Raw genomic sequence first — 72,089 nt, 5'->3', positions numbered from 1 at the left:
TCTTCCTCCTATCCGGCAAGAAGAGGACATCCGGACCGGCAAACATCTTCTCCAAGCGGCATCTTCTATGTTCTTCCATCCGATGACGACCGGCTCCATCTTGAAGACCTCCAGCGCGGATCCATCCTCTTCTTCCGACGACTAGACGATGAATGACGGTTCCTTTAAGGGACGTCATCCAAGATGGCGTCCCTCGAATTCCGATTGGCTGATAGGATTCTATCAGCCAATCGGAATTAAGGTAGGAATTTTCTGATTGGCTGATGGAATCAGCCAATCAGAATCAAGTTCAATCCGATTGGCTGATCCAATCAGCCAATCAGATTGAGCTCGCATTGTATTGGCTGATCGGAACAGCCAATAGAATGCGAGCTCAATCTGATTGGCTGATTGGATCAGCCAATCGGATTGAACTTGATTCTGATTGGCTGATTCCATCAGCCAATCAGAAAATTCCTACCTTAATTCCGATTGGCTGATAGAATCCTATCAGCCAATCGGAATTCGAGGGACGCCATCTTGGATGACGTCCCTTAAAGGAACCGTCATTCGTCGTCTAGTCGTCGGAAGAAGAGGATGGATCCGCGCTGGAGGTCTTCAAGATGGAGCCGGTCGTCATCGGATGGAAGAACATAGAAGATGCCGCTTGGAGAAGATGTTTGCCGGTCCGGATGTCCTCTTCTTGCCGGATAGGAGGAAGACTTTGGAGCACCGGATTATGGATCGCCAACCCCCGCTTGGGTTGGATGAAGATCTTGGAGCCAGGACGGATCGGTGAACCTGGCATGGTGAAGACAAGGTAGGAAGATCATCAGGGGCTTAGTGTTAGGTTTATTTAAGGGGGGTTTGGGTTAGATTAGGGGTATGTGGGTGGTGGGTTGTAATGTTGGGGGGGGGTATTGTATGTTTTTTTTTACAGGCAAAAGAGCTGAAATTCTTGGGGCATGCCCCGCAAAGGGCCCTGTTCAGGGCTGGTAAGGTAAAAGAGCTTGTAACTTTTTAAATTTAGAATAGGGTAGGGAATTTTTTATTTTGGGGGTCTTTGTTATTTTATTAGGGGGCTTAGAGTAGGTGTAATTAGTTTAAAATTGTTGTAATATTTTTCTTATGTTTGTAAATATTTTTTTATTTTCTGTAACTTAGTTCTTTTTTATTTTTTGTACTTTAGATAGTTTATTTAATTGTATTTATTTGTAGCAATTGTGTTTAATTAATTTATTGATAGTGTAGTGTTAGGTTAATTGTAGGTAATTGTAGGTAGTTTATTTAATTATTTTATTGATAGGGTAGTGTTAGGTTTAATTATAACTTAGGTTAGGATTTATTTTACAGGTAAATTTGTAATTATTTTAACTAGGTAACTATTAAATAGTTCTTAACTATTTAATAGCTATTGTACCTGGTTAAAATAAATACAAAGTTACCTGTAAAATAAATATTAATCCTAAAATAGCTATAATATAAATGTAATTTATATTGTAGCTATATTAGGATTTATTTTACAGGTAAGTATTTAGCTTTAAATAGGAATCATTTATTTAATAAGAGTTAATTTATTTCGTTAGATAAAAATTATATTTAACTTAGGGGGGTGTTAGTGTTAGGGTTAGACTTAGCTTTAGGGGTTAATACATTTATTAGAATAGCGGTGAGCTCCGGTCGGCAGATTAGGGGTTAATAATTGAAGGTAGGTGTCGGCGATGTTAGGGAGGGCAGATTAGGGGTTAATACTATTTATGATAGGGTTAGTGAGGCGGATTAGGGGTTAATAACTTTATTATAGTAGCGCTCAGGTCCGCTCGGCAGATTAGGGGTTAATAAGTGTAGGTAGGTGTCGGCGACGTTGTGGGGGGCAGATTAGGGGTTAATAAATATAACATAGGGGTCGGCGATGTTAGGGCAGCAGATTAGGGGTACATAGGGATAACGTAGGTGGCGGCGGTTTACGGAGCGGCAGATTAGGGGTTAAAAGTGTAATGCAGGGGTCAGCGATAGCGGGGGCGGCAGATTAGGGGTTAATAAGTGTAAGGTTAGGGGTGTTTAGACTCGGGGTACATGTTAGGGTGTTAGGTGCAGACGTAGGAAGTGTTTCCCCATAGGAAACAATGGGGCTGCGTTAGGAGCTGAACGCTGCTTTTTTGCAGGTGTTAGGTTTTTTTTCAGCTCAAACAGCCCCATTGTTTCCTATGGGAGAATCGTGCACGAGCACGTTTTTGATGCCGGCCGCGTCCGTAAGCAACTCTGGTATCGAGAGTTGTATTTGCGGTAAAAATGCTCTACGCTCCTTTTTTGGAGCCTAACGCAGCATTTGTTTGAACTCTCGATACCAGAGTTAAATTTATGGTGCGGCCAGAAAAAAACCCGCGGAGCGTTAACAGCCCTTTTACCGCCAAACTCCAAATCTAGCCGTAAGATAGCTATAATATAAGTATTAATTACATTGTAGCTATCTTAGGGTTTATTTTACAGGTAAGTATTTATTTTTAAATAGGAATAATTTATTAAAGTATAGTGTAGTGTTAGGTGTAATTGTAACTTAGGTTAGGATTTATTTCACAGGTACATTTCTCTTTATTTTAGCTAGGTAAGCTATTAAATAGTTATTAACTATTTAATAGTTATTGTACATGGTTAAAATAAATTGAAAGGTACCTGTAAAATAAAAATAAATCCTAAAATAGCTAGAATATAATTATTATTTATATTGTAGCTATATTAGGGTTTATTTTATAAGTAAGTATTTAGTTTTAAATATGATTCATTTAGTTAATAAGAGTTAATTTATTTAGATTTATTTAATTAATATTTAAGTTAGGGGGGCGTTATGGTTAGGGTTAGACTTAGGTTTAGGGGTTAATAATTTTATTACAGTGGCGGCGGCGTAGTGGGGGGCAGGATAGGGGTTCATAAATTTATTATAGGTTGCGGCGGGTTCATGGAGTGGCGGTTTAGGGGTTAAACTATTTATTTAGTTGCGGAGAGGTGCGGGATCAGCAGGATAGGGGTTAATAATTTTATAATAGAGGGCGACGGTATAGGGGGGGCAGGATAGGGGTTACTAGGTATAATGTAGGTGGCAGCGGTGTCCGGGAGCGGCGGTTTAGGGGTTAATACATTTATAAGAGTTGCGGCAGGGTCTAGGAGCGGCGGTTTAGGGGTTAGTAACTTTATTTAGTTGCGGGGGCCTCCGGGGGCGCCGGTATAGGGGGTAGAACAGTGTAGTTTAGTGTGAGTGCTTAGTGACAGGCTAGCAATAAAGCTGGGAAAAAGCCGAAGGGCAGCGAGATCGGATGAGTGATAACTGTCACAGTCCGCTGCTCATCGCCCCGCGGCTTTTTGACAGCTTTATTTGATAACTTAGGCGAACGTATTCAAGGTCCGCGGCGGCGAAGGTAGGCGAGCTTAGGCGGACGTATTGGGCCGGCGAAGCCAGAAAAGTAGACGGCTTGATAACTACCCCCCATAGTCTATGTTTAACTCTCCTACTTTTTCTCATACAAAGATCTTCTTATCCTTCCCATTAATCATGCTCTCTTTCTCATCTTCTTATCTTTCTCTCTTATGCACATCAATCTTCTCATACTGAAAACACTCTGAGATACACCTCCTTTATCTTTTCTTGCCCTAATTTCTCATGCACATGCAGCATCTTCTATCCTTTTTTCTTGTACACCATCATTTGGTTAGTTTTCTCAAACTCACCTTAACTCTTACAGCATTGTTTTACCTAATGCAGAGCATCTTCCTAACCCTCTTACACATATCATACAAAATCCATCCTTACCCTCTTATGTCGTAGTTATCACATTGCATAAAATGAATTAAATCAATACAAACAACATACTAAATATCTCAATACATCCTTTTTTTCTAAAGGAAACAAACAAACATTTCTACACATATTCTACACATGCTGTATATGGTTGTACCAATAATTACATAATACGTGATATCATAGCCAATATTGCATAATATAATCTTAGATACGTTGCAAAAATTTATTTTTAGATTTCTCTAATGTGTAGGAAATTGTCATGGGTTATGTCACCACTGATGCCATTGGTAATGTCACTTGTTATGTCATTGATAATATAAAAATATATACGCCTAGATTATGAGTTTGGCGTTAGCCTTAAAGGGACAGTCTACACCAGAATTTTTATTGTTTTAAAAGATAGATAATCCCTTTATTACCCATTTCCCAGTTTTGCATAACCAACACTGTTATAATAATATACGTTTAACCTCTGTGATTATCTTGTATCTAAGCCTCTGCAAACTGCCCCTTTTTTCAGTTCTTTTGACAGACTTGCAGTCTAGCCAATCAGTGCCAGCTCCCAGATTACATCACGTGCACAAGCACAGTGTTATCTATATGAAATATGTGAACTAACACCCTCTAGTGGTGAAAAACTGTTAAAATGCAATCTGAAAGAGGTGGGCTTCAAGGTCTAAGAAATTAGCATATGAACCTCCTAGGTTAAGCTTTCAACTAAGAATACCAAGAGAACAAAGCAAAATTGGGGATAAAAGTAAATTGGAAAATTGTTTAAAATTACATGCTCTATCTGAATCATGAAAGTTTATTTTGGCCTAGACTGTCCCTTTAAAAAGCAGCGTTAAGAGGTCCCAACGCTGCTTTTTTCCTAACGCTGGTATTACGAGTCTGACAGGTACAGGCTCACCTCTCACTTTTCTTCCGCGACTTGAGGCTACCGCAAATCCCCTTACGTCAATTGCGTATCCTATCTTTTTAATGGGATTTGCCTAATGCTCGTATTACAAGTCTTGGAAGAAGTGAGCTGTAGACCCTCTCCTGTCAAGACTTCTACCGCATTTAAAAGTCAGTAGTTAAGAGTTTTATGGGCTAACGCCGGAACATAAAACTCTTAACTAAAGTGCTAAAAAGTACACTAACACCCATAAACTACCTATTAACCCCTAAACCAAGGCCACCCCCCACATCGGAAACACTTAAATAAATATATTAACCCCTAATCTGCCGACTGGACATCGCCCTTTTAAGCGCAGTTAAAGAGCTGAATGCCCTTTTAAGGGCAAAGCATGGAAGGTAACTGCCCTCTCAGAATGGACTGGGTACAAATCATATGACCCTGCAACATGCACAGCCCTAGGTGCTCAATAGCACTCACAGGTAGCTGTACCGTTCCCTGAGTCCCAGGCAGTTAACCCCAGACAAGTCTTGGTGCAAGAGGACTGGGACTCTGGGGATGGTACAGCTACCTGTGAGTGCTATGGAGCACCCGGGACTGTGCATGTTGCAGGGTCATAGGATGTGTACCCAGTCCACTCTGAGAGTGCAGTCCCCTAGTGGAGTGTACAATATTTTGACTAAATACACAGTTAAAAAAATTATTAAATATTAATAATGAAAACAAATTATTTTTCTTGTTTTCAGGTATTCAGCTGAAAAAGCTCAAATGTGTATAAGTATATATACATATACACACACACATGTGCATATATTTGTTTATATGTGGAACTATGTATGTATTTACATACACATATTTAGACACACACACACACACACATATATATATATATATATTTAAACTTCAAAGAAAGAAGATGCACTCAAAGGACTTAATAATTATTAATTTTATTTGTATTTCATCAATAAAGGTTCAGTCAACGTTTCGGTCCTCACAGGGACCTTTGTCAAGACTTTCTCTAATAGAAAGATACATCCTTTAAAATCATAGTTAAAGGGACATAATACTCATATGCTAAATCACTTGAAACTGAAGCAGTATAACTGTAAAAAGCTGACAGGAAAATATCACCTGAGCATCTCTATGTAAAAAAGGAAGATATTTTACCTCACAATTTCCTCAGCTCAGCAGAGTAAGTTCTGTGTAAAAAGTTATACTCAGCTGTTCCCAGCTGCAGGTAAAAAAAATAAAAAAATGAAGAAATGAACAGCAGCCAATCAGCATCAGCAGTGAGGTCATGAACTCTTTTACTGTGATCTCATGAGATTTTACTTAACTCTCATGAGATTTCATAGTAAGCTAAATAGGGAAATTATGAGCGGTGCGGTACTAACTTGCAAGTTATTTGCACCGCTCACTTGCCTACAGAGCTGGTATTACAGGTTTACAAAAACCCGGCGTTAGCAGGCAAGAAGTGAGCGTAGAGCAAAATTGAGCTTCATACCGCACTCCAATACCAGCGCTGCGGTGAGCTGTGGTAAGCTGGTTTTACGTGCTTGTGCACAATTTCCCCATAGACATCAATGGGGAGAGCCAGCTGAAAAAAAGCCTAACACCTGCAATAAAGGAGGCTAAAACTCCGTAACGCAGCCCCATTGATCCCTATGGAGAAAGAAACTTTATGTTTACACCTAACACCCTAACATGAACCCCGAGTCTAAACACCCCTAATCTTACACTTATTAAAACCCCTAATCTGCTGTCTCTGACATTGCCGACACCTACATGATACTTATTAACCCCTAATCTGCTGCTCCCGACATCGCCTACACCTACATTATACTTATTAACCCCTAATCTGCTGCCCTCAACATCGCCGATACCTACATAATGTTATTAACCCCTAATCTCCCGCCCCCAATGTCGCCGCAACCTACCTACACTTATTAACCCCTAATCTGCCTCCCCCAACATCGCCGCCACTATACTAAATTTATAATAATATATATAATAACCATAACACCCACTAACTTTAATGTATTTAAAATAATTCTAAATAAAACCTACTATTAATAACTAAATAATTCCTATTTAAAACTGTAAAATAAAGCCTAAGCTTGCTACAATATAACTAATAGTTACATTGTAGCTAGCTTAGGTTTTATTTTTATTTCACAGCTAAGTTTGTATTTATTTTTACTAGGTAGAATAGTTACTAAATAGTTATTAACTATTTACTAACTACCTAGCTAAAATAAATACAAATTTACCTGTAAAATAAAACCTAACCTGTCTTACACTAACACCTAACATTACACTACAATTAAATCAATTACATAAATTAAATACAATTAACTAAATTACAAAAAAACAAACACTAAATTACACAAAAGAAAAAAAGAAATTATCAGATATTTAAACTAATTACACCTAATCTAATAGCCCTATCAAAATAAAAAAAGCCCCCCCCCCAAAAAAATAAAAAACCCTAGCCTAAACTAAACTACCAATAGCCCTTAAAAGGGCCTTTTGTGGGGCATTGCCCCAAAGAAATCAGCTCTTTTACCTGTAAAAAAAAATACAAACAACCCCCAAAAGTAAAACCCACCACCCACACAATCAACCCCTTAAATAAAATCCTAACTAAAAACTAAGCTCCCCATTGCCCCGAAAAGGGCATTTGGATGGGCATTTAGTTATTTTTCCGCCCAAACACTAATCTAAAAATATAACCCACCCAATAAAGCCTTAAAGGGACACTCAGGTCAAATTACATTTTCATGATTCAGATACAGCATGTAATTTTAAACAATTTTACAATTTACTTCCATTAAAAAGAATGTGCACAGTCTTTTATATTTACACTTTTTGAGTCACCAGCTCCGACTGAGCATGTGCAAGAATTCACAGACTATACGTATATGCATTTGTAATTGGCTGATTGCTATCACATGGTACAGGGGGAGTGGAAGTATACATAACTGAAAAAATCTACTACTCATTTGAAATTCAGAGTAAATGCTATTGTATTGTCTTGTTATCTTGCATTTGTTGATTTTGCAAATCTACTGTGTTTACTGGTCCTTTAAAAAAGCCTAACACTAACCCCCGAAGATCCACTAACAGTTTTTGAAGACCCGACATCCATCCTCAACGAAGCCGGCAGAAGTCCTCAACGAAGCGGCAGAAGTCTTCATCCAACCGGGCAGAAGTCTTTATCCAACCTGGCAGAAGTCTTCATCCAGAGTCCAGACGGCATCTTCTCTCTTCATCCATCCGGTGCGGAGCAGGTCCATCTTCAAGACATCCGGCGCGGAGCATCCTGTTCAATCAACATCTTCTTGAACAATGAATTCTCCTTTAAATTACGTCATCCAAGATGGAGTCCCTTGAATTCCGATTGGCTGATAGAATTCTATCAGCCAATCGGAATTAAAGGTGAAAAAATCCTATTGGCTGATGCAATCAGCCAATAGGATTGAGCTGGCGTTCTATTGGCTGTTCTAATAAGTCAATAGAATGTGAGCTCAATCCTATTGGCTGATTGCATCAGCCAATATGATTTTTCCTACCTTAATTCCGATTGGCTGATAGAATTCTATCAGCCAATCAGAATTGAAGGGACACTATCTTGGATGACATCGCTTAAAGGACCCGTCATTGTTCAAGAAGACTCCAGATGAAGAGGATGCTCTGCGTTGGATGTCTTGAAGATGGACCCGCTCCGCGCCGGATGGATGAAGATAGAAGATGCTGCCTGGATGAAGACTTCTGCCTGTCTGGAGGACCTCTTCTGTCTGGCTTGGATGAAGACTTCTGCCCGTCTGGAGAACCACTTCGCCCGGCTTCGTTGAGGACTTCGGCCCGGTTGGGTGAAGACTTCTCAAGGTAGGGTGATCTTCAAGGGGTTAGTGTTAGGTTTTATTAAGGGGGGATTGGGTGGGTTTTAGAGTAGGGTTGGTTGTGTGGGTGGTGGGTTTTAATGTTGGGGGGGGTTGTAATTTTTTTTACAGGTAAAAGAGCTGATTACTTTGGGGCAATGCCCTGCAAAAGGCCCTTTTAAGGGCTATTTGTATTTTAGTGTAGGGTAGGGCTTTTTTATTTTGGGGGGATTTTTTATTTTGTTAGGGGGATTAGATTAGGTGTAATTAGTTTAAAAATCTTGTAATTATTTTATTATTTTCTGTAATTTAGTGTTTGCCTTTTTTGTACTTTAGATATTTTTTTTTATTGTATTTAATTGTACTTAGTTTAGGGAATGTATTTAATTATAGTGTAGTGTTAGGTGTAATTGTAACCTAGGTTAGGTTTTATTTTACAGGTAAATTTGTATTTATTTTAGGTAAATAGTTATTAAATAGTTATGTATTAAAGTTGCGGTGGGCTCCGGGAGCGGCTGTATAGGGGGTAAACAGTATAGTATAGTGTGGGTGTTTAGTGACAGGGTACCAAGAAAGCTGTAAAAAAACCGAAGTGCAGCAAGATTGATGACTGTTAGTTAACAACAGTCCGCTGCTCATCACACCGTACTTGGTGCATGGATTTTTGACAGTTTTTTGATAATTTTGGAGAACGTATTCAGGTCCGGGGCAGCGATGTTAGGCGAGCGTATTGGTGCCGTCGAATGCAGGTAAGTTGACGGCTTGATAAATAGATGCCTATGTTTCATTTCACGTATATTGTACTCTAAAAAGAAATATTTCAAGGGACAGTCAAGTCAAAATTAAACTTTCATGATTCAGATAGGGAATGCAATTTTAATCCTTTCCGGTCCTTTAACTGTTTAATTTGTGCGGCTGGCAGGTCTCATTTAATTTTCGCGCCAATATTTTTGAATTACGCAGCTAAATAGCAAGTCACCGCTACATGTCGCTATTTAGCTGTGAAATTCAAAAGCAGCAAAGTTGGAATATATCGCTAAAACCCTTTGTCGGATATATTCCGACAAAGGACCGCAAAGGCATTAAACAACTTTCTAATGTACTTTTATCATCACATTTGCTTTGCTCTATTGGTATTCTTTGTTGAAAGCTAAACCTAGGTAGGATCAAACTGATTTCTAAACTGTTGAAGGACGTTATTCATGAGTCAGCATTGATTGGCTAAAATGCATGTCTGTCAAAAGCAGAGATAAGGGGGCAGTCTGCAGAGGCTTAGATACAAGGTAATCACAGATGTAAAATGTGTATTAATATAACTGTGTTGGTTATGCAAAACTGGGGAATGGTTTAATAAAGGGATTGTCTATTTTTTTAAACAATAACACTTTTGGAGTAGACTGTCTCTTTAATGTAATAATTCATATTTTGACACTTTCAGCAAAAACACTACTGAGGAATTTTACGTAAATTTTTAGTAAAACAGTAGCTATATACACATATATTCATAATTATTTTGTATCTCAGTAATGGGGAATACTGTGAGCTTAAAGGGACAATCTAGTCAACATTAAATTTCCAGGATTCAGATAGGGCATGTCATTTTAAACAACTTTCCAATATACTTTTATCATTAAATTTGCTTTGTTCTCTTGGTATTCTTTGTTGAATGCTAAACCTAGATAGGTTTATATGTTAATTTCAAAGCACTTGAAGGTCGACTCTTATATTAGTGCATTTTGACAGTTTTTCACAGCTAGACAGTGTTTTATGTGTGCAATATAGATAACATTGAGCTCACTCCTGTGGATTTACATAGGAGTTAGCACTAATTGGCTAAAATGCAAGTCTATCAAAAGAAATTAAATAAGGGGGCAGTCTGCAAAGGCTTAGATATAAGGTACTCAAAGAGGTAAAAATTATTTCTTTCATGTAATTGTCAAGAATCCATGAGCTAGTGACGTATGGGATATACAATCCTACCAGGAGGGCAAAGTTTCCCAAACCTCAAAATGCCTATAAATACACCCCTCACCACACCCACAATTCAGTTTTACAAACTTTGCCTCCTATGGAGGTGGTGAAGTAAGTTTGTGCTAAAATTTCTACGTTGACATGCGCTTCTCAGCTTTTTTGAAGCCCGATTCCTTTCAGAGTACAGCGAATGTCAGAGGGAAGTGAAGAGAGTATCACCTATTGAATGCAATGATTTTCCTAACGGGGGTCTATTTCATAGGTTCTCTGTTATTGGTCGTAGAGATTCATCTTCTACTTCCCTTTTCAGATCGACGATATACTCTCATATTCCATTACCTCTACCGATAACTGTTTCAGTACTGGTTTGGATATCTGCTATATGTGGATGGGTGTCTTTTTGGTAAGTATGTTTTTTATTACTTAAGACACCCCAGCTATGGTCTGGCACTTTATGCATTTATATAAAGTTCTAAATATATGTATTGTACTTATATTTGCCATGAGTCAGGTTCATGTATTTCCTTGTGCAGACTGTCAGTTTCATATTTGGGAAATAGACATATTAAGAAATATTTTTTTCTTACCTGGGGTTTAGTCTTTTTTTCAAATTGACTACTTTTTTCTTACAAATTGCGGCAGCATTAGGCCCGCGGGTGCGCCAAATGCTAGACTTAATTGAGTAATTCTTGGCACAATAATTTCTTTGGCGTGAAAAGTACTTCCGTTGACGCAAGTTCGTCATTTCCGGCATCGTAGTTGACGCGGAAGCCTTAGACATGGTTGCGTTGTTAGTGATGCAAGTGTGTCATTTACGGATATTGTTGGCGCCAAAAAAAAATTCTTATGTTGTGCGTCATACTTGGCGCCACATTTTTCATTAGTTTTATACCCCATTGCTGTTTGCCTCTTGCCTTTTTCTATGTCAGAGGGCTATGCTGTTTGCATTTTTTACTATTCCTGAAACTGTCATATAAAGAAATTGATAATTTTGCTTTATATGTTGTTTTTTCTTAAACAGAAATCTGTAAAAGAGAAAAAAAGCGCAAACAGACTCAAGTGTAGATGTATAGCAAAGACACGCCACACTAATGTATTGCACTTACAATGTAAAATACTTTATTAGGCATTGTTACAAATCCTCATCATCAAAGTTAAAATGTAAATGATAAACCGTCCATGTACTGGTAAAATTACTTCCTTCCTCTAAGTGAGTCTCTCGGTATAGTCCTCACTACGTGGTTTGTTGGTCCCTCACGAGCTTCCGTACCCGCAGCTAGAATTGCAAGTAGCTGTACTGAAAGGTGAATGCCAGTGACTCTTTGTAAGGCACTACGGGTCCTCAGGAGCAACAGGTCTCTTCTCATTGGTACGAAATTACCTGTCAGTCTTTAGTCTTAATTAGACATTGCGCCTCAATCTGTAAAAGCTCAGGGCGTACCTTGAAATACATGTTTGTTAAAAACAAATAACTATAAAACATGCATATTCATTTAATAACAACCTAACTTAAAAGAAAACCTAAAAACTGGAACTTGATGTTATAAATATAGATATATAAATATGCATATTCTAAAGATGACATTGAAACAGGATATTTTCTATTTCCATTGTACCTTGAGATCACAAACAAGGCTGGTGTGTTAGGGGGAACAGCCATTTCATACCTTTATCTGAAACATTACAGTATCAGATATATACTAAATAAAAACTTAAATTGATGAAGAATTAAAAACAAATTCATTAAATAAATATATACAAAAAAATATATAAAAATTCATATACAAATTCGTACTGCTATCTATGGTTCAAAAGAACCCAAGTTTGATTCTGGAAAGATAACTTTACTATATTAAAAATTCTACCAAAATGATTACACTTTTAAAAAACCATATACTTAAATAATACACATTGTCCCTATCTCCACTCTCTATTGTACAGGACCAGATCATATTCACATAAAGGCAGCCAAATCTAGATCCACATTGAGACCTCCTGGGCACAGGCAATTTAATTTCTGTATCCAGTTTATTGGAACGTTTTAATGCAAGGGGAGAAGAAACAAGGGTGAGTACGGCCAACAATATTAATTTTGGTCTTTAGGGCATGATAGGTCAGAATATTAATAATACGTTTCATAGCTCGGTTAACTCTGTTCAACGTCCAAACAGGTCTGGGATTGGGAGAATACAAGGTAGAGGTAGACAACGCAAGAGATATGGGGATTTAAAGGGAGAAGGGTTTGAGGTTCCATCTGCTAAGAAGGGTAAGGGGGTTTTAGTGGATAGCAGGTTGGGTATGTCTACAGCTAGTAGGGGCATTGGAATTTGGGCACCTTCTGGGGGTTTGTCACATGTTTCTTTTTTGCAGGCGGAAAAAGGTCAGCAATTAATGGTTAATACGGATCCCAGGGCTACTGGTTTCCAGAATATAGAGAAGGTTACGGCTGCATCTCAAGGGGTTCAGTCTACAGCGACTCAGGATCCGAGTACAGGTAATGAGGGATCCGGGGTGGTGAATCTGAATGTGGGGGTTGATACGGTTGGTGTGCATGCTGATCCTTTATCTATAACTGTTGTAGCGGGTTTAAGGGACTTGTTAGCCAAATTAGAAGGAGCCAAAGTCCCGGGGGGAGTTGCCAATTCATGGATTCCCCCTGAATTGGCTTCCCAAAATAGGGTATTAGGGAGTGTTGGTGAGGGAACAAAAGATGCAGGGTCGGTACCCCAATCTCAAATGGTTGGTTTATCCCAGCAAAAGGTGGCTAATGTAGATAATAAAGTGTCTGGGGGTCCTGAGCTGAAGATTGCTGATACGGCTTTGGCCAGGTCTTGTTTGTGTTCTATCGGGCCTTTGGGTATGCATTTGACGGTCGAGTTAAGGGAAAAGATATACAAGAGAGAGTTTATTGAATTATTTTCCCTCCTTCCTCTTGATCAGTCTTTTGAGATACCTGAAGACTCAAAAAAGGATTCGGCCAAGAAGGAGGAAGAGGAAAGGAAAAGACGTTACAGGAAATTACCAAAAACATTTACTAACTGGTTCCAGGCTTTTGTTATTGATGCTAGTGTATTTGCTGTTAAGTTCCCTGATCAAGGCGCGGCCCTCTTTTGCTATTTAGATGAAATTGCCACTGCTCAGAGAACATATGGTGGTATGGCTTGGTGGTTTTATGATGAACAATTTAGACAACGTTTGTCGGTTAAGCCTGAGATGAAATGGGACGATCGGGATATGGGTCTATGGTTAAAAGTGATGACCCCGTTAAGGTCTTCGCAGCCTTTTCGCGGGGGTGCCGGCGGGTCCCTTCAAAGCGGTTCGTCGGCAACAGTCAAAAAAGGTTTCTGTTTTGCTTTCAATGAAAAGTTCTGTAAATGGGGATCGTCCTGTAAATTCAGGCACGAATGCTCAGGGTGTGGGGGATCCCACCCTTCCATTAAGTGTTTCAAAAAGAACAAATTGGGAGGAACCCAAGAGCTTCCTGAAAAAGGGATTAACTCCGGTGAGGCTAAGCGGGATGGAGCTGTGGCTCGTACTCTACGCTAAACAGAAGGGCTGTGGTGATAAGGCCTTGTTATTGTTACATGGTTTTGAGTTTGGTTTCAGAATCCCATCTTCAGGGGGTGTTGTTCATTTCAGGGGTAACCTTAAGTCTGCTAGAGAATGGCCTGGGGTGGTCAGGAGTAAGCTTGAGAAGGAGGTTTATTTGGGTCGTATGGCAGGTCCTTTTAAAATCTCTCCTATCCCCCATTTGCGTATTTCTCCTTTAGGAGTGGTTCCTAAGAAAGAGCCTGGTAAATTTCGTCTAATTCACCACTTATCCTTTCCAAAAGGTGGATCTGTTAATGATGATATTCCGGATGAATTATCGTCTGTGTCTTATACATCATTTGACATGGCAGTTAATTTGGTTAGAGAGGCTGGTCAATTTGCTTTAATGGCTAAGGTGGATATTGAGGCGGCTTTTAGATTACTTCCAGTTCATCCTTCTTCACATTATCTTTTGGGTTGTTGTTTTGAGGGTTTTTTCTACATTGACCTCTGCCTCCCGATGGGTTGTTCTATTTCTTGCTCTTTGTTTGAGTGTTTTAGTTCCTTTTTGGAATGGGTCGTTAAATTCAAGTCTGGAGTCTCGTCTGTAGTTCATTATTTGGATGATTTTCTTTTTGTTGGTCCCCCTGATTCGGACGTTTGTCTGAAGTTAAGGGATTGTTTTTATTCAATGGCATCTGATTTTGGGGTTCCTATTGCAATGGAGAAATCGGAGGGTCCAGTTACGGCCCTTAAATTTTTGGGTATTACAATCGACTCTGAAAGTATGGAATGTAGGCTACCTGTGGAAAAGATTGTGGATTTGTCAGAAATGATTCAGCAATTTTTGGCGGTCCGTAAGGTGACTTTGATAAAAATGCAATCTTTGCTTGGAAAATTGAATTTTGCTTGTAGAATCATTCCTATTGGTAGAGTTTTTTCTAGAAGACTGTCATTGGCTACATCTGGTGTTGGTAAGCCTCATCATTTTGTAAGGATTAAAAAAGGCCACAAGGATGATTTGAAAGTTTGGTTGGAATTCCTTAAAAACTTTAACGGTGTTGCAATTTTTATGGAAGCTAGGATCTCTAATGTTGATTTGGATTTGATAACTGATGCAGCTGGGGGTGTTGGTTTCGGGGCTTATTTTCAGGGGCATTGGTGTGCAGAGGTATGGCCTCAAGAGTGGGTCAATTTGGGTTTAACAAGGAACCTAGTTTTCCTTGAACTATTTCCGATTCTGGTGGCTCTGTTTGTGTGGGAAGTTGATTTGATGAATAAATCCATATTGTTCCATACGGATAATATGGGTGTTGTTTCTGCTATTAATTCTTTGTCTGCATCATCATTACCAGTTTTATGTTTATTAAGAGTACTAGTCCTGAAATGTTTAAGTATGAATGTATTTGTCAGGGCAAAACATATCCCTGGTAAGCTTAATTTGATAGCAGATTCTTTATCTCGTTCACAGTGGTCTCGCTTTCGAGAGTTGGCTCCTCAGGCGAATGTAGTTGGAGCGATGTTTCCTGTCCAACTTTGGAAGCTTGGGATGGAGGATTGGCTGGATTAATTAAAAAATCTTTGGCTCCAAGTACTTGGTCGTCCTATGTATCAGTTTGGAAGGAATGGGAAATGTGGTTATGTCAATCTGAAATTAAAGAAGGGTCTGATGATGTCACAGGTTGCTTATTGGAGTGGATGTGGCATTGGGGAAATTTGGGTTTGTCACCATCTAATATGGAAAGAAGATTGGCGGCCCTTGCTTTTAGATTTCGTTTATTAGGTTTGTCTGATGTTACAAAAGTTTTTTGGGTACGTCAAGTTCTTAAAGGCTTGAAGAAAAAGGCTAAGGTTAGAGATAAGAGAAGGCCTATTACATTTTCTTTACTTAAAAAAATTTGGGTAGTATTAGCAGAGATTTGTGCATCAAGATTTGAAATAATATTGTTCAGAACGGCCTTTGTATTGGCCTTTTTTGGGGCATTTAGAATTTCGGAATTGGTAAGCCCTAGCAAAAAAGTTTCAGGAGGTTTACAAAAAGGAGATGTAATATGGAACGATAGCAGGGTAGAAATATTACTGAGAAGTAGTAAAACGGACATATATGGGAAAGGCAAGAACATAGTGCTGTTCCCTAGTGGTGGAGAGATATGTCCATGTCAGGTAATGATGCTTTATGGGTCCATACGGCCTTTGCAGGATGGCCCTTTGTTAGTTCACTCAGATGGTTCTTTTTTATCACAGTATCAATTTAGAGCCATTTTAAAAGGTTCAATTGTTTTATTGGGTCTTAATCCTTTAGAGTTCGGATCTCACTCTTTCCGGATTGGAGCTGCTACTGAAGCTGCTATGTTAGGTCTCAGAGAGGATATAGTAAAAAAGATTGGTAGATGGGGTTCAAGTCGTTATAAATCCTATGTTAGGCCTGATTTAAGATTATAAAAAAAAAAAAACTTTGAATAGAGCGTATGCTTTGGAATGTTTGAGCTGTAATCATCCTGAATACTTTCTTTATTTCTTTTATTTTAGGTGTGAGGATCCTATGGGTGATGGGGCATTCGTTTATATACTGGGCCAATGCTGAGGCCAGTAAAAAAATGGGCGGCCTTCAGCTCGGGTGTCCAGTTGATCAATGGGAGGTCAAATGGTTTGGGATTAGGGGCATGTGCTGGGATCTCTTGTTTCCATTGTTTCTAGACTATGGCAGATTTTTTCCCCGTCCTGATGTTTTGATAGTGCATTTGGGGGGAAATGATTTAGGTATGATTCCTCAAAAAGAGTTAGTGAGGAGGATTAAAAGGGATCTGGGCAATATAAAGGAGCTTTATCCAGGAATAAAAATAGTCTGGTCACAGATTACTCCTAGGCTGGTTTGGAGGTCAGCAAGGGATTACGATAGGCTAGAAAAGAGCCGCAAGAAAATTAACAAAATAGTTAGTTCTTTTGTTAAAAGGTTGGGGGGAAGTGTAGTTTTCCGCCCAGATTTCGAAGTAGACGGGGCCGAGGAATTTTACTTAAAAGATGGTGTTCATTTTAACCAATTTGGGCTGCAGCTATTTCTTTTTGATATAAAAGAAGCGTTGGAAAAAATGTTGGGTTTGGCGGGACTGGGCTGTTCGGTCAGTCCAGTCGGTGGCGGGGGTGCTAGTTCCCAGACAAATATGGTATGCAATATGGCCAAGTGATTTTGGAGGATTTTAAGTAGTTGCCTCTCCATGGGGTGAGTGGGCAACTGGTTTTATAGGGGCAAGGGGTTCCCTATTAAAGTGTAGGTGTCCTTGGACGGACTCAACAGGGATATAGTTGAGTCCAGTTGTTGAATAACGGCCATCTTGTTTTGTGGGTTTGGGAACTAGCACCGCTGTGGGGAATTGACAGTTTTATTTGACAGTTTGATTGTAATGTTATTTATGAACATCAGGTATGTTCTGTTAAAAAATGTTTGAAAATATTTATTACACAATATTTAACTTGTGATGTTAATAAAATGGCTGCGGCCAAATTTTATACCAAAGTTGTGTGTAACTCTTTATTTATAGTTATTATGTTAGCTTATAAGGGTTATAAGGTTAAGGCCGGGGATTGACGACTTTAATGGTCAGGGATCCCCTGGGAGTTCGAAGTAACGGGAAGGGGACTTGACCTTTGGAGGAATTAGGCCTTGGGTGTGATTGGTTGGTACTTGTAAGGGGGCGGGCTTAGCACGCGCTGTTGCGCATTTAAGGAAAGAGCGGGAGAATCTGTCACCAGATTATTTATCAAACCTTTTCTGAAAGTGCTCCCTCCCTCCCTAATTTTGTTTTCCTTCCTTGTTTCGTGTTTGTCGCAGCAAGGCGGGGGTGCTAGTTCCCAGACAAATATGGTATGCAATATGGCCAAGTGATTTTGGAGGATTTTAAGTAGTTGCCTCTCCATGGGGTGAGTGGGCAACTGGTTTTATAGGGGCAAGGGGTTCCCTATTAAAGTGTAGGTGTCCTTGGACGGACTCAACAGGGATATAGTTGAGTCCAGTTGTTGAATAACGGCCATCTTGTTTTGTGGGTTTGGGAACTAGCACCGCTGTGGGGAATTGACAGTTTTATTTGACAGTTTGATTGTAATGTTATTTATGAACATCAGGTATGTTCTGTTAAAAAATGTTTGAAAATATTTATTACACAATATTTAACTTGTGATGTTAATAAAATGGCTGCGGCCAAATTTTATACCAAAGTTGTGTGTAACTCTTTATTTATAGTTATTATGTTAGCTTATAAGGGTTATAAGGTTAAGGCTGGGGATTGACGACTTTAATGGTCATGGATTTGAAAATTACGAGAGTGATCGCTATTTGAAAAACTGGATTCAGTCTTCACATGTTTGCACATTCCACAGTTATGTTTCCCACACTTGTAAGTGCCCTCTTTTAGGCTTAACCAATTACTCTTGCCAGATGTTACTTTCTCTTTTTTAGCAGGTTTGAATTTACTGGGGGCTAGCAGATTCTTCAAATTTCTACCCTTTTTAAAGGTGATTAATGGATTATTTGTCAATGATGGAGCTAGTAAACTGTCTGATTTTAGGATTATCCAATGTTTCTTAAACACATCTTTGATAATTTTATGTCCTTCATTGAAAGTCATAATTAATCTAATTTGATCATTATTATGTCTATTTTGTTGATGGCCTCTACCTATCTTACAATTCCCCTCCTTCTTTAACAGATTGTCCCTAACTTGCCCTAAAGCTTTAATCCTTGAGCTGTCTATAATTGCAGGATCATATCCCTTGGCCTTAAATTTATTGGCTAAGATATCCGCTTCCTTATTAAAATAATCTATAGAACTATAATTTCTTCTCAATCTGAGAAACTGGCTATATGGAATGTTATTTTTCCAATTGCATTGGTGTGCGCTCCTATAGTCAATTAAGCTGTTTCTCTCAGTTGGCTTCCTGAAATTGGATACTGCTATTTTATTTTCATCATTGACAAATAGCCGCAAATCCAGAAATTTGATTTCTGTTTTAGAATGATTTTCAGTGAGGTTAAGATTGTAATCATTGTTATTGATGTATTCAACAAATTCATCCACCAGATTGAAATTCCCCTCCCATAAAATTATCACATCGTCAATATATCTCTGATATTTGACTATATTATCACTGAAGCGATGAGGTTTCCAAATAAATTCACTTTCGAAGGTGTGCATGTACAGATTTGCATATGATGGTGCAAATGTAGTGCCCATCGCGGTGCCTCTAATTTGTCTGTAATACACACCCTCGAAAGTGAAATAATTGTGTTCCAATATGAATTGTATACACTCCAAAAGGAATTGTTGGTGTGCACTATGAAATCCCAATTTTACCAGTTCAGTCTCAACAGCCTTCATCCCTTTATTATGCAGTATCAACGTATATAGCGCCGACACGTCGCATGTGTTCCAACAATAATTATTTTTCCATTCAATCCCTTCAAATAATCCAATAACGTGTGTAGTGTCCTTCAGGTAGGCCCCTGTATTTTTCACAATATTCTTTAAATAATAATCAATATATTTGGAAACCTTGTCTGTGATAGAACAGATCCCAGAAACAATGGGCCTACCTGGAGGACACTCAACACTTTTATGGATCTTCGGGAGGTGATAAAAGTAAGGTATTTTGGCATATATAACATATATCAAGTTCCAGTTTTTAGGTTTTCTTTTAAGTAAGGTTGTTATTAAATGAATATGTATGTTTTATAGTTATTTGTTTTTAACAAACATGTATTTCAAGGTACGCCCTGAGCTATTATAGATTGAGGCACAATGTCTAATTAAGACTAAAGACTGACAGGTAATTTCGTACCAATGAGAAGAGACCTGTTGCTATATAGCAGCAGCCATCGGGGACGAGATATACAGATCACCTCTTGAAAAAGACAGCACGTTGGCGGTTGAAACACGTTGAGGCTAATTTTGAGTCTCCTGAGGACCCATAGTGCCTTACACAGAGTCACTGGAATTCACCTTTCAGTACAGCTACTTGCAATTCTAGCTGCGGGTACGGAAGCTCGTGAAGGACCAACAAACCACGTAGTGAGGACTACACTGAGAGACTCACTTAGAGGAAGGCAGTGATTTTACCAGTACATGGACAGTTTATCATTTACATTTTAACTTTGATGATGAGGATTTGTTACAACGCCTAATAAAGTATTTAACATTGTAAGTGCAATACATTAGTGTGGCGTGTCTTTGCTATACATCTACACTTGAGTCTGTTTGCGCTTTTTTCTCTTTTACAGATTTCTGGATTCTATTGTACTCCGGAAGGCACGCAAGACACCACCGGTAGAGCAGCTGCATCAGGTCTCGTAATTATCATTTTTAAAATCCTTTATTGTGTTTATCAAATCTGTTTTTATTGTATCTGTTTTTATCAAATTAATTTGCTTTTTATATCAATTGCCAGTGGATTATAGATGTGTTTTTAGCACATAAATTATATATATTTTTTTTATTGTGTTATTTTAATTTTAGATAAAGTGCATATTCAGGTTCATTTGAGCTAAAAGATTACAATTGTGTATGTGTATGCGGATTCAATAGGAGGACTGTATTTTGGTAAACAATAGAGATTGTGAACTCTTGCCCTGTTTGGTAGTTAGCGCTGTTTAATCAGTGTCTGTTGGAACTTTGCTGCCTGACATCAGTTCTACCAAAGCTAAGTGCATTTGTTATAAGATTGTGGAAATTATATCTCTGAATGTCATTTGTAATAGTTGTCATGATAAACTTTTACATGCAGAGAATGTATCCATCAGTAATAGTGCATTGCCAGTTGCAGTTCCTTCAACTTCTAATGTACATGATATACCTATGAAATTTAAAGAATTTGTTACTGAATCTATTCAGAAGGCTTTGTCTGCATTTCCGCCTTCTAATAAACATAAAAGGTCTTTTAAAACTTCTCATAAAGTTGATGAAATTTCAAATGACCGACAACATAATGATTTATCCTTCTCTGGTGAGGATCTATTTGATTCAGAAGATCCCGCCTCAGATATTGACACTGACAAATCTACTTATTTGTTTAAAATAGAGTATATTCGTTCTTTGCTAAAAGAAGTGTTAATTACTTTGGATATTGAGGAAGCAAGTCCTCTTGACATTAAGACTAGTAAACGTTTAAATGCTGTTTTTAAACCTCCTGTGGTTACTCCAGAGGTTTTTCCTATTCCTGATGCTATTTCTGATATGATTTCTAAGGAATGGAATAAGCCAGGTACTCCTTTTATTCCTTCTTCAAGGTTTAAAATATTGTATCCTTTACCAGCAATTTCTATAGAGTTTTGGGAAAAGATCCCCAAAGTTGATGGGGCTATTTCTACTCTTGCTAAACATACCACTATTCCTATGGAAGATAGTACTTCTTTTAAAGATCCTTTAGATAGGAAACTTGAAATCTATCTAAGGAAAACCTATTTATATTCAGGTCATCTTCTCAGGCCTGCAATTTCTTTGGCTGATGTTGCGGCTGCATCAACTTTTTGGCTTGAGAATTTAGCACAACAAGAATTGGATTCTGACATATCTAGCATTGTTCGCTTACTGCAACATGCAAATCATTTTATTTGTGATGCCATTTTTGATATTATCAAAATTGATGTTAGATCCATGTCTTTAGCTATTTTAGCTAGAAGAGCTTTATGGCTTAAATCTTGGAATGCTGATATGACATCTAAGTCTAGATTATTATCTCTTTCTTTCCAAGGTAATAATTTATTTGGTTCTTAGTTGGATTCTATTATTTCAACTGTTACTGGAGGAAAGGGGATTTTTCTGCCTCAGGAAAAAATACCTAAGGGTAAATCTAAGGCTTCTAACAGTTTTCGTTCCTTTTGTCAAAATAAGGAACAAAAATCTAATCCTTCCTCCAAGGAATTTGTTTCCAATTGGAAGCCTTCCTCTAATTGGAATAAATCCAAGCTTTTTAAAAAATCAAAGTCAGCCCCTAAGTCCGCATGAAGGTGCGGCCCTCATTCCAGCTCAGCTGGTAGGGGGCAGATTAAGGTTTTTCAAGGATTTTTGGATAAATTCTGTCCAAAATCAATGGATTCAGAGCATTGTCTCTCAAGGGTATCGAAAAGGATTCAGAGTAAGACCTCCTGTGAGAAGATTTTTTCTCTCACGTATCCCAGCAAATCCAGTAAAAGCTCAGGCTTTCCTAAAGTGTGTTTCAGACCTGGAGTCTTCAGGGTAATCATGCCGGTTCCTTTTCAGGAACAAGATCTAGGGTTTTATTCAAATCTATTCATTGTCCCAAAGAAGGAAAATTCATTCAGACCAGTTCTGGATCTGAAAATTTTGAATCATTATGTAAGAGTACCAACTTTCAAGATGGTGACTATAAGGACTATTCTGCCTTTTGTTCAGCAAGGACATTATTTGTCTACAATAGACTTGCAGGATTCATACCTTCATATTCTGATTCATCCAGAACATTATCAGTTCCTGAGATTCTCTTTTCTAGACAAGCATTACCAATTTTTTGCTCTTCCATTTGGCCTAGCAACAGCTCCAAGAATCTTTTCAAAGGTTCTAGGTGCCCTACTCTCTGTAATCAGAGAGCAGGGTATTGCGGTGTTTCCTTATTTGGATGATATCTTGGTAGTAGCTCAGTCTATGTTTACATTCTGCAGAATCTCACACAAATCAACTAGTGTTGTTTCTTCAAAGACATGGTTGGAGGATCAATTTACCAAAAAGTTTCTTGATTTCTCAGACAAGGGTCAGCTTTTTAGGTTTCCAGATAGATTCAGTGTCCAGTGTTCAGTGTTGCAGCTTGTCGGCACCTTCAGTCTCAGTCATTCCCTTCAGTATCTATGTGCATGGAAGTTTTAGGCCTCATGACTGCAGCATCGGACACAATTCCTTTTGCTCGTTTTCACATGAGACCTCTCCACCTTTGTATGCTGAATCAATGGTGCAGGGATTATACAAAGGTATCACAGTTAATATCCTTGAATCCCAATGTTCGACACTCTCTGACGTGGTGGTTAAATCACCAGCATTTAGTTCAAGGGGCTTCCTTTGTTCAGCCAACCTGGACTATGATCACTACAGACGCAAGTCTTTCAGGTTGGGGAGCTGTTTGGGGATCTCTGACAGCACAAGGAGTTTAGAAATCTCAAGAGGCGAGATTACCAATCAATATTTTAGAACTCCGTGCAATTCTCAGAGCTCTTCAGTTTTGGCCTCTGTTGAAGAGACAACCATTCATTTGCTTTCAGACAGACAATATCACAACTGTGGCATATGTCAATCATCAGGGTGGGACTCACAGTCCCCAAGCTATGAAAGAAGTATCTCGGATACTTGCTTGGGCGGAATCCAGCTCCTGTCTAATCTCTGCGGTGAATATCTCAGGTGTAGACAATTGGGAGACGGATTATCTCAGCCGTCAGACTTTACATTCAGGGGAGTGGTCTCTCCATCCAGATGTGTTTTCTCAGATTGTTCAGATGTGGGGTCTTCCAGAGATCGATCTCATGGCCTCTCATCTAAACAAGAAACTTCCCAGATACCTGTACAGGTCCAGGGATGTTCAGGCGGAAGCAGTGGATGAGCTGACACTTCCTTGGTGTTATCATCCTGCTTACATTTTCCCGCCTCTAGTTCTTCCAAGAGTGATGTCCAAAATCATCATGGAACAATCATTTGTGTTGCTGGTGGCTCCAGCATGGCCACACAGGTTTTGGTATGAGGATCTTGTTTGGATGTCCAGTTGCCAACCTTGGCCCCTTTCGTTAAGGCCGGACCTACTGTCTCAAGGTCCGTTTTTCCATCATGATCTCAAATCATTAAATTTGAAGTTATGGAAATTGAACGCTTAGTACTAAGTCATAGAGGTTTCTCTGACTCAGTGATTAATACTATGTTACAAGCTCATCATAAATCTGTCTCTAGAAAGATTTATTATCGAGTTTGGAAGACCTACATTTTATGGTGTTCTTTTCATAAATTCTCTTTTTATTCTTTTAGAATTCCTAGAATTTTACAGTTTCTTCAGGATGGTTTGGATAAGGGTTTGTCTGCAAGTTCCTTGAAGGGACAAATCTCTACTCTTTCAGTTTTATTTCACAGAAAGATTGCTAAACTTCCTGATATTCACTGTTTTGTACAGGCTTTAGTTCATATTAAGCCCGCCATTAAATCAATTTCTCCTCCTTGGAGTCTTAATTTGGTTCTAAAGGCGTTACAGGCTCCTCCATTTGAGCCTATGCATTATTTGGACATTAAACTACTTTCTTGGAAAGTGTTGTTCCTTTTGGCCATCTCTTCTGCTAGAAGAGTTTCTGAGCTATCTGCTCTTTCTTGTGAATCTCCTTTTCTGATTTTTCAGCAAGATAAGGCGGTTTTGCGGACTTCATTTAAATTTTTACCTAAAGTTTTGAATTCTAACAACATTAGTAGATAAATTGTTGTCCCTTCCTTGTGTCCTAATCCTAAGAATTCTTTGGAAAGATCCTTACATTCTTTGGATGTGGTGAGAGCTTTGAAATATTATGTTGAAGCTACTAAAGATTTCAGGAAGACTTCTAGTCTATTTGTTATATTTTCTGGTCCTAGGAAAGGTCAGAAGGCCTCTGCTATTTCCTTGGCTTCTTGGTTAATCAAGCTTATTTAGAGTCGGGTCAGGCCCGTGGGCTTTTAAGAATGAAGCTTCAGTTGATCAGATTTGCAAAGCGGCAACTTGGTCCTCTTTGCATACATTTACTAAATTCTACCGTTTTTATGTATTTGCTTCTTCTGAAGCAGTCTTTGGTAGAAAAGTTCTTCAGTCAGCAGTTTCAGTTTGATTCTTCTGCTGATGTTTTAAGTTTTTCTTTTAATTATGAGAATAACTTTTATTTTGGGTTGTGGATTATTTTTTCAGCGGAAAATGGCTGTTATTTATTTTTATCCCTCCCTCTCTAGTTACTCTTGAGCGGAGTTCCACATCTTGGGTATTGATATCCCATACGTCACTAGCTCATGGACTCTTGCCAATTACATGAAAGAAAACATAATTTATGTAAGACTTTACCTGATAAATTAATTTCTTTCATATTGGCAAGAGTCCGTGAGGCCCACCCTTTTTATGGTGGTTATGATTTTTTTGTATAAAGCACAATTATTTCCAAATTCCTTTGTTGATGCTTTTTACTCCTTTCTTTATCACCCTACTTCTTGGCTATTCATTAAACTGAATTGTGGGTGTGATGAGGGGTGTATTTATAGGCATTTTGAGGTTTGGGAAACTTTGCTCCTCCTGGTAGGATTGTATATCCCATACGTCACTAGCTCATGGACTCTTGCCAATATGAAAGAAATGAATTTATCAGGTAAATTCTTACATAAATTATGTTATTAATATAACCGTGTGGGTTATGCAAAACTAGTGAATGGGTGATAAAGGGATTATCTATCTTTTTAAACAATAAAAAAATCTGGAGTAGACTGTCCCTTTAAAGGACAATAAATGCAGTCATTATGTAAGAAAAACAAACGTAATGCATCAATGCCCAGTTGAGGGAAATCTTTATGGGGAATGTAACCTGCCTAAATGAGCTGCAATTCAAAGTTTTACAGGGTAGTATATTTATCACAAGCAATGTCTTTCTATATGAAATGCAATATGTACATAGAGAGCATAGATTTGCTGTAAGCAACAGTTGAGGCTTAATAAGCTTTATCTAAATACAGTGCAATATCAGCATATATGTGCTGATGTTTATGTTTGGTAACTTTCAAAACCTAATTTTAAACGGTTTTGCTGTGAGTTGGAGTTTTAAGTTAGGATTTTAAATGGGCTTCCCATGGACATAAGCCAAGGGATCTAACAATACCTCTTTTAGTTATATACTTCTATTTACAGATGCATAATAAAGGCAGTTGCATTCATGCATTGTTGGTTCATATACAGTAATACTCAGTGGAATTCATACAATCAAAATATTAAAAAATGAGTCACCATCTGAAAAGAACCCCAAAAAAACTGGCACACGCACCATCATAACACACAAGCGTAAACAAAATCAGTATAGGGTAGATTTTAATATAAAATATACATTATACTACATAGAAACATTTCTTTTGATCTACTCTTAATGGAGATGTGGTTTTACTATTCTATTATATAAACATTATACACTAGAGTAAAATCAGCCATTACAAGTGCTCTCTGTAGCAATTAGTTCACAAAAATGAACCAGAGATCAGGGCCCCGATCACATATGCAGCATCGGCCACAAAAGCTGGCGTCACCTATTTTTAGTCGGATCTAGCGATCACATATTACAGCGCCGCATACAAGTTAAGCGCATATATTTCACCTATCTCCCGCTGTTTTTTCTCTCATAAACTAACATAGAACCGGCGTTGGCCATTGGTATCACGTATTCAGCACAAGGACTTATGGAGAATGGAGAAATTTTACTCCATATTCACCTCGCCACACATAGGCAGGCGCACCAAGCCTTGTGCCTACTATGAAAGTACCGTCACTCCCTAGAAGCTTTAACAAACACCTAACGCATGTGCAATATCCACCTCTAATCTGCCATCCCCCACCGCAATAACTAATAAAATTATTATTCCCTAATCCACCAACCCCCACATCGCAAAGTACCTAATAAATTTATTAACCTATAATCTGCCACCCCCACACAACGCAAACTACCTATTAACACTATTAACCCCCTAATGTGCCACGCAGCACAATGCAAACTACCTATTAACACTATTAACCCCTAATCTGCTAACCCCCACAATGCAAGCTGCCTATTAACACTATTAACCCCTAACCTGCCAACCCCCACAACGCAAACAACTATATAAGCCTATTAACCTCTAAACCGCCAACTCCCAGTGGCGGCTCGTGAGTTATTCAAATGGGGGTTCACAATTCTGCCTCTCCTCTCACTAGACTGTCAGGACTTATAGAAGTAATCTGTATGGACAGCATGCCTTGTGACATAAGGAGTAAATGATGTCTGGATTGTTTCCTTTAACACATAACATTACATTTGTTTTATCCACAAACTTGCTTTTTTTGAGGCCACTGTTAGGTGTTGGCATCAAAAGATCAACTGCTTTATTACTTTTGGGCAGAACAAATATGCCTGGAACATACCTCCCAACATTTGAAATGGCCAAAGAGGTACACTTTTCTCCCCGTTAACAGAGCTCCGCTTACCCCCCCCCCCCCCCGGTACTATACAGGACACACATATCACATATTTACACACGTACATACATGGTTACATACATACATATTCATACACACATTTACACACACACATAAATGGTTACATACATACATATTCATAAACACATATTTACACGCACACATACATACACACATTTTTACACAAACATGCACACTCTGAGATCAGCCTTTCTCAGTAGCCTATAAACATATAACAATACAGAGCTGCTATTCTGCCTCAGTCACACACATAACCCCCTCCCCGTACATACACACACGCTCACACATTTATACACATACATACTAGGTTACTATAATATATTGTTTTGTTATTCTACTTTTAATTTTATGCAGTTTTGAGGTTTATGCAAGCTTTTATCAGTTTAAAAACCCACATAAGAGTTATATCACTGCAATGCTAAATAAATGCAATACTCTGCATAAAGCAGGAAAGGGAGACATGCTCTAAAGATTATAGACTAAAAAATGTATATTAAATAAACCAAGACAACAAATTAGAATAAAAAAAGAGAACCTGTCCATAGGGGAAGAGAAAAAAAAATGTGGCTGAGGTAAGTCTCCTTTGAAATATAATAAATATATCTGCTGGGTATAGAAGGAATTTGTCTTGACTAGTGAATGCCTATGAGGCAAAGCCAAGAAAAATGTGCGATTCCCTAAAAATAATAATCTTTGTTAAAGACATTACATAACTGTTTAGGTAATTTAGCCAAACATTGTTTATTTAGAAAACCAAAACTAAAGTAAGTGCTTTTGAACACAGTTTGAATCCAGAACAGGGTTTCCACATACATTTGATTAGAATTAACAGTAAAAAGATTTTAAAAACAAATTCAAAGTATATACCGTAATTATTGTTTGTCAAGCTTTGCAAGTGCCGGGACTCCAATTGCGACACAGTTAAGAAATGTTTTCGGCCCTCAGTCAGGAGGAGCTGCGCGCCAAAGAAGACAAAATTGGAATTTCCTGGTTGCTGAACTGCGCTAATAGCCTCCGACCTCCCTCTTAGCTTGTCAGACTCAGTCAGTAAGTTCCGCCCCTGCTCCTCCTCCCGAGTCCCCCACACACACAGGTCTTAGTGTACAAGTGTCACGTGACAGCTGGCTCTCGCACACTACAGGGCTGGCCTGTAGGTGGCGCTGCAGTCAATGCAGTTTTAAAGTGGAAATGTCTTTTGCCTATACTTCTATCTATCGCACTGCACAGCATGTGCAATAGATAGAAGTATTAGGCAAAAGCCCATTCCACACTTCAGCCTAAAACTGCAATTTTAATGTTTTATAGACAAAACTGCATTGGAGCCTGGGGATTTTTTCATTTAGTCCACAAATAAAAAAAAAAAATTCATTTTTTTTTTTTAATTTCTCAATCTTTTTTTTATTTATTTATTTTTGTTCATCGGGGGCCAGGTTCACAGGGGGTTTACGTGCTCAAGTGCTCCTATAGAGGACCCTCCACTGCCAACTCCAAAAAACACATAGTACATAATTAACCTATTAACCCCTAAACCACCAACCCCCTTACAACATGAACTACCTAATTAACCTATTAACCCCTAAACTGCCAACCCCCACAACACAAAGTATTAAACAAAAAAACTAAGCCCCTTAACCTAACACACCCTAAGGTAACCCTAATAACAATACACTAACATACAATAAAAAATACTAACTACATTAAAAAAATAATAAACATTTACAAAAAAAATAACTTTAAAACCCCTTACATTACTCAAAATAAAAAACCTAACAGTACACTTACAAAAAAAAAAAACTTAAATTACAAAAAAATAAAAAAGCTAAGATTACAAAAATAACTAAATTATCCAAAATAAAAAATGTTACTCCTATTCTAATACCCCCCTTAAAATCAATAGCCCTTAAAAGGCATTGCCCTAAAGAAATTATCTCTTTTTTGAAAAAAATATACAAAGTCCCCCCTAAAAGTAAAACCAAAAACCCACCCAACCCCGAACAATTAAAAAGACCTAACTAAAAAAAAATAATCTAACCATTGCCCCTAAAGGGGCATTTGAATGGGTATTTCCCTTAAAAGGGCAATCAGCTCTTTTAATGCCCTTGAAAATAAATAAAAAAACAAAACAAAACAAAAAAAACTAACACTAACCCCCAAAAAAGTACTCGCCATTCCTGAAGTCGGACATCCATCTTCTTCCAGGTGGAGCAAAGTCTTCATCCAGGCAGTGAAGATCTTCTTCCAGGGTGGCACTATCTTCCATCTTTATCCCGGTGGCGCAGAGGCAGAGCGGAGACGAATCTGCGGCAGATCAGCGTGATCATCTGACATGGAGGTCCTCTTCATGCTATCGTCCCCACAAACTGAAGATTGAATGCGAGGTACCCCTTTTGTATTGGGGTACCTTGCATTCCTATTGGCTGAAAAATTCAAATCAGCCAATAGAATTAGAGCAGCTTAAATCCTATTGGCTGTTCAAATTATATATATATATATATATATATATATATATATATATATACACATATTAACAGATAAATATATATGGATATAATCAAATACATATATTTATATTTGCTGCCCATCGCTGTGCAACTTAACCCCTTCGATGCGCTAGTTCTCATGCCGTGTCTTACAGCATGAGAACGAGGTTCAATTGGAGACTATGGAAGCCCGCTCTCGTGAGCGCAATGCTTCTGTGCAATCAAAACGTGAGGTTGCATTCGCATGGCACCTCACTTTTAATACCAGCGCACATTAGCGTGTGCTGGTATTATGCAGTTGAGCGCAAATATCGATTTCACATAATCAATATTTAGGGCTCAACTTGTAATCTGGTCCTATATTTGCAATAACTCATAATTCAGAAAATCTTAATCCCTCAATAGTCTGCATTTACTGGATTCAGAAAAATACTTCATCCATCCCAAGTATGCATGGACTTTCTTACTATACCAACTGCCACATCTACTAAAAGCTTTTTCAGTGAATCCTGTCAGGATATTTTTACATCACTGCTATCCATGTCTAGATTTCTCTTTGAGAAATGTAGACAGCTGCCTAGAAGCACCTTCAGTCATAGGGTCACCTGCTTGACTGTTCCAGTTTGTACAAAAAATGAATTTGCTTAAACTGGATCCACTGTAACTGGACAACACAGCACAATTGAACGATTTAATGCCTGTTTTATGCAAACATATTTTTTAATAAGTGAACACATATTAGGGAAACATTGAAACACAACAAAATAGGAAATATATATATATATATATATATATATATATATATATATATATATATATATATATATATATAGGGTTAAGTAGAATGTTACCACTCAGTGTCAGTGAGTAGAAACAAGCGTTACTCTAACAAATGCACTAGTCAGAAGTCTGAAAATCTAATAGAGCAGCTATTAAGGTACAAATATTGTGTATTAGACAAAGTCTATACAGTATAGGAGGATATGTATCAAAGGGTGAACAGCGCTTATAGATATTCTTAAAAACTGTATATATTGGAGTCTCAGAAGTATTAGTAGGCAAAATATAAAAGAAGAGAAGAGTATATGAATATACACTTGTCTAAAAAAGTCTTTGATAAGATATTGTGATCCTAGTGTAGTGAAGGAGTATTAGATACCCTTACCAAAAGTTACCTCAATCCTATGAGGTAAGTTTGCCGCATTGGAGGATGTATCTGATTGTTGGTGAATCCTGGATAGTATGATCTGTATGGTTCAGCTGCCTCTTGGAGTGAAATGGGATGTAGATCCCCTTTGTGCTGGTCTCTTTAGGAAACTTCCTGTATTTGTTGCCTCTTGGAGCTTGGTTTTCTTGTCTTGGTATGAACATAAATTACTTTGTGGCTGGTTTAGCTACCATCAACAGTTCTACAGATCAGCAGCAAGATAAGAATCATATTTGCCAGTCCTTGCTTAGAATTCTCTAGTTGCAGTTGAAAACAATGTGTGCTTTTTAATCTTTCTCATGACCTGCTGTATGTTTGTTCCCCGTAGACTACACCCTCCGCTCCAAGCTCTGGATTGCAGTTCCCAGGGATTAGAATGTGCTAGTTGTATCTCAAGCCAGGAACTCACACTGATGGCAAAGTCGATCTAATTGGTCAAAGGCAGCATCGTACCTATGAGCAGCCAGGAACGGACACTTTATTTCTTCGATTTGGGGAAAGCTGTATCTTGCAAGAAATCAGCCGGAAGTGTCCGTTCCTGGCCGCTCATAGGTACGATGCTGCCTTTGACCAATTAGATTGACTTTGCCATCAGTGTGAGTTCCTGGCTTGAGATACAACTAGCACATTCTAATCTCTGGGAACTGCAATCCAGAGCTTGGAGCGGAGGGTGTAGTCTACGGGGAACAAACATACAGCAGGTCATGAGAAAGATTAAAAAGCACACATTGTTTTCAACTGCAACTAGAGAATTCTAAGGAAGGACTGAGATTCTTATCTTGCTGCTGATCTGTAGAACTGTTGATGGTAGCTAAACCAGCCACAAAGTAATTTATGTTCATACCAAGACAAGAAAACCAAGCTCCAAGAGGCAACAAATACAGGAAGTTTCCTAAAGAGACCAGCACAAAGGGGATCTACATCCCATTTCACTCCAAGAGGCAGCTGAACCATACAGATCATACTATCCAGGATTCACCAACCATCAGATACATCCTCCAATGCGGCAAACGTATCCCATAGGATTGAGGTAACTTTTGGTAAGGGTATTTAATACTCCTTCACTACACTAGGATCGCAATATCTTATCAAAGACTTTTTTAGACAAGTGTATATTCATATACTCTTCTCTTCTTTTATATTTTGCCTACTAATACTTCTGAGACTCCAATATATACAGTTTTTAAGAATATCTATAAGCGCTGTTCACCCTTTGATACATATATATATATATATATATATATATATATATATATATATATATATATATATATATATATATATATATATATATATATATATATATATATATGTGTGTACACGTGTGGTTTTGATTTTAATCAGGTTTTTCCTTCAAACCTCCAATTTCTTAAACTATGTTGTTAAATTACTTTATGTACTTGAGAATGTCTATATGTACTTAAATGCTGAAAAGTATTATTTATAGAGAATATCCAAGCATTATCTATTCTTGCCAACAACGGAAGTTCTAATAATCATAAAGCATTCTGTAAGTCAGTTTGATATACAAACCTAGAGATAAATAATGCATTTCTCTCAATTAAATCATGTGGCTTTCAAATCCTGGGTAACCTAAATGTGTTGAGCTGCCAAACTAAATCTTTATACGTGTTTCAAACAAAGCCAAGTCTAATCATTACAAAGAGAAAAACAATGTTATAAAAAAATCATTGGACTTTATTTTGCCCTGCTTGCTAACATTGACCTATTAACTGTCAAAGGTGGCTGCAATGGCTCAGACCACTTGATAGTAAAACAGTGATACTTTAAAATACCAGTGGGGTCCAATTAATAACACACAAATTGATATTACAAGTTAATGGTTACATATTTTAAGCAAAACATCTTAAACTGCACAAAACATTTTTTGCGTGTTTTGTACTTTTAATGGCTAGTGCATTGAGTGATATTAGAATTCCCATTGCACTTTTATTACAAGTAGTAAGTTAACTGTTGCGCTTGAGTGAAAGTCAAAATATCACTGCAAAATGTATTGATTTTTAAGATCTAAAGTAAACCATTATTATTTTTAGTATAACAAAGAACTTCATAAAGAAATCAACTACTTGCAGAACCATCGTCTTAGCTCACCCTCAGCTTAGTGCACCATAAATTTAGCTCTTGCATAATATCTGACTTAAAGGCACAGTCTAATCAAACTTAAACTTTCATGATTCAGATAGGGCATGCAATTTTAAACAGCTTTCCAATTTAATTTTATCATCAAAATTGCTTTGGTCTCTAGGTATTCTTTGTTGAAAGCTAAAACAAGGTAGGCTCATATGCTAATTTCTAAGCCCTTGAAGGCAGCATCTTATCTCAGTGCATTTTGTAAGTTTTTTTTACAGCCAGACAGTGCTAGCTCATGTGTGCCAAATATATAACATTGTGCTCACTCCTGTGTAGTTATTTATAAGTCAACGTTCACTGGCTACAATGCAAGTCTGAAAGAAATAAGGGTTATGTATCAGCGCTAATATGTTACCTTTATATAATGCCTACAGATAGGTATATCTCCTCAAATTACCTTTTAACAGTTAATAGTTATTTTGTACTTAATCTGTATTCAGATACAAGTCAAATTCTCTGTGGCACCACTTAGTTTCTTAATATATTAAGGTACCAACTGAGAATATGAATAATTTTCAGGCAACCCCTAACTATTCTTAATTACTTGCACTAAAGATTCTAATAAACCATAAAACTCCTAGAGCGGTTAAGAAAAGGGGGGTAACTTAATACGTCTGTCCACTTGATTGTACTCTTGTACAGATACTTCAGATTAGACTCAATGAATTAAAACAAAACACCTGTGTGTGTCGTTGCTAGTTACACCTGATGCACGCTAATTATACACATTTAAAAGTTGCCAGAACATGCAAATACCTTTAATTACTTATAGTTGTGTATAGTTGTGTACAGTGGGCCTCTTTCTACAATATATACAAAAAATTATAATAGTCTATATGAGATAGACACAAGTCTAAGAGTCCTCTGGTTAAAAGTTAACTTCTTTATATTTTACCAAAGAGAAAAATACATATAAAAAGCCGTATAAGACTATACATATTAAAAATGTTACATTACATAAATATTGTTACACAGCATGAATATAATCACAAAACATGAATACAGTTAAAAAATATATTAAAAACAATTGTGCAGTTGGCCGCAGTTGCGGATACAATTTAACCTTTTTAAACAGCAAGGTGATAAATCGAGGAAAATATAAAGTCTGCGATTTAGATTACAAATAGATCTAAAAAAGAAATATTTGTGTATTAGCACAATCATTAGTGCTTCTATTTTTGAGCTCATATTACAAGTCACAAGTTATTTTATTATCAGTTGAGTGATATTCTAGGGTGCAGTAACATATGCATGTCAGATAATGTGGGTGCACTAAATCTCTCACATTATTTGACTACTTGTACACAAAAATGCAAATAGTGATCAATATGTAACAATGTGCCCAATTTCTAGAAACTACACTTAAAATGTTATTTTGCTGTCTTATAAACCTGTTCACTTTATAAAATGGATTGGAATTGGCATAATTATTCTAAGTACTTAAAACATTTGAATAAAACCCAGATTAAGTGAACAGGTGTCAAATTCATCTTAAAGAGACAGTCTAGTCAAAATTAAACTTTCATGAAAGGACATGCAATTTTATACAACTTTTAATTCAAATTTGCTTTGTTCATTTGGTATTCTTTGTTGAAAGCTAAACCTAGGTATGCTCATATACTCATTTCTAAACCCTTGAAGTTTGCCTCTCATCTCAGTGCATTTTGAGTATTTTTACAGCTAGAAAGCTCTAGTTTCTGTGTGCCATATAGATAACATTGTGCTGACCCCTGTGGAGTTATCTAGGAGTCAGCACTGATTGGCTAAAATGCATGTCTGTCAAAATAACTGATATAAGGGGGCAGTCTGCATAGACTTAGATAGAAGATAATCACAGAGCTAAAAAGTATAATGATATAACCGTGTTGTTTATGCAAAACTGGGGAATGGGTAATAAAGGGATTATCTATCTTTTTAAACAATAAAAATTATGAGTAGATTGTCCCTTTAATTGCAATTACTTTCTTAGCAAGCTACCTAATATTACTAAAATATGTATGGTTACATAAGGTATGTGAGGTTTTCAATATCTAATAAATGCAATTATCTTCCCAGTGGATTTGCAGCACTATATAATATTACCCATAATAAAGACATGAAAGGAATATGACAATTGGGTTAGTGAAGATATGAAGAAATAAATGAACAGATATATTGTAGCCAACAATTTTATTGCATTCTTTCAAGTATGTAAGTACTCAAGAAGGATTTGTGAACTGCTACTGTTATGTATCTTTTTTTTCACTATGATTTAAGAGTAATCTACAAATACAAAAAAATGTCCTGAAGTTGCAGTATGGAATGTAGCTAGATCTTATTTATTGTATATCATTATTGATATTTTATAGCGGGTCAATAGAACAACATAACTATAACTTACATTTGAAAGAGTGGTGATGAAAAATTTTTACACAATAAAATCTACAAACCAATGAAGCAAACTTTGTTTTTTTAAAAAACATTTTATCTCTAAAAACTACATTTATGTTTCAATATTTTCTTATTTCAAATGAATATTATTAGGAGATATCATTTTTTTCTTTCTTCAAAATCGATATTTCTATATATCCTCCACTCTCTTTTGTTTGTAGAATTACCTCTGCTCTGATCTCTGTATGAAGCCTTTTTCATTTCTAAATTCTTTGATCTAAATCAGATCCTGCACCTAGGACAAACAGAACAATGACACAATCTAAGCCTCCTCATCTAGTAACCATAGCTAGTAAGGTAAACAAAACTGTTACTGTATTAGATGTTTGCATTATTTAAGCATCTCCAATATATGTCTAGCGTATTCTTGAAATCATCTGCAGGACGTATATTGTACAAACTTTTCTGCAGTAGTGGTAGTTTATAATTTATAAAAAAAATACATTATACAGGTATAATCTTTCTTTGATTTGTTTTTGGTTTTCTAAAATGCAAAAATGAGTCTATATTAATTTAAAACAATAATACCCTTTCTGATTACTGTATTGTACTATATATCTGATGGTACTATTTATGTATACAAAAGTATTAAATTTATATAAAACATCAACAAGCTGTATTATAACATTATTGATTACAATCTCCCCCTCCAATCTATCCCATTTTGCATATGCTAATTTACAAACATTCCAAAATCCAAAAATATTCAGAAACCCAAAACTTTTCCAGATCTAACAAGTTTAGATGTTTTTTTTACCTGTACTATAATGCAATGCACTTGCTAGCCTTTAGACATACAGGGAGTTCAGAATTATTAGGCAAGTTGTATTTTTGAGGATTAATTTTATTATTGAACAACAACCATGTTCTCAATGAACCCAAAAAACTCATTAATATCAAAGCTGAATAGTTTTGGAAGTAGTTTTTAGTTTGTTTTTAGTTATAGCTATTTTAGGGGGATATCTGTGTGTGCAGGTGACTATTACTGTGCATAATTATTAGGCAACTTAACAAAAAACAAATATATACCCATTTCAATTATTTATTTTTACCAGTGAAACCAATATAACATCTCAACATTCACAAATATACATTTCTGACATTCAAAAACAAAACAAAAACAAATCAGTGACCAATATAGCCACCTTTCTTTGCAAGGACACTCAAAAGCCTGCCATCCATGGATTCTGTCAGTGTTTTGATCTGTTCACCATCAACATTGCGTGCAGCAGCAACCACAGCCTCCCAGACACTGTTCAGAGAGGTGTACTGTTTTCCCTCCTTGTAAATCTCACATTTGATGATGGACCACAGGTTCTCAATGGGGTTCAGATCAGGTGAACAAGGAGGCCATGTCATTAGATTTTCTTCTTTTATACCCTTTCTTGCCAGCCACGCTGTGGAGTACTTGGACGCGTGTGATGGAGCATTGTCCTGCATGAAAATCATGTTTTTCTTGAAGGATGCAGACTTCTTCCTGTACCACTGCTTGAAGAAGGTGTCTTCCAGAAACTGGCAGTAGGACTGGGAGTTGAGCTTGACTCCATCCTCAACCCGAAAAGGACCCACAAGCTCATCTTTGATGATACCAGCCCAAACCAGTACTCCACCTCCACCTTGCTGGCGTCTGAGTCGGACTGGAGCTCTCTGCCCTTTACCAATCCAGCCACGGGCCCATCCATCTGGCCCATCAAGACTCACTCTCATTTCATCAGTCCATAAAACCTTAGAAAAATCATTCTTGAGATATTTCTTGGCCCAGTCTTGACGTTTCAGCTTGTGTGTCTTGTTCAGTGGTGGTCGTCTTTCAGCCTTTCTTACCTTGGCCATGTCTCTGAGTATTGCACACCTTGTGCTTTTGGGCACTCCAGTGATGTTGCAGCTCTGAAATATGGCCAAACTGGTGGCAAGTGGCATCTTGGCAGCTGCATGCTTGACTTTTCTCAGTTCATGGGCAGTTATTTTGCGCCTTGGTTTTTCCACACGCTTCTTGCGACCCTGTTGACTATTTTGAATGAAACGCTTGATTGTTCGATGATCACGCTTCAGAAGCTTTGCAATTTTAAGAGTGCTGCATCCCTCTGCAAGATATCTCACTATTTTTGACTTTTCTGAGCCTGTCAAGTCCTTCTTTTGACCCATTTTGCCAAAGTAAAGAAAGTTGCCTAATAATTATGCACACCTGATATAGGGTGTTGATGTCATTAGACCACACCCCTTCTCATTACAGAGATGCACATCACCTAATATGCTTAATTGGTAGTAGGCTTTCGAGCCTATACAGCTTGGAGTAAGACAACATGCATAAAGAGGATGATGTGGTCAAAATACTCATTTGCCTAATAATTCTGCACTCCCTGTATAGGAGCTAGACTGGGCTGTTAACAACCAAGAAAATGCTGGTACAGCACACAATACTCCCTAAATTAATTTAATCAAGTTGGTCTATGGTATCAGACTGCTGCTTCTCAAACTACCATGCCAACTCTAAAGTGGTGTTCCTAAATCCCAGAGACTTCTCTGACTGGGGTGATTGAAAACCCCTGCTTGGCTGCGTTGCAGAAGCAGCCACTTTTGCAATGGTAAATGAGTGCATTGTTTTTCTGCCTAAGAGCCACAATGCCAGGCCGACAAGGGTCGAGATGTTCACCCTTGCATTGTTAAATAGAAGCCTATTTATCTACCTCTCAACATCAGCTACACTTGCATAATTTGAATTTACAGGCTATTATTTTACAGACATACAAGCATAACACATAACAGCACTAGAAAATATTGTGCATCTTAAGACATGGGGCGCCATGTACTAAGGCGTCAAATTTTAGGCACAGACCGTATCGAATTAACCCGCCGGCATTCGCACCATGCGGATAGAACTTCGTTACATGAATGTACTAAAAACCAAGCCGTAAAATTTCGCGTCTATTGTGTCTCGAAGACAATCGGATTATTGATAACTTTGAAGCTTCGTTCGGCACGAAAGAGCAAAGTTACGAAGCAGTCTGCGACCTAATTGGTTTATTCTTCACCCACGTGACCATCTAGGTGTCATAATCGTCAGACAAGCGGCAACGTCTGGCTGCTGACATGTATAAGAATGTGCATTTTTCCAGAAATCTTAGAATATTGTTTATTTACTTTTCGGTATTCACTTTGAGAAGATGGCTTCCTCCGGAGATTCAGTTACTTCTAAGAAGACTCGCAACCCTAATTTCTCGCATCAACAGAATGTTGTACTTGTTGATCTAGTACTCGAATATTATGACAATATTTATGGTAGTCGAGTCAAGCAAACCCCCGGTGCTCGTAAGAAGTTTATTTGGGAAAAAATTAGTGACGCAGTGAGTGCTCAAGGACCAACTAAAAAAGATATCGACTCCTGCAAAAAACGGTTCAACTATATAAATTGTCAAACTAAAGCTAAAATTGCCAAAGAAAAGCAATATGCACAAGGTACTGGAGGCGGACAACCTTATGTCGCAGATTTGACTGACTTTGAAAGAAAAGTTTTACAGAGGCTTGGCACGGAGGTCATTGAGGGCATAACCGATGACTGTGATAGCGATATTCGAGGTAATTATAAATTAATCTCCAAATTAATATTTATATTGTTTAATTGTCTGCACCAAAAATGCGTTAATGTATTATAAAATTGTATTCTGTAACAGAATCATGATTGAACAATTTTTGGTTTACTGTCCCTTTAAAATTGATTTATTAATTTTATTACTTCTCTCTGTATCTATTTCTTTAAAGTTCCAGTGAACCAAAAATTATGCATTCATGATTCATAAAAAGAGCATGAAAAACATTTTCAAGTTTCTAATATACTCCATTTTTTTTCTATTGCTTAATTTATTTTAAAAAATAAGGCCTACATGGAAAATGGAAATCAGTTTTTTTGAAGTTAAATGAAACCAAATGTTTGATTTAGAAAGAGCATGCAACTCTAATCAAATGTTTAATTTATTTTTAATATCTAATTAGCTTTATTTTCTTTATATTCTTTGTTGAAAAACATATATTGATATGCTCAGTAGCTGCTGATTGTTGGCTTCACATAGATGTCTGTTGTCATTGGCTCACCCATGTCCATTGCTATTTCTTCAACAAAGGATATCTAAAGAATGAAGCAAATTAGATAATAGAAGTAAATTGGAATTTTTTTAAAATTGCATTCTCTATTGGAATCATGAAAGAAAGATGGGTTTAGTGACCCTTTACTTAGTGCATTTGAAATAAAGATACAAATTGAAGGTAGAAAATTTAATAGTAGGAGTAAGTTTTAAATTTAATTAGCATTGCAAAAATTGCACCTAAAGTTTTAATTTTATTGAATGTATTAATTGAAATCTGTATTTACTATTTCATAGGTGGTTCTGTTCGAGCATCGACCTCTGCATCTGTCCATACCCCATCTACCACTTCATCACAGCTACCACGTCCTTCAACATCACAGCATTTGAATATAAGACAAGAACCACAACATGGGCAATATAAACGTTCAACAACCAATACCAGCCACAGCCTATCGTCTGCAGATACTATTCCAGATGTAAGGAGCAGTACACCAGATACAGCTGTTGGAAGAAGCTCTGGTATGCATTTTTAAACCACTTATATATACACCTTCTAAATATTTTAATATAAATTAGATATTAATCTTTAATTTTTATTTTTACAGCAGATGTTGGACGTCTCTTCAGAGCCATGGTGACCGATTCTGCACCACTTTTCGATGGTAAGTTACTTTTGTAAAATAAATATAGGATGACAAGATAAAAAATTTTGGTACAAACTAACTCTAAAATTTAAAACTTTGATTGATATTCAAACTGTGAGACTGTGAGATGGATGGATTTTATATGCAAACAGTTTTACCATGTAAAATCACAATTATTTATTAGGAAGGCCTTTAATCTTATTGTTTAAATACAACATGACTGTATAAATTTCTCTTGTATAGTAACCCCTCTAACCATTACTGTAGGAACACATTTTGATCTGCCCTTTTTTTTTATGAATTAATGCTAAATTTAAATTTTTTTATTTTTTTTTATTAGATATCAGTGAGGAGGATGATTCTTCTAGAGAGGTCATTCTGAATCTTGTTCCAGTTCCAATTAAAATTTAGAAAAACATAAATCATAATGTTAATAGATTCCAGTAAGAACCAGTATGGACATGAAAGTGATCAATATGGTACACTGAAACCTAATTATTCTTTCATGTCTCATATTGATAATGAACTTATCATAGAATTTATAATTTAAAACAATAATAATTTGATTATGATTTTAAATTATATATTTATTTTTTTTAAATGCAGGGATGTAAATTTTAAAAACAACTACGTGTTTTTTTTTTTTTTTCAGTATTAGATTACCAATAGATCACAAACAAATATTAATATAAAAACAATTTTATAAACTTACATGTCCTTAAAAGGCTCCTAATGGATTGGTAATATAGTGGTTCTCGACGTTTAACATCACTGTAGCGTCTCAAACATTGACGCCTGGTCCTTTTAATTTTTGATACATGATACATTCATATATAGTTTTGTCCCTTTCATCTTGTATGACTCCCCGGACACCCCCTAAGCGTTTTGGAAAATATCTGTCCATTACATAGACTAGAATTATCATTTCCCCAGATGTGAAAGATGCAATTCTCTTCATCCTCCCTGGTCGCATAGCAACTTTCTAGATGGGTGTGTCAAATCTCAAAATGTTCTAAATATCGCGTTATTCAGTGTTTCTATGCAACATTATTGTATATTTGCTAAATTGTTAGAATTATTTGGATACAATAATTGTAAAGTTGTACTATTTATTGGCAGTATCTTTTTTTTATTATTTTCGGATGTAAAAGTAATATGTGAATAATAAGTAATGTTAAATGTAAATGAAGTTTTATGTATATTTTGTTTAGTGTAAGTTCAATATAGTTATCAATAGTGTAGTTTAGGTTATTTTGTAATGTAGGAGAGTCATGTAATTATAGATCGTTATGATTATTTAGTTTATATAGTTATTGTGCAATATGTTGGTTTTAAATAAAAAGTAAAGTTTTACTAATAATCATTCTCTAATGTGACCTTTTTTTACAATTCATAAAATTATAAAATTGCAATCCATTGTTGTCAACCGGTGCCTGTATAGCCCTTCTTCCTCGTAATTGAATCAACCGAAAAAGAAACATGTGTAAAAGTGTCTCCATCTTCATTCAGTGATCCAAAAACCAATAATGATACAATAGTTGTCTAGTCCTTTCACTTAAGTACTTCAACCTGGCGTCAGGTTGATACCCCCTATAGTTTTCTATTATATTCGCTACCTAAATGGTCGCGAAGCAAATCACTCGAAGTTACAGTAAAGGTGGAGCGGGCGGATTAGTTGTAACATTCATAATTTCCGATTAAAGCGAATTTACGTGCGATCGAACATGTAGTAAGTGGAAAAAGGCTTAGGAACGATCAGTTGCATAAAATTATGATAGCTGATGAAAAATAGTGGTTTATCTATTCGATCGCAGATTGGTAAATACGAGATGCAGATTGTGAGCGAATTTTGACGCGGAAATACAGACGGACGGTCACTTCGAAGCTTAGTACATGGCGCCCATGAAGTAAAGTTTTGGAGGGCTAGAATAAAAGTAATACACTTTAGCTTAGCTGGACAGATAGCTCAGCATGCTAAGCCACTGTGGTTGAGCTCTGTAGCAACCCAAAGGTTGCAGGTTCGATCCCCGGCGAGTTCCACTCAGCCTTTCATCCTTCAGTGCTTGATAAAATGAGCAGCGCCTTGAAACCCTTACGGGTGATGAGCTGTGCTTTACAAATACCCAATACAATACACTTACATAAATATATACATACTTAAAATAAAATGTGTTTATTATTAAAAAAATTATAAAATAGTTTACAAGGGGTATATGTCAAGGTGTTTGAATAGGAAAGGCTCAAAAGTATATATATATATATATATATATATATACAGGCAGTCATAACCCTAACACCCCCTAACTTCTTTAACATAATTAATATAAAGCTAAATTAAACTTACAATTATTAACTAAATAAACCTATTAACCCCTAATCCGCCAGCCCCCCACATCGCAACAACCTAAATTAAACTATATTAACTCCTAAACCTAACCCTAATGTAACCCTAACCCTAAACCAAACCCTAACCCCCCCTAACTTTAACATAATGAAATTATATCTAAATTAAATTTACAATAATTAACTAAATAATTCCTATTTAAAACTAAATACTTACCTGTGAAATAAAACCTACGGTAGCTACAATATAACTAATAGTTACATTGTAGCTAGCTTAGGTTATATTTTTATTTCACAGGTAAGTTTGTATTTATTTTAACTAGGTAGACTAGTTAGTAAATAGTTATTAACTATTTACTACCTACCTAGCTAAAATAAATACAAACTTACCTGTGAAATAAATCTTAACCTGTCTTACACTAAAACCTAAGATTGCAAAAATAGAAAAACCTACCATTACAAAAAAAAACAAATTATCCAAAAAAATAAAGATTATTCCTATTCTAATACCCTTATAACAAAAACACCCCAAAATAAAAAAGCCTAATCTAGAATAAACTACCAAGGGCCCTTAAAAGGGCCTTTTGGGTGCCCCTTAAAAAGGGCCTTTTTGCAGGGCATTGCCCTAAATTAAAACAGCTTTTTTGCTAAAAAAAAAAACTCCCACTAAAAATATACATTACACAAAATAACAAACAAAATATTCCTATTCTAATACCCATAAAAAAACACCCCAAAATAAAAAACCTAATATAGAATAAACTACCAATGGCCCCTAAAAGGGCCTTTTGTAGGACATTGCCCTAAATAAATCAGCTCTGTTTATGAAATAAAATGCCCACTAACATTACAACCCCCCCCAAACCTACAAAATAAAAAAACTATATAAAAAACCTAAGCTACCCATTGCCCTAAAAGGGCATTTGTATGTGCATTGCCCTTAAAAAGGGCATTTAGCTCTTTTACTGCCCAGACCCTAAACTAAAAAAAAAACACCCAAAAAACCTTAAAAAAGCCTAACACTAACCCCCTGACAATCCACTTACAGTTTTTGAAGTCCCGCTTTAACGATCTTCATCCCAGAGTTGAAGTCCTGATCCAGGCGGCAAGAAGTCTTCATCCAGGCAGCCTCTTCAATATTTTTAGCAAAAGATCTGTTTAACTTAGGGCAATGCCCTACAAAAGGCCCTTTTAAGGCCCCCCAAAAGGCCCTTTTAAGGGCCCTTGGTAGTTTGGGGGGTGGGGGTTTGTATAGTGTTAGGGGGTGTTTGTATTTTTTTTTTAGCAAAAGAGCTATTTAACTCAGGGCAATGCCCTACAAAAGTCCCTTTAAAGGGCCCCCCAAAAGGGTCTTTTTAAGGGCCCTTGGTAGTTTGGGGGGTGGGGGTTTTTATACTGTTAGGGGGTGTTTGTATTTGTTTTTTGGAGCAAAAGAGCTGTTTAACTCAAGACAATTCCCTACAAAAGGGCCTTTTAAGGGCCCTTGGTAGTTTATTCTAGATTAGGCTTTTTTAGTTTGGGGTGTTTTTTTTTGTAAAAGGGTATTAGAATAGGGATAGTCTTTATTTTTTTGGATAATTTCTGGGTTTTTTTGTAATGGTAGTTTTCTTTTATTTTTTGTAATGTTAGGTTTTAGTGTAAGGCAGGTTAGGTTTGATTTCACAGGTAAGTTTGTATTTATTTTAGCTAGGTAGTCAGTGAATAGTTTACTAACTAGTCTACCTAGTTAAAATAAATACAAACTTACTTTAAATAAAAATAAAACTTAAGCTAGCTACAATGTAACTATCAGTTATATTGTGGCTAGCTTAGGTTTTATTTCACAGGTAAGTCTTTAGTTTTAAATAATTTATATCTAATTTCATTATGTTAAAGATAGGGGGTGTTAGGGTTAGGGATAGGGTTAGGATTAGGGTTAGGTTAGGGTTAGGTTTAGGGGTTAATATAGTTTAATTTAGCTTGTTGCAATAATAATAATTGTAAGTTTAATTTAGCTCTATTTTAATTATGTTAAAGTTAGGGGTTGTTAGGGTTGTGTTAGGGTTAGGGGTTAATAGTTTAATTTAGGTTGTTGCGATGTGGAGGGCTAATGGTTTAGGGGTTAATAGGTTTGTTTAGTGATGCGCGAGGCCTGAGGTTTAGAGGTTAATAGCTTTATTTAGTTGTGGCGATGTAGGGGAGCAGCAGAATAGGAGTTAATAGATTTATTACAGTATGGGCGATGTTGGGTTGCAGCGAAATAGGGGTTAATAACAAGCCCACACAAGCCACACTTTAGTATAGTGGCGGCCCACACAAGCCACACTTTAGTATAGTGGCGGCGATATCGGGAGTGGCAGATTAGGGGTTAATTATTATCGGTTATTTGTAGAGCGCCAACAGATTCCGCAGCGCTAATAACTGTTAATAGCTGTAGGCAGGCGTCGGTGATGATACAGAGCTTTTGTTTCCGCGATCGCAGGTGTTAGACTTTTTTTTTTATGTCTATGGGGGAAGCGTGCACTAGCACATCAAAACACTGCTTGTTTTTGGTGCGATATGGAGCTCAAAATCTCCATATCGCCCACACAAGCCGGGGTTTTTTAAACTTGTAATGGCAGCGCTATAGGGGCTTAAATAACACAACTTTTATTGCGTTCTTTACTTTCCCTATAGTGCTCAAAACTCATAATTTAGGTTTATGTTCTTTACTTATAAGTAGATGTTTATATATATATATATATATATATATATATATATATATATATATAAAATTATACAGATATATTGCTATAGATATATATTTTACAAAAATATATACAGATATATATATATATATATATATATATATATATATATATATATATATATATATATATATATATATATATCTATAGAACTATAAATTTAAAAATAAAAATAACATTTTCTTCTATATGAAGAACATATATATGTGAATTATTTCTGAAAGCACCTTTGGCTTAAGCGCAGAAGTCCTAGCACACCTTCAGGGTAGTGGGTGAGCGAAAGACAGAAAAGGTTTTTGTAACGTGCCCCATAGAATTCTATGGGGAAAGGTAGTTAGCGTGGTCATGGTATCCATCCTGCAGATATTTAGTGCCTGAGTCTTTTGCTTGCATGCTAACATTTTACTTTCAACTTGTAATACAAGCACAAATATAGGAGCGTAATTGATTTCACTTGAGCGCTAATAATTTTGCAATCTGCTTGTAATCTAGCCCTATGATTGTTAATAGCACTCTGGCTATAAAATTAAAGACACTGGCGCCAATCATGGTATTAGTTTGATTATATTTTTAAATATCACTGTCTTCTAAAATACTGGAACAAATCTCATTATTTTTTTTTTTGTTTGTTTTTAACATTTGTCCCCAGAAATCATTTAAGGGACATGAAAACATTTTTTTGTCATCATTCATATGGAGTATACAATTTTAAACAACTTTCCAATTTTATTTTGTTATTAAACTTGCTTTATTCTCTTGGTTTCCTTTATTGAAGGAGAAACAATGGGCCACTGGGAAATTTAATACTATGTTCCAGTAGTGCAATGCTGCCCCCGAGCCTACCTGGGTATATTTTTAAACAAAGAAAATTGAAGTTGTTTTAAAACTGCATCATGATAGTTACATTTTGACTTTACTATCCCTTTAATGTACAACACATCACTTAAAATGCCATATAGAACATCTTAACTAATTTTAATCTCTTCATCAAATAGAAAGGAATTTCAAAAGGAAGTCAAAGTGAAGGACACGTGTATTACATGTATAAGTATATTCCATCTTATTCAAAGACAGTTATTTCTTCTAATGTTCTTTTTTTCCCCAGTGGTCCTAACACAGATCACTATTTATCAAAGAACTTAGTAGGATTTCCTTTGGCATGTGTCCTGGTTTATTTCGTTTATACTGAAAACCTAACTGCCAAGCTAAATTTAGTTTGAATTATAATTTTTGTCCACTTATTTAATTTTACCTTTAGATTTTCTTTAGATTAAATTGATATAAAATTTCATATTCCTGATTCCCATGTGTCTATTACACTCTCCCAAATGCAGTATTGTCAAATTCAATTTATTGTCTGTTTCTATAGTTTGCATATATCTCCTTTCTCATTTCCAGCAATGCTTCTGGCTTTGCATATGGGCTGAACAACTGATTTATTAATATATTTTTTTCATTAATACAATATTTTAATATCAGAAAATGAAACAAACAATTGTTGTTAGAGATGTATGTCTTTACTGTTTCATTTATGCTTTTTTTTATAATAAATAAAAGGGCACTTTATTTTTTATTAAAGGGATACTAAACCCACATTTTTTCTTTCATGATTCAGATAGAGCATGCAATTTTAACCAACTTTCTAATTTACTCCTATTATCAATTTTTTTAGTTCTCTTGCTATCTTTACTTGAAAAAGTAGGAATGTAAGCTTAAGAGTCGACCCACTGCTGGTTTAGCATCTGAGTAGCGCTTCCTGATTGGTGGCTAAATGTAGCAAACCAATCAGCAACTCTATCCAGGTGCTGAACCAAAAATGGGCTGACAATAGGACAAAATTAGAAAGGTGCTTAAAATTGCATGCTCTATCTGAATCATGAAAGAAAAAATGTGGGTTTAGTATCCCTTTAACGTTTTTCTTTTATCTTAATTAATTACAAATAAAAACGTTATTCTTATTTTTTGTATCTGTGTTTTACCCATTATTTTTTAGTTGTCATTCATCAGTTTTAATGTACACTATCCTATCCTCTTTTCCATCAAAGAAAAAAGAAGCATCTCAAAGTTATATTACAAAAAATATGTTTATTTCAGAACAAGAATACTGTACAGATATGAGCTTGTCATGTTGAGAGAAAATCTATTGAACTGCAATTGTTTTGAAAAGCTACTATATTTAATTTTGAAGCCAATTTTGAAATGAAAGCAATGTGGGAATTGGCAGGGTTTATAGACCATTCTAATGTTTGTCAAAGGGAAGGCTGAATTAATTCAGGCTGAATTTCATCTTTGGGAGGGAAGATGAAAGTTTAAGTCTGTAGCAAAAACAAATTCACTGTAAATAATGAAATTTATAAAAGTTTTTAAAAACAAAATTGACTTGCAAAGACACAATCAATGAGAGCTATGATATTCAGTATTAGTGACAATTATGGTCTAAAGTACAAACGTTACTACAAGAAGCATAAATGCAATTATGTGATATTTATACACAACAACCCATATTACAAGTCATAGCTTTGTATACATTCAATGATGAGCACAAAGTTAAAACTCATGCACAAATCCATTGTTAATCCTTTGGGGTAGATTTATGAAGCAGCGTATGCTGCTGTTTCCGTGTGAGCTGTCTGGCTCGCCGAAAACATAAGTTAAGAAGCAGCAGTCATAAGACCACTGCTCCTTAACTAATCTGCCACCTCAGCCAATAGCTGTGTGAGAAATCTGGCTTGGCAACCTTTGGAGCCATATTTCCCGCACACTATTTGCTAAGAGGTGGAAAAGTTCTGCCGTGGGCTGCCTCAGCAGCTCAGAACGGCGAACGCTTGAAACAAGTAAAGGATCCGGCTGAAGTCTTCTAACAAGCGGCATCTTCAATCTTCTTTCTTCCGGCTCCATCTTCATCCCGCCGACACGGAACATCCATCCTGGCTGACGACTTCCCGACGAATGACGGTTCCTTGAAGAAGACTTCAGCCGGATGATGGACCTCTTAAGCCCCCACTTGGATGAAGGCTTCAGCCGGATGATGGACCTCTTCAGCCCGATGATGGACCTCTTCAGCCCCTGCTTGGATGAAGACATCGCCCGGATAGGAGGAAGACTTCGGACCATCTTCTGGACGGATCGGTGATACCCGGCATGGTGAAGATAAGGTAGGAAGATCTTCAGGGGCTTAGTGTTAGGTTTATTTAAGGGGGGTTTGGGTTAGATTAGGGGTATGTGGGTGGTGGGTTGTAATGTTGGGGGGGTATTGTATGTTTTTTTTTACAGGCAAAAGAGCAGAATTCTTTGGGGAATGCCCCGCAAAAAGTCCTTTTAAGGGCTGGTAAGGTAAAAGAGCTTTTCAATTTTTATTTTAGAATAGGGTAGGGCATTTTTTTTATTTTGGGGGGCTTTGTTATTTTATTAGGGGGCTTAGAGTAGGTGTAATTAGCTTAAAATTGTTGTAATATTTTTATAATGTTTGTAAACTATTTCTTATTTTTTGTAACATAGTTCTTTTTTTATTTTTTGTACTTTAGTTAGTTTATTTAATTGTATTTATTTGTAGGTATTTGTATGTAATTAATTTATTGCTAGTGTAGTGTTAGGTTTAATTGTAACTTAGGATTTATTTTACAGGTAATTTTGTAATTATTTTAACTAGGTAGCTATTAAATAGTTATTAACTATGTAATAGCTATTGTACCTGGTTAAAATAAATACAAAGTTGCCTGTAAAATAAATATTAATCCTAAAATAGCTACAATATAATTATTATTTATATTGTAGCTATATTAGGGTTTATTTTACAGGTAAGTATTTAGCTTTAAATAGGAATAATTTATTTAATAAGATTTATTTTATTTCGTTAGATTAAAATTATATTTAATTTAGGGGGTTGTTAGGGTTAGGGTTAGACTTAGCTTTAGGGGTTAATACATTTATTAGAGTAGCAATGAGGTCCGGTCGGCAGATTAGGGGTTAATAATTGTAGGTAAGGTAGCGGTGACATTGGGGGGGCAGATTAGGGGTTAATAAATATTATGTAGGTGTCGGCAGTGTTAGGGGCAGCAGATTAGGGGTACATAGGGATAATGTAGGTTGCGGCGGTGTGCGGTCGGCAGATTAGGGGTTAAAATTTTTTATTAGAGTGGCGGCGATGTGGGGGGCCTCGGTTTAGGGGTACATAGGTAGTTTATGGGTGTTAGTGTACTTTAGAGCACAGTAGTTAAGAGCTTTATGAACCGGCGTTAGCCCAGAAAGCTCTTAACTCCTGGCTTTTTTCTGCGACTGGAGTTTTGTCGTTAGATTTCTAACGCTCACTTTAGCCAAGACTCTAAATACCGGCGTTAGAAAGATCCCATTGAAAAGATAGGCTACGCAATTGGCGTAGGGGGATCAGCGGTATGGAAAAGTTGTGGCTGGAAAGTGAGCGTTAGACCCTTTCCTGAATGACTCTAAATACCAGCGGTAGGACAAAACCAGCGTTAGGACCCCCTAACGCTGGTTTTGACGGCTAACGCAGAACTTTAAATCTAGGCATTTGTTATTTATTTGAGCTTGAACTGTTTGTAAAATACAGCTAAATGGATGTTATAATAGACAAAGGAGTTCCAAGAACTTTCACAGTCATGCCTGGATTTGAACTTCAAACTCCTGTTACTCTATTTCTGTGCCACCAGAGGGCTTTGTATTCTGTGGAAGTTTTTGTATACCTGTTACGTGCAGTGGATAGCTCTCTGGCTCCACCTGCTGCCAGCTACAGGTAGTTCTGAAATCAGCTCTCCTATAAAAGGCTGCTTCACAGACCACTCCCTGCCCTGACATTGTGGTTCATCTTGTTCCTGTTGTTAGTGCCTCTGTCCTTGCCTGAATTTCCAGTTTGGTTCCTGAATCTGGTATGTTCTTTGACTAACCTTTTAGATCTCCCTTGTATTTGATGTAAGATTTGAGTGCTTTTCTGTTTACTGACTATTTTATAGGATTCTCCCTGGATTTGGTGACTGCTTTCAGGTATCTGACCCTAGGCTTGTCTCCTGGCTATTCACTCAGTATCAGTCTGTCTCTGATTCCAGTCTTTCCTGTGGCATAATTCTGCTTCTCTGGTATCCTTTTCCTGTATCCTAGTCCTGCAGAGAGTGCCTGTCAAATGCTGTTTTTTTTAAGTGCCTAGCCCTGCAGAGAGCACTTGCCAAGTTTCTGTATCAAGAGCATGTACCCAAGTGCTGCATTGAGTATCTGTCACCCGCTTCTGCATCCAAGTTGCACAGATGGTTTCTGACAAGCTCCAGTCACCAGCTTCTGTACTAAAGCTCTGCAGAGGGTCTCTGCCAAATTCCAGTATTCAGCACCTGTGCCAAGCTCTGCAGAGGGTATCGGCCAAGTGCCAGTGGACATTTCTCTCTCGGCCTTATAGTGGGCAACTCCTGTCTAGGCCTCAAGTGGGCAACTCCTGTCTTAGCCTCAAGTGGGTGTTCCTATCACGGCCTCAAGTGGGCAATTCCAGTCTCGACCTTAGAGTTAGAACTCCTATCTTCAGCCCTCAAGTGGTCACTCCAGTCTTGACAATAGAGTAGACAACTCCTGTCTCAGCCCCCAGTGGGAATTTCTGTCTTCAGGCTAAGTTGGCACTTTGTTCCTGTCTTTACAGTGGGCACTCCTGTTCCTGTCCCTATCATTGATATTACCTCAGACTCTAGTTCTGGAGTGGGTGCATCTGCTCACCTATCCTGTCTCCAGGCTCCAGTTCCAGTACAATAAACTTGCTTGCTTGTCTGTTACAAAATCATGCCTAAAAGGGGTAATTCCATAACGAAGCACATACCTTTCATTATTCAAGATAGTCCTATGCCTGGCATTATCTTGCATATGCTCTTTACCTCCCCCCCCCCACACCTATGCAAAAGGTTGGTGGTCCTGGAGAATAGGATTATGAAGGAAAACATCCTTCAAATGTATTAAAAACATAATTGAACCATAATGAACTAGAGTAAAAAGGACCATTTTAAAAGAATTCATTTTAAAAGAAGGAACTCTGACAAACCTGTCAAATTGGAAAAAAAACATTATTTTTTCCAAAAACTGGAACCGGTACTAACACCTTCTAGGTTCCAGGTCAAGGACTAAGAAAAAAAAAGACTTCTGTATGTATAACATCTTTCAGAAAGGAAGCCAAAATAACCTTCACCAAAGCAAATATTGACCTAATCCCATACTGTGACCATAGACAATTATAATTAAAATCCAGAGATTCTGGACAAACTGTGACTAGGCCCCTTAAGAATAGAATCTGGATTGGAAGTTCAAGATATTTGTAAGAGGAAGGCAGTCTCTTAGGTTGTTTGACCTTATTCAAAACAACACTAGACTTCCAGAAAAATTAAAAATGTATGCTCCTAGATTGACTATGGAATGAAAATGGCTATTAAAATAAGTATTTTTAATCAGACGCTCTCATGTCCTTAGGAAGGAAGTTTCTACATCTTCCAAATGTGTTATGTAACTAAGGATAGATAAAGACTTACCCATAAAAGCACAGATAAAGTTTACATAAAGACAATGTCTGCTAATCATGAAATGAACCACAGAGCTCTCCTGTGAGTACAACAAAAGTCATATCTTAGCATTAATATAATTATTGACTAAAATTGAATTGCCAAAGAATTTGGAAAATGTTCAGCAGCAGCATCTTCTAAAGCTAGAACAGAGAGATGTATGCATTAAAGAAAGAGCCTACAATTACCCAAAATATGTTATTTCTGTTGAAAACAGGGAACCCACTTGTAGAAAACAAGGCCTTTCTAAAGAATGGGTCCGTAAAATTAATTACAAGTCCACCTTAGAAAAAAAAATTCAAAGCTCTACAATAAAAGCATATAAAGGGAAAATCTTTAAAAACTGAGAAAAATGAGTAAAGTAAGTCCTACCGTGGCCAATTTATAGGAAATAAAAACTTAGACATTACCTCAGGAATAGGAAATACCTTTAGAGGTTTAGCAAAAGAGAGAAGTCTTTTTTTTTTTACGTAGCTGGTTTAGGGTCTTAGATATTTAAAATATTAAAATCTCTCATAGCCAAACAAAAAGGTTTACCATATCTTGATCAGAATTAGATTCCTAACCATCAGAAATTCTCAAATCCAGAGGACAAATTTGATGAGATAGAGGATTAACTGTGTCATTAGCTGGATTGATCTATTCAAGAATCAATATAACCAAAAATATAACTGTAGAAGGATTATCAGACCAAAACGATAAACTGGCTTGGATGATACATAACCATCCAACTGCTAGAAGTTGAAGGGTGTAGAAAGTCTTGAATACTGGAATAGAGCTCCCTTGTGGAATGGAAACAAAATGAGAACAGAATATTTTAGTTTAGTTAGAATTCATAAAAAGATCCATACAAAATTGCAAAGCTGAACTGGTAGTAAATAAACAAGCTTCATCAGTGGATCTACCAAACAACAAACAAACAAATACAACAGAAAATAAATGACAGTTAATTATCATACTGGGACAATAAATTTGAGCCATAAAGCAAGACCCCCTTATATTATAACAGGAAGTCCCCCCCCCCCCCAAATATATATAATATATATGAGCTTGGAGAAATACAGTAGTTACAGAACAATAACAAATACATTTAGTTTGCTGCATGCAAAACAATGGTCTCAAAAAATGAACCTATATAAGGTGAATATTGCAATTAATAAATGAAGCGTCCCCCAATCCTGGTATAGAGTTCTTACCCTCTCCTGATATTCCCACCAGAGAAATAAGCAGCGTGTTCATAGTGAGTGATGGCCACCAGAAGTTTGGAGAAAACATGCAAAGCAGCAAGCACAGTAGGAAATATGTTAACACTTTCAAAACCAGAGAGCTAAGGGCCCAAACTGCACAAATGTACCCCTCGTACTAGCAAATAACACCTCTATGAGTGCAGATGTAGGGAGCGTATGGGGGAGAACACTAAACATAACCACTGTAGCACTAAAGTATAGTAAGGATAAGCACACAAGTAAAAACCCATTATAACCCTTCTTAAAGGATCCACAGTAAATTAAACACCCAGCACACCAAAGCAAACCTAAATGTTCTGAAGCACCAAAGTACTTGTACACACTTTGTTACCTGTAAGCTGACCTCTGGCTATGATATACATATACTTATGTACCAACTGATAGCCCATGGGCTGTGTGAGTGACAAGAGTTAATTACTTAAAAAGACACCCACTCCACTGCGCTTAACCAGCTGATATGCCTGTATACAGTAGAGAACCTATCTAGTACTGTAATAAGCAGCAGAGGATATACTGAGGGAATAAATCAACATGGTCAAACAGGAGGAGGCTGAATAACCAGTCCCAGTGGCACCTGTGGCAGGCTTGTGACCACAACTCCCACAAGAGATTAACATTGCACAGCTAAGTACTCTCCTATGCCCCTCCCTGCTAAGTTTCACCCTATGAGGAGATACAGAAGCAAAGATCCTTCTTCAATTAAAATAAATTCCTGAACAGCTCAATCTTTATCTGTTTCTGGAAAAGCAAATAAAAATACTTGGATATCATAGAGGTTAGAGGGATTAAAGCTTGTGAAGTTTTTGGGGATCTTGGGGATTTTTGCCTCCTCCTAGTGGCAAGGAGTAATGACTTGTGGACTCTCACCACCTGATGACAGAAATTAGGAATTGTTTTCACTAAAATAGGTGTTGATTATAATCTATAATTTTATAGCTATTGATATGTCCATGGATGCAGATTAGTCATTTCCAATGGTGATCACAATCAGACATTTTTATAGTTTATCAGAATCACTTTTTAACATTAACAGTTTTGCTAAAAACGGCCCTATACTTAGCATACGTCAGTCCTGTTTGTTCTGATCACAAGCAATATTCTTCTTACATAAAACAATTTTAGGGCTATTTTTTGCTTTTCAAATTTCACAACTAAATGAACTTGATAAACTCAGAACAACACATAGTACCCCAACATTTTTCAGATGTAACATTGTTTTTACGAATACGTTCATATTACTCCCACCATATTGGATGACATTAGAAAGCAACATAATGAAACAGATACAAATGCTACCTGTGCAATCAATTAAAGTTAAAAAATTAATAGTAAGCACTTTTAGGCTAATAAAAAAATTGTGAAATCAGTAGTCCAACAAATACACATGCACACTATACTTATAATCCCTTAAAATGACATACACACTTATCTCTATGATTTTAGAACACAACAGGTTGATTGCACATGTCACCTATCAGCATTTTTAAACAATGTTAAAAAGGATCATTCATTACAGAGACCCTTCACCTCCACAAGAGAGTGAAAGGTCTCTATGTTGAACGATCCTTTTTAATAAAGCCCCCAAAATCACAATGTCTTTAATCATGTGCATTATGCTTTTTAATTTAAGTTATCACAAGAGTAACAAGACAAATAACAACGTTGTGCTGTTTTCTTTTTTTTCTGCTTTTCAAATAAAGATTGCAAGAGAACAAAGAAAAAAATATAATAGAAGTAAAATAGAAAGTTGCTTAAAATTTCAATCTTTATCTGAATCCTGAACGTTTGGGGGCCATTTTTAAAATTAACTAAAGATCTGATTTCTGGTCAAGCTCGTGATAGCATTACCAGCCACTTGTAATGGCTGGTTATTTATTATTCCACTTGCAATCTAGCCCATTTTTTCTCAACCTCTGTCTTCAAATACCCCCAATAGGCCAGGATTTCATATAGCTGAACTAGTACACAGGGGAAATAATCAACTGATTTGTGAGAGCAGATTAGATCAGCTGATTTTACTTTACCTGTGCATTGGTTCAGCTTTTATAAAAACCTGGTCTGTTGGGGGTACTTGAGGACCGTGGTTGAGAAACACTGATCTAGCCTATAGTATAGTACATTTAAAAAAAACACAGTTTATATTTGAAAGTGTACTTTATTTGTAGTCCCTGGCATCTTATCATCTAAGCAATCAATGAAGGAAGCACATTCAATTTAGTCTTTTATTACCAAATACCTTAATCCTAGCAGATTCATTATATGGTTAAGATTTTGGCACTGATATGGATCTATTTTAACATTAAGGGTCAAAATGCTTAGCAAGTTTTAAAAGAGTCTCAAAACTTTCCCAGCTCAGACCAACTTAAATACTTTGAGTTTACTATTAGAACTCAACTGAAGAATTTGCCTGCTATTAGTATATAAGTCAGTGGAAGAGATTGTCTAGAACCAAGATTTAAAATGTTTTGATGTTTAAACCCTGGGACATTCTTTTAATTATTACATATGTATATATACAAGGTTGTGTGTATATATAATCAGGATTCTATACAACGAAAAATGCTGCACAGTCATAAGCCTTAAACCAAATTATGGAAAAACATTAGGGACACTGAACCCAATTGTTTTCCTTTGTGATTCAGATAGAGCATGCAATTTTAAGCAACTTTCTAATTTACTCCTAATATCAAATTTTCTTCATTCTCATGGTATCTTTACTTGAAAAGCAAGAATGTAAGTTTAGATGCCGGCCCATTTTTTGGTGAACAACTTGGGTTGTTCATGTTGATTGGTGGATAAATTCACCCACCAATAAGCACGTGCTGTCCAGTGTTCTGAACCAAAAAGTGTCTGGCTCCTTAGCTTAGATGCCTTCTTTTTCAAATAAAGATAGCAATAGAACGAAGAAAAATTGATAATAGGAGTAAGTTAGAAAGTTGCTTAAAATTGCATGCTGTATCTGAATCACGAAAGAAAAAAATTTTGGGTTCAGTGTCCCTTTAACTTATTTCTGAGACCTGAAATATCTATCATATTTTTTTTTGTCATTTTTATTGTCTTTCTATAGTAAAAATGATATTTGTTAACATATTATTTTGTTAGTTGACCATTGTTTTTCTCTGTATTTCTGAACTTGAATTGATAACAATGTACTTCTGGGGTAAATGAAGTGGGTATACTTGTCTAGATTTGCTCATTTTCTATGCAATAGTTCTATGGAGTATGCACAGTACATTGAATGATGCGTCATGTTGGCATTCATCACTTATCATTGCACAAGCATTTCTGGTGAAATGCTTGTGCAATGCCGCCTCTGCTCACTGGCAGACAATCGGCTGCTAGCAGGGCCTGTCAATCATCCAGATCGTATCGGATGGGGATGATTTCAATCGCCTCCTAAAAGGTAGTGGACAGGTTAATATGCAGCGGCCTTATGACCACTACTGCTTAACTACTAAGTCTCGAAGCAGCATTCGCTGCTTCATAAATTTAGCCCTATGACTCTTACTTTTGCAACTGTTGAGTTACTCTGCTCCTTCATGAATTGTTTCAGTGTACTGATTTGTAGATAAGCTTCATATTTTACAATAAAGGCGTTCTGTATTTTTTTACTTTAATAGAATTTTGTAGGTGGAAAGAGAAGATCTTTATACCTAGACGCAAGGCAGGATATTTTAAAGCATTATGATCCCAAAGTACACTTTAATACATAGACGATTTAAAAAAAATATGTGTTTAATGACACCCAAACACTCCCTATGCATTTTCATTTTAGAACAGGTATTAATGCTGTGTTGTGGTATTACCAAATGTACATTATAGCAGCGGTGGCATGAGGTGTAGAAACTAGCGGGGTTTCAAAAAAACCTTTTGCAGTTTATTACTTAAAAAGAAAACTGTTGCTTTCCATGCTGTGAGAAAGGTAATAAATTCTGCAGTCTGTGTAAGTGCGTACCACATAGATATCAAAAGATTAGTAGTTTCCTTCAACTAGCCTTAAGTCTTAAACCATTTATCTAAATGTGTTCAAATGTATTTTTCTGTAAACCATAAATGATTTAGTTTATTCCTAGCATGTTTGGTGTTAGAATGAATTGCTCATTGCACAGAATCTGAATCTTTTGTAGCTCAGGGGAGTCAGCTATTTTGTAGATACAAAACTAGCCTATTTTACTGAAATAACAATGCAATTCCATACTGCATTATAGGGCTATGGAAAATGAATGCATTTGAAATAAAAATTTTGAACAGAGAGAAAACATATATTAAATGGCAAATAAAATCTCATCTTTAAAACGGGATACGGAGATCAAAATTAAATCAAAATTAAAAATTCAAGATTTATTTTATATTGTTAAAAATCTTGTACTATTATATGAAACTCATGTTCTTTCCCTGACAATGGACAAAATGTATCATCATCTGTTTGCAGCATCCAATCAGCAGCTAGAACCTAAAAACAGCATTTAGCATAGATCGTATTTGAACCTAAATTATAGCTAAACTTTCAGGATATTTTTAAGATCTGGTTTCTTCATTTTTTATTAAAAGATAAGTTTAGTCACAGTTATAACCAAAACAGCTGACTGGTTCTTCTTGAGTACTGAAATATGGCAAGGGTGAAAATAAATAGGGTGTAGGCTTTTACTTACAATGAGCAAGATTATGAGTGGCACACTAACAGTAGCGTGCACGCAATAACAGCTTTTTTCATGCAATAGAAATAGAAATATAACAAGTTGAAAATAAACGTATTCACTCAAGCGCAATTAGAATTTATGCATATTGGGTTAGCATGGAGGAAAAAGTAGCACTAAACACAACATAAATACATGTAAAAGTACAGTTTCACTCATAAACAATAAATTTAAAAAATAATATAAAAGTTATAAGGGCTTAAAGACAAAGGGCTTTACCATATATATCCATACATAAACATGTCTAAATATATATATATATATATATATATATGCACTAAATTATCCTCAAATATGGACAAAAATGTCCAAGGACCTGGAAAGTTGGACAAATCTCCCGTTGTCGTTGTCTGGCAAAATTAATTTAATTAAAATGGTTCTATTCCCCAAAATTTTACAAAATTTACCTATCTTTATTATACGCAAGGATCTTTTAATGTTTAGACGAGATTGTTTAAAGTTTCTGTGGGGGAAGAAACGCAAGGCACTTGCTTTACATAATTTGACCTTGTTAAAGACGGGGAAGGTTTGGCCTTCCCGGACCTGGAAATCTATAACTTAATATGCATGGGGAAATTAGCATTAGAATGGTTAACAGAGGTAAATTATTATGCTATAACTGAGCTGGAAGAACAGCTAGTTGCCCCATTCACTCTAAAGGCGCTTGTATACTGTAGAGAGAAGCTACCAGACAAAGTTAAAAACCTAACAACGATAAAAAATGTAATCGTGGCATGGCATAAGTTGATGAAAATATTACAAATTAACCCTAAGTATTCAAAATATTTGACAATAACTGGGAACCCAAATTTTAAACCGACGATAGAGTCTAAAATATTTCATAGGTGGAAAATAAAGGGCCTGAAATTTGTACAACAATTAAGGAACAAAGAAACTAAAGGATGTAGAGCGTTCCAGGATTTAATAAGGGAGTTTGGAATTTCAAACAAAGAATTCTTTGGCTACTTACAAATACGACATTTTTTTGAAGATTTAAATAAAGAATATCTAGAATATAATTCGGGTGAAAGGATTAATACAGTGATAAACATTTATAGACAAGGTAACTATTATATTTCTTTTTTCTACAAAACAATAAAAAAGTATCAAGAGATAACAATAATAGGGCACTAGCGGCAGGTTGGCGTTAGCCAGTAGAGAGATTATATTTTTTTTTTATTTGGTAGATAAAGCAACTCTATCCATTGCTTGGAGAGAATCCCACATTAAAATGGTGAATAGAGTTTATATTACTCCAGCTGTAAAAGCAAAATGGGATAAAACTACAGTTAACAAAATGTTTTAAATGCAGTATGCCATTAGCCGATGTAGCTCATTGTTTATGGAGTTGCCCAAAAATTCCCAAATTTTGGTGTAAACTCAATTATTGGTTGAACAAAGTTAATAGGAAAGAGATCAAACAAGACAAAGAAGATATCCTTTTTATGTTCCAAACCCCTAGAACACAGGTTAATTTCAAATTTGTGAATACAGTAATATTAATAGGGATGGGAGATCTCTAATTCTGAAACACTGGAAGGCCAAGCGAAGTCCTAACCTGGCAGAGTGCATTAATAAAATTAAAGGACAATTGATAGTGGAGCAATATGATACTGTAGTCAAATCAGAATCACAGATTAAACGTTTCTTCAGTAAATGGAAAACGTTTACGTCTAATATACCCTTTCAGAGATTCAGAAACTTTGAATTATGCGATTGCAAGAAATGAATTCCCAAATTTGATTGAAGATAACTAGCGGATAATGGATTAAGGCTGTAGAGGACTGGGGCAGTGGGGGACGGAGGGGTGAGGAGAGAGGGATGATTTTTTTTTCTCCTTTCTTTTTCATTGTTCGCTCTTTTTCTTTTCTCTCTTCTTCTTCTATTATTTTGATTGTATTAATGTAATCATATGCAAGGTATATTCGATTATAATGGAAAAAACTCCAACTCAGTTAGGAATGAGGATTGAAGATGACTGAAACAAACAGAGAAGCTAGCTTGAGCACTAACAATATATAAATTTACATTCTATGTTTAGTCTGGCATGACTTGTTTCTTCTGTATTATATTTCTGTTTCAATGTCGTATAGTCTGCCTACAGTAAGGATTGTTAATTTTTTCTTGTTGGTGCTGGAACCAAATAAAAATGTAAGTTTGCAGGACTTAAAAATAAAAGTTCCAATACAACTAGGAATAAGAATTCAAAATATTCATAATATTAGTGAAGCAAGCTTGAGCGTATATGTAATATAATATTGGTTTTGTAGGCAGCCCTGTGTGGCATGCTTTCTGTTGTGCAAAATTGTGTATTTGTATTGCCATGCAGCCCACCTACAATGGGTTTTAACTGTCCTTTCTGTGTTGGAACCAAATAAAAATATATTTAAAAAAAAAAATGTATTTATATATACATACATATGTGCAATCTTGGTAGTCAAATACCTGAACCTAAGAAATAACATACTTGTAAAATATTAATATTTTATAATTGTTCTGTTTAATTGCTGTAAATATTTCTCATTCCAATGTTCTTCAGAAACTTATTATATCATTGTCCTCTTGCAGATTTACCTCTCCTATCATTGGATAATTTGAAAACTCTGGACAGCCAAAGAAATACAATGTGGCAGCTTAAATAAGCGGCTTTTTTACCTGTTTGTATATACCATTACCTTTTGCCTGATGAAAGGACCGTAATATTTTGGCCGAGAAACGCGTTTCAATATTAAACCATTTTTTTAACCTTTTATGGAGGTGTCTGCCTTTTACTTCCAAGGAAGCCACTGCACTTTATCACTTTATCACTGATTTGTTTCTTTCACACTGGTTGTTGCTTGGTTGCGGTTTGGACGTTGACAGACCGGAGACCTGAGACAGGATCCACCTTGATACGGGAGAAGTATCCAGTTAGCTGACTACTGTGAGTGTCAGCCCGCCTGTTTGCACTGCACGAGTGCCATCACAAATTGTAAGTTTTATTCCTTCTTTATCTAGACCATACTGCATATGGATTTCACTATGAGGCGCCCCTTTCTCTTACTTATTCAACTAAAAAAGTTTACTTCTAACGAAATTAACATGCAAACCCTATATAAGTATTTATTTACACATTACTAGGAGGTTACTGTTGGTATCTAATAGAAACTGACAGAATTACAAACTGACAGGACTTATAGAGATTACATATTATATATATATATATTGGTAGCAGCATTTATAGGATGAAAAATCCACTTTTGGCTAACTAAACTTAATTGCCTGAATATAATTGCCATGTTCTTTGTGGGAGTATGAATCCTTAAAAAAAATTGCTCAAAGTGCAGTGTATTTAAAATCAAATTAATTAATTCTATGAGTGACTTTTAATTAAAGTACAGAATCAATGTTTGACTTTCAATACAGTGAAATTTTTGTTAGAAACCTGTCAATAATGCAATGTTTAAATGACATTTCATGATTAAGGACCTTACAGGCACTATGCAAATAGATATAGCAGTTTAAGGATATCTGGTATGCTGTGCTTAAGACAATAAGAAATAATACTGATAGAATTTTCTGACATCAGAATACAAACAAACAAAAATAAAATCTAAAAAAGTTCCATACAAATTTTATTTTAATTTTCTGTGATTGGTAGTCCAAACTTCCACTATTTATCCCAATTTATTCATCAAATTATAATGTTCATTAAAGGGATATTAAATCCAATTTTTTTCTTTTGTGATTCAGATAGAGCATGCGATTTTAAGCAACTGTCTAATTTACTCCTATTATCAATTGTCTTGGTTTTTCTTGGTATCTTTATTTGAAAAATCTGTAATGAAAGCTTTGGAGCCGACCCATTTTTGGTTCAGAACGCTGGATAGCGCTTCCTGACTGGCGGCTACATTTAGCCATCCAATCAGCAAGCACAACTCAGGTGCTGAACCTAAAATGGGCTGGCTCCAAAGCTTTCGCTCCTGCTTTTCAAATAAAGATACCAATCAAAGAAAAATTGTTAATAGGAATAAATTAAAAAGTTGCTTAAAATTGCATGCTCTATCTGAATAATGAAATAAAAAATGTGGGTTTAGTGTCCCTTTCATTGTGCTTTTCTTCACATGAATATTATAATATTTAATTGTATAAGGATTCTGCTCTTGTAGCATCTAGTGGCAATATTTGAAAACTTTAAAGGTACAAAGAGGCACAATTTATACTTTTTTTTTAATAATGCCACTATAATGTCAGTCTCTATATGTGTGTATATATATATATATATATATATTGTATATATATATATATATATGTATATATATATGTATATATATATATATATATATATATATATATATATATATATATATATATATATATATATATATATATATATATATATAACATAATTTATGTAAGAACCTACCTGATAAATTCATTTCTTTCATATTAGCAAGAGTCCATGAGCTAGTGACGTATGGGATATACATTCCTACCAGGAGGGGCAAAGTTTCCCAATCCTCAAAATGCCTATAAATACACCCCTCACCACACCTACAAATCAGTTTAACGCATAGCCAAGAAGAAGAAAAAAGTGCGAAAGCATAAAAAATAAGGAATTGGAATAATTGTGCTTTATACAAAAAAATCATAACCACCACAAAAAGGGTGGGCCTCATGGACTCTTGCTAATATGAAAGAAATGAATTTATCAGGTAAGTTCTTACATAAATTATGTTTTCTTTCATGTAATTAGCAAGAGTCCATGAGCTAGTGACGTATGGGATAATGACTACCCAAGATGTGGATCTTCCACGCAAGAGTCACTAGAGAGGGAGGGATAAAATAAAGACAGCCAATTCCGCTGAAAATAATCCACACCCAAAACAAAGTTAAAATCTTATAATGAAAAAAACTGAAATTATAAGCAGAAGAATCAAACTGAAACAGCTGCCTGAAGTACTTTTCTACCAAAAACTGCTTCAGAAGAAGAAAACACATCAAAATGGTAGAATTTAGTAAAAGTATGCAAAGAAGTTGCTGCTTTGCAAATCTGATCAACCGAAGCTTCATTCCTAAATGCCCAGGAAGTAGAAACTGACCTAGTAGAATGAGCTGTAATCCTTTGAGGCAGAGTTTTACCCGACTTGACATAAGCATGATGAATTAAAGATTTCAACCAAGATGCCAAAGAAATGGCAGAAGCTTTCTGACCTTTCCTAGAACCGGAAAAGATAACAAATAGACTAGAAGTCTTTCGGAAATTCTTAGTAGCTTCAACATAATATTTCAAAGCTCTAACTACATCCAAAGAATGCAATGATTTCTCCTTAGAATTCTTAGGGTTAGGACATAATGAAGGAACCACAATTTCTCTTCTAATGTTGTTAGAATTCACAACCTTAGGTAAAAATTTAAAAGAAGTTCGCAACACCGGCTTATCCTGATGAAAAATCAGAAAAGGAGACTCACAAGAAAGAGCAGATAATTCAGAGACTCTTCTGGCAGAAGAGATGGCCAAAAGGAACAAAACTTTCCAAGAAAGTAATTTAATGTCCAAAGAATGCATAGGTTCAAACGGAGGAGCTTGAAGAGCCCCCAGAACCAAATTCAAACTCCAAGGAGGAGAAATTGACTTAATGACAGGTTTTATACGAACCAAAGCTTGTACAAAACAATGAATATCAGGAAGATTAGCAATCTTTCTGTGAAAAAGAACAGAAAGAGCAGAGATTTGTCCTTTCAAGGAACTTGCAGACAAACCTTTATCCAAACCATCCTGAAGAAACTGTAAAATTCTCGGAATTCTAAAAGAATGCCAGGAAAAATGATGAGAAAGACACCAAGAAATATAAGTCTTCCAGACTCTATAATATATCTCCCTAGATACGGATTTACGAGCCTGTAACATAGTATTAATCACAGAGTCAGAGAAACCTCTTTGACTAAGAATCAAGCGTTCAATCTCCATACCTTTAAATTTAAGGATTTGAGATCCTGATGGAAAAAAGGACCTTGTGACAGAAGGTCTGGTCTTAACGGAAGAGTCCACGGTTGGCAAGTGGCCATCCGGACAAGATCCGCATACCAAAACCTGTGAGGCCATGCTGGAGCTACCAGCAGAACAAACGAGCATTCCTTCAGAATCTTGGAGATTACTCTTGGAAGAAGAACTAGAGGCGGAAAGATATAGGCAGGATGATACTTCCAAGGAAGTGACAATGCATCCACTGCTTCTGCTTGAGGATCCCTGGATCTGGACAGATACCTGGGAAGTTTCTTGTTTAGATGAGAAGCCATCAGATCTATTTCTGGAAGACCCCACATTTGAACAATCTGAAGAAATACCTCTGGGTGAAGAGACCATTCGCCCGGATGTAACGTTTGGCGACTGAGATAATCCGCTTCCCAATTGTCTATACCTGGGATATGAACCGCAGAAACTAGACAGGAGCTGGATTCCGCCCATACCAGAATTCGAGATACTTCTTTCATGGCCAGAGGACTGTGAGTCCCTCCTTGATGATTGATGTATGCCACAGTTGTGACATTGTCTGTCTTAAAACAAATGAACGATTCTCTCTTTAGAAGAGGTCAAGACTGAAGAGCTCTGAAAATTGCATGGAGTTCCAAAATATTGATCAGTAATCTCACCTCCTGAGATTCCCAAACCCCTTGTGCTGTCAGAGACCCCCAAACAGCTCCCCAACCTGTCAGACTTGCATCTGTTGAAATTACAGTCCAGGTCGGAAGAACAAAAGAAGCCCCCTGAACTAAACGATGGTGATCTGTCCACCACGTCAGAGAGTGTCGTACAATCGGTTTTAAAGATATTAATTGAGATATCTTTGTGTAATCCCTGCACCACTGGTTCAGCATACAGAGCTGAAGAGGTCGCATGTGAAAACGAGCAAAGGGGATCGCATCCGATTCAGCAGTCATAAGACCTAGAATTTCCATGCATAAGGCTACCGAAAGGGAATGATTGTGATTGAAGGTTTCGACAAGCTGAGATCAATTTTAGACGTCTCTTGTCAGTCAGAGACAGAGTCATGGACACTGAATCTATCTGGAAACCTAAAAAGGTAACCCTTGTTTGAGGAATCAATGAACTTTTCGGTAAATTGATCCTCCAACCATAATCTTGAAGAAACAACACAAGTCGATTCGTATGAGATTCTGCTAAATGTGAAGACTGAGCAAGTACCAAGATATCGTCCAAATAAGGAAATACCACAATACCCTGTTCTCTGATTACAGACAGAAGGGCACCGAGAACCTTTGTAAAAATCCTTGGAGCTGTTGCTAGGCCAAACGGCAGAGCCACAAACTGGTAATGCTTGTCTAGGAAAGAGAATCTCAGAAACTGATAGTGATCTGGATGAATCGGAATATGCAGATATGCATCCTGTAAATCTATTGTGGACATATAATGCCCTTGCTGAACAAAAGGCAGAATAGTCCTTATAGTTACCATTTTGAATGTTGGTATCCTTACATAACGATTCAATATTTTTAGATCCAGAACTGGTCTGAAGGAATTCTCCTTCTTTGGTACAATGAAGAGATTTGAATAAAACCCCAGTCCCTGTTCCAGAACTGGAACTGGCATAATTACTCCAGCCAACTCTAGTTCTGAAACACATTTCAGAAATGCTTGAGCCTTTACTGCATTTACTGGGACACAGGAAAGAAAAAATCTCTTTGCAGGAGGCCTTATCTTGAAGCCAATTCTGTACCCTTCTGAAACAATGTTTTGAATCCAAAGATTGTGAATTGAATTGATCCAAATTTGTTTGAAAAAACTTAATCTACCCCCTACCAGCTGAGCTGGAATGAGGGCTGCACCTTCATGTGGACTTGGGAGCTGGTTTTGGTTTTCTAAAAGGCTTGGACTTATTCCAGACTGGAGATGGTTTCCAAACTGATACCGCTCCTGAGGGCGAAGGATCAGGCTTTTGTTCCTTATTGTGACGAAAGGAACGAAAACGATTATTAGACCTAAATTTACCTTTAGATTTTTTATCCTGTGGTAAAAAAGTTCCTTTCCCTCCAGAAACAGTTGAGATAATAGAATCCAACTGAGAACCAAATAATTTATTACCCTGGAAAGAAAGGGAAAGCAAAGTTGACTTAGAAGACATATCAGCATTCCAAGTTTTAAGCCATAAAGCTCTTCTAGCTAAAATAGCTAGAGACATATACCTGACATCAACTCTAATGATATCAAAGATGGCATCACAAATAAAGTTATTAGCATGTTGAAGAAGATTAACAATGCTATGAGAGTTATGATCTGTTACTTGTTGCGCTAAAGCTTCTAACCAAAAAGTTGAAGCTGCAGCAACATCCGCTAAAGATATAGCAGGTCTAAGAAGATTACCTGAACATAAGTAAGCTTTTCTTAGAAAGGATTCAATCTTCCTATCTAAAGGATCCTTAAAGGAAGTACTATCTGCCATAGGAATAGTAGTACGTTTAGCAAGAGTAGAGACAGCCCCATCAACGTTAGGGATTTTGTCCCAAAATTCTAATCTGTCAGATGGCACAGGATCTAATTGCTTAAAACGTTTAGAAGGAGTAAATGAATTACCCAAATTATTCCATTCCCTGGAGATTACTTCAGAAATAGCATCAGGGACAGGAAAAACTTCTGGAATAACTACAGGAGATTTAAAAACCTTATTTAAACGTTTAGATTTAGTATCAAGAGGACCAGAATCCTCTATTTCTAAAGCAATTAAAACCTCTTTAAGTAAAGAACGAATAAATTCCATTTTGAATAAATATGAAGATTTATCAGCATCAACCTCTGAGACAGAATCCTTTGAACCAGAGGAACCACTATCAGAATCAGAATGATGATGTTCATTTAAAAATTCATCTGAAAAATGAGATGTTTTAAAAGACCTTTTGCGTTTACTAGAAGGGGGAATAACAGACATAGCCTTCTTAATAGATTTAGAAACAAAATCTCTTATGTTAACAGGAACACTCTGAGTATTAGATGTTGATGGAACCACAACAGGTAATGTAACATTACTAAAGGAAATATTATCTGCATTAACAAGTTTGTCATGACATTCATTACAAACAACAGCTGGAGGAACAGATACCATAAGTTTACAACAGATACACTTAACTTTGGTAGATCCAGCACCAGGCAGCGTTTTTCCAGAAGTATCTTCTAACTCAGTGTCAAACTGGGACATCTTGCAATATGTAATAGAAAAAACAACATATAAAGCAAAATTGATCAAATTCCTTAAATGACAGTTTCAGGAATGGGAAAAAATGCCAGTGAACAAGCTTCTAGCAACCAGAAGCAAAAAATAATGAGACTTAAATAATGTGGAGACAAAACTGACGCCCATATTTTTTTAGCGCCAATAAAGACGCCCACATTATTTGGCGCCTAAATGCTTTTGGCGCCAAAAATGACGCCACATCCGGAACGCCGACACTTTTGGCGCAAAAAACATCAAAAATGACGCAACTTCCGGCGACACATATGACGCCGGAAACAGAAAAAAACTTTTTGCGCCAAAAACGTCCGTGCCAAGAATGACGCAATAAAATGAAGCATTTTCAGCCACCGCGAGCCTAACAGCCCACAGGAAAAAAGTCAAATTTTAAGGTAAGAAAAAAATTGATTTATTGAAATGCATTATCCCAAATATGAAACTGACTGTCTGAAATAAGGAACGTTGAACATCCTGAGTTAAGGCAAATAAATGTTTGAATACATATATTTAGAACTTTATACAAAAGTGCCCAACCATAGCTTAGAGTGTCACAGAAAATAAGACTTACTTACCCCAGGACACTCATCTACATGTAGTAGAAAGCCAAACCAGTACTGAAACGAGAATCAGTAGAGGTAATGGTATATAAGAGTATATCGTCGATCTGAAAAGGGAGGTAAGAGATGAATCTCTACGACTGATAACAGAGAACCTATGAAATAGACCCCGTAGAAGGAGATCATTGAATTCAAACAGGCAATACTCTCCTCACATCCCTCTGACATTCACTGCACGCTGAGAGGAAAACCGGGCTCCAACCTGCTGCGGAGCGCATATCAATGTAGAATCTAGCACAAACTTACTTCACCACCTCCATAGGAGGCAAAGTTTGTAAAACTGATTTGTGGATGTGGTGAGGGGTGTATTTATAGGCATTTTAAGGTTTGGGAAACTTTGCCCCTCCTGGTAGGAATGTATATCCCATACGTCACTAGCTCATGGACTCTTGCTAATTACATGAAAGAAATATATATATATAGATATATATGTGTGTGTGTGTGTAAAAACAAAAAATCCTATTTCAATTATATCTTAATGCTCCTTTAGCTTTAGTGCACTTTGCATAGCGTTCCTTTGGGTTCGCTAGAAAAGGCTTTTTTAGTGCGCTCCATAGAAGTCTATGGGGAAAGGAGTTAGCGCAGCTCCAGATTTCAGCACGCCTGAGTCTTTTGCTCGAGTGAAAATATTTTACTTTCAACTTCTTATATAAGTGCAAGAATAGGAGCACTACTGATTTAACTTGAGTGCTGTTAGCTTTCAATAGCGATAACAATTTTACACTCTACATGTAATCTAGCCCTATACATTTAAAAGGTGTATTGTTTTTAAAAAAAGTGTGTTTTTAACTTTTTTTTTTTTTTTGGTGTGTTTAAAGTACAGGATATTAACCCCTTAACAAGCGCAATTTACCCTGTATTTTTTTTTAACAGTGTTATAAGTGTACCTGTCATATCTCAGAAAAGCTTAAATAACATTATGCCCATACTTTTGTCACACTTAAAAGGTCCGTAAACATTTTGAAATTGTAATATAAATGGTTTAATTATACAAAGGAAAGTAATTTTGCATTATTCTTTCATTGTTTATTTTGCTCCCTTTTTGTGTAATGTTTTCCAATTCTGAGAATATAAAGTGCACATTGCAGGCTTCACAAGCCTTGCTCAGATATCAGAAAACAAACTAAAAAACAAACTAAAAAACAAACTAAAAAAAAAATAAGATTTTGTTAACAAAATGACAGCAGTTAGCACTGTCTTTAAATAAGGAAAGTGGTCAATTAAAAAGTAATTGCAGAAAAGAAGATGTTAATCTGATTAAGAAACAGTCAAACTGTTGATATGTTTATTTATTTATTGCATGGCACCAAAAAGTCTTGTTATTATAAGTAATTTAATGTCCCTTTGAAGGGACATAAATACAAAGATGCTATATATACACAATTAAATGCAATTAGATGAATTACATCTTTGAATAGAAACATATTTACAATATATACATTTAATGGCAAAAATTATTCTAGTAAAAGTTATAGCTATTTTAGTGTTAACATTTTTCTCTGCACGTGCATATGAAGCATAGCTAGATATTCTCAGTACATTAGCATTTTAAATACTGCAGCTGCTCAGTGCACCAGTGGGGCTTGTAGCATGTCAACAATTAACAAATTGAATAATTTAAAAATGGAACAAGCACCCTAGGTTATCTGAGCAAGTGCTGTGTTTAAAATGCTGGTGCACGGTGCATACTTAAATACACGTTTGAAACAGCTATACTTTTATTAGAATCATTTGTAGATAATACATGTATATTGCAAAAATGCTTTTACTCAAAACTGAAACTCATCTACGTATGTGGATTCCCGTTTTGGCTTGAATGTCCCTTTAATGGCAAGAACGTCCATTAATGAAATAGGACAAGTGACCATTGTATACAGTATAATTGTATAATCATAAAGTGCAAATTAAAAAATTAAAAAGACAATGTATTAACACTTACTCGGAAGTTTAAATGATCAGTAGATTTTTTCCTGTCAAATTTCAAAATTCCCTTCAATTTGTTGGCCCCCCTGTATCATGTGACAGCCATCAGCCAATCACAGACTTAGCTGGTGTCTCAAAAAGTGTTCATATAAAAAGACTGCACAATTTGATAATGGAACTTTTTTTTTGTTTCATACTCTATCTGAATCAGAAATGTTTGTTTAACTTTAGTGTCCATTTAAATAATGAACAAAATGAGTGATTAACTTGTCAGAAACCAGTCTCCTATTGCTGTGCTAAATATATATCTTTACACTGCTTGTAAGACTCAGTGAACTGATGAGAAGAGTACACATAAAGCTTAACAGCCACTAGCAAAGCACAGGAGGGAAATCTATAAATGCTGAAATCACTGATTTCCTGGTGCTGTTTCGCTAGCAAATGGAATAAACTGAAGATTCATTTTTATGAAAGATTTTAAAATCCTTAGGGCTTCTCCTTATTCCACATTACAAATAACATATAATGTATTCTTTTTTAGTACCCTTTGGGCACTGGGGCTACTAATGTACTGAGCAGTACTATAGAGAGAGCAAGGTACGTATAATGCAAATTCACTATACTACTCTCATTTTTGCTGAAAGCTAAAACTGCTATATTAAAACAAACAATTCTTTTTTTTCTCACTGTACCATATTGGTCACACTTATGTTTAATGTGTAATTTAGTAGATGAATCACATTTCTTTTTCACTGCTCCAATCTATAACTATAATTTAAAGCTAGTCAATAAACATTATGTTTTTTTTTTACAAGAGCTGCACATTAAATTTTAGTGCCTGAAACACTTTATATAAATAGAACATAATTAGAACGATCTAAAACATTTTGAAGTAGTCTTGTAAAGATAGGCAGTAACAAATGAAGAAAAAAGTTAGAGAAAGCAAATATTTCAGTTTACAATATTAATATATACAACTTTTAAGTAGACGGAAAAATAGTTTATGCAACCTACAGTACAATGGTATGCTTATGAAAATGATAAACAAATCACTTTAAAGGGACATTAACCCTTTGATGACCGGGTTACTTTGTCTACATCGGATGTTGTTCCGATGTAAACAAATTGAAATCCTGTGATCGTGTGTGTGTATATATATATATATATATATATATATATATATATATATATATATATATATATATATATATATATATATATATATATATATATATATATATATATATATATATATATAAAAGTTCCCTTTTCAGTTCCTGATAGAAATGAAAATTCAGAACACTGAACACTGTTATATTCCATACAGCCATTGACTGTACAGTCTATTTATTACTGTCCCTAATTGGCCACTGCAGAGAAAGTAACCTAACGTACAACATGCAGCTGTTTTATAGAAACTAAAACTTTACACTTATTTTATTAATATTTAAATAATTAATGAAACTTTAAAAATACATCTACATGTTAGACTAATCTTTTCTTTGAATGCTTCATTCTATGTAACATTTTTTTAATGTTAATGTCCCTTAAATTCAATATATTCTAAATAAATATAAATGTTTTCTGCTAACAACCAAGGTTAAGGGGCCGATTTAACATTGTGCAAGCAGACATGATCCGATTTTGCGGATCATGTCTGCTGCACATCGATAAATGCCGGCAGCATACGCTCTCGACATTTATCATTGCACCAGCAGTTCTTGTGAACCGCTGGTGCAATACCGCCCCCTGCAGATTTGTGGCCAATCGGCCGCTAGCAGGGGGGTGTCAATCAACCCGATCTTATTAGATTGGGTTGATTTCCGCCGATCTCTGTCCGCTGCCTCAGAGCAGGCGGACAGGTTATTGAGCAGCGGTCTTTAGACCGCTGCTTCATAACTTGTGTTTTTGGCGAGCCTGAAGGCAGGCCGGAACATGGGGCATCAAGCTCCATACGGAGCTTGATAAATAGGCCCCAATATCTTTTGTGAAGTATGGTATCTATCTATCATCTATATATCTATCAATTATATATCAATCTTTCAATCTATATATCAGTCTTTCAATCCATCTATTAAGCAGGGTTAAACCTATATAGTCAAGTCTAGAGTACTCATGAATATACCCAATATGGCCAAAAGTATGTGGACACCTGACCATTACGCCTATATTAGCTGGTTGGCCATTCCATTTCAAACCCATGGGCATCAATGTGGAATTGCCCCCCCTTGCAGCATTAACAGCCCCCAAGATTATGGAGCATGTCTGTTGGAATTTGTGCCCATTCAACCAAAAGGGCATTTCTTAGGTCAGACACTGATATTTGAAGAGAAGGTCTGGCTCACAATCTGCATTGCAATTCATCCCAAATGTCTTCAGTGAGCTTAAGGTCAAGGCTCTGTATACAAGTGCAGCACATATATTTTACCCGTTGCCCGCTGTTTTTACTACCCTTAACTAACATAAAACTGGCATCGCAAGTCGGTATCATATATACAGCACAAGGAC

The sequence above is a fragment of the Bombina bombina genome, chromosome 2, assembly GCF_027579735.1.
Source record: "Bombina bombina isolate aBomBom1 chromosome 2, aBomBom1.pri, whole genome shotgun sequence".
In the NCBI taxonomy this organism is placed as follows: Eukaryota; Metazoa; Chordata; class Amphibia; order Anura; family Bombinatoridae; genus Bombina; species Bombina bombina.
The sequence above is the reverse complement of the archived record's forward strand: the minus strand, read 5'-3'. Positions refer to the sequence as shown.